At 39.7% G+C, this 66,761-nt stretch overlaps 4 protein-coding genes and 2 non-coding genes across 10 annotated transcripts in view; all 6 read left to right on the top strand.

Annotated features, from left to right (window-relative positions):
• The window catches only part of LOC130916596 (tripartite motif-containing protein 66-like), an 11,065-nt gene extending 6,983 nt beyond the window's left edge, over positions 1-4,082 (top strand). For all 5 annotated transcript variants that reach the window (XM_057837450.1, XM_057837447.1, XM_057837449.1 and 2 more), the window contains one exon: positions 3,747-4,082. In XM_057837450.1, the coding sequence (XP_057693433.1) occupies positions 3,747-3,950 (204 nt within the window). In that variant the 3' untranslated portion in view covers positions 3,951-4,082. The remainder of the gene's footprint in view (positions 1-3,746) is intronic.
• Positions 4,083-9,595: 5,513 nt separating this feature from the next.
• On the top strand, positions 9,596-30,757 carry rerglb (RERG/RAS-like b). The gene is made up of 5 exons (XM_057837298.1): positions 9,596-9,655; positions 13,407-13,463; positions 13,574-13,647; positions 14,461-14,606; positions 30,067-30,757. Exons 1-5 carry the CDS (start codon positions 9,604-9,606, stop codon positions 30,353-30,355), a joined length of 618 nt encoding a protein of 205 aa, XP_057693281.1. The 5' UTR covers positions 9,596-9,603; the 3' UTR covers positions 30,356-30,757.
• Positions 26,436-26,507, top strand: trnaa-ugc (transfer RNA alanine (anticodon UGC)). The gene has a single exon. It is a non-coding gene; the product is annotated as a tRNA-Ala (tRNA).
• A 16,336-nt stretch (positions 30,758-47,093) lies between the features above and the next one.
• Positions 47,094-56,270, top strand: LOC130915637 (rhombotin-1-like). Its single transcript, XM_057835567.1, has 5 exons — positions 47,094-47,338; positions 48,362-48,575; positions 52,989-53,114; positions 55,944-56,052; positions 56,123-56,270. Exons 1-4 carry the CDS (start codon positions 47,317-47,319, stop codon positions 56,047-56,049), a joined length of 468 nt encoding a protein of 155 aa, XP_057691550.1. The 5' UTR covers positions 47,094-47,316; the 3' UTR covers positions 56,050-56,052; positions 56,123-56,270.
• A 513-nt stretch (positions 56,271-56,783) lies between these two features.
• On the top strand, positions 56,784-62,516 carry ric3b (RIC3 acetylcholine receptor chaperone b). The gene is made up of 6 exons (XM_057835566.1): positions 56,784-56,923; positions 58,989-59,221; positions 59,564-59,642; positions 59,871-59,964; positions 60,040-60,173; positions 60,247-62,516. The coding sequence occupies exons 1-6, from the start codon at positions 56,806-56,808 to the stop codon at positions 60,651-60,653; spliced, it is 1,065 nt and encodes a 354-aa protein (XP_057691549.1). The 5' UTR covers positions 56,784-56,805; the 3' UTR covers positions 60,654-62,516.
• A 4,131-nt stretch (positions 62,517-66,647) lies between these two features.
• On the top strand, positions 66,648-66,721 carry trnan-guu (transfer RNA asparagine (anticodon GUU)). The gene has a single exon. It is a non-coding gene; the product is annotated as a tRNA-Asn (tRNA).
• Positions 66,722-66,761: the final 40 nt, after the last annotated feature.

Below are 66,761 nucleotides of genomic sequence, written 5' to 3'. Positions count from 1 at the left end.
TTAGTGTTTACAACAGGCTGATAAAAATTGAGTTTGTTTCACTTATCATATTTAGATTAATTTGTTTATTAGCGTTTACAGCATGGGAGGGGCTGGCAGAGAATGATTGCTGCCAGCCCTCCCAGTCTGAATGGATTGGACGTCTATCAACGTCAGTGGCAGAGTATTAGTAAAAGAATCGTTGAATAACAGTTAAAAAAAAACAGACAAAATAATATACAGTATATATATACACACAGTATATATACACAGTATATGTACAGTATGTATACAGTATATACGTATATATATACAGTGGGGTAAATAAGTATTTAGTCAACCACTAATTGTACAAGTTCTCCCACTTGAAAATATTAGAGAGGCCTGTAATTGTCAACATGGGTAAATCTCAACCATGAGAGACAGAATATGGACAAAAAACCACAGAAAATCACATTGTTTGATTTTTAAAGAATTTATTCGCACATTATGGTGGAAAATAAGTATTTGGTCAATACCAAAAGTTCATCTATTAAAGTTCATTCTGGAGTCGCCTAGCCAGTCTCCAGATCTCAACCCCAGAGAAAATCTGTGGAGGGAGTTGGAAGTCCGTGTTGCCCAACGACAGCCCCAAAACATCACTGCTCTAGAGGAGATCTGCATGGAGGAATGGGGCAAAATACCAGCAACAGTGTGTGAAAAGCTTGTGAAGAGTTACAGAAAACATTTGGCCACCGTTATTGCCAACAAAGGGTACATAACAAAGTATTGAGATGAACTTTTGGTATTGACCAAATACTTATTGTCCACCATGATTTGCAAATAAATTCTTTAAAAATCAAACAATGTGAGTTTCTGGGGTCTTTTTCCACATTCTTATCCATGTTGACAATTACAGGCCTCTCTAATATTTTCAAGTGGGAGAACTTGCACAATTAGTGGTTGACTAAATACTTATTTGCCCCACTGTATGTATGTATTAGAGGAGTTCCAAAAAATCGATTATTACATGCATTGCGATTTGACATGTGATGATTCGATTACGATTCATAAAGGTTCAAAAACGATGATTTTCACTCATAACTTATAACAGCTGCTCGTAGCGGAATGAAATTCAAGACACGTCTGCCGCCCGGACACCGTTAACGGACGCACGCATGTTATGATGGATGCTCCCAGTTACTGGGAGACAGATGTAATCCTTTTTAAAGACTGAAAAATAAATTTGTGTATGAGACAGGCAGGAACAGAAGTTATTTTTTAGAGCGAGAGGGGAAGAGAGAGAGTTCATTGCGCCTTGCCTTTCAGATGTCCAGCAGTAGTTTTAAGGCATTTCAATTGAAAAATGTCCTGAGTGTGTTGCTAAGACCTGTGTGCGTCTATAAGAGGTGAGTACACGAACCCTCTAGTACTGTTTAGCCTTTATTGTTGTTGTTTATGAGATGTTAATAGTTAGCGCCGAGCGCTAATCTAATTAGATAATTCGATAACATGTATTTCAAATGCAGAACATGTAAAACCATGCTAAGTACAGCGGTAACACCACAAACATGCAAAATAGTACAGAAATCTGTTGTTGCAAGTGCTGCCTGGGAACCGACAGAAGTGTGTGCGCGTGGGCGGACAGGGAGTGAAGAAAGTGCGCGCGCTGTAATGAGTGTGTGTGTGGTGGGTTTTTTAAAAAAAAATTTATGCGTTCGGCAATAAACGCCACAAGTTAAAAGTGATCAAGAGCAGTTGTGATTTCTACCTGTCACTCCAAGACTTACACAAGGGAGGTAACATTGTGAAACAAAGTATATTGGTTAAAAGAAGTCTTATTTCTAAAGAAACTTTGTTTGTCTCCAGAAAATGTGGAATTCATTCCACCAGTGTAAAATTTTATTGTTTTGTTGAGAGAAATATGTACTCCCTTTAAAATGGTTGGAAAAGCGCTATACTAGTATAACACCATTTACAATTTTTGCACTTTCTTGTTAATAAAAAAATATGTTCTATGGGCATGTTTCCATCTTTCCTGTTGAATCACAAGGATATTTTAAATAAATAATGGACATAAATTTGTTTGGCTACTTTATTAATCAGTAATGCACGATGCATCGATAATCGTGATAATCGCAATAACCGTGATCATCGTCAATACCGTGATCATTGTTAAAAAATCGAATCGTAGCACCTTGAATCGTAACCGAATCGAATCGTGGGGTGCCTAAGACGGCATACCTCTAATTTGTATATATATATTTAAAAAATAAAATAAATATGCAAAAATTATTACAAGGGTCTTTCCAGAACCGGAGGACATTAAACGTCCCACGCTTCAGGTTTTTCAATAATCCACATACAAAATACTGAAATTTGCTGTTTTTGAGTGAACTTAATTGCCCTGAGACCAAATTAAAACAAATAAATGAATAAAGCAAAAAGAATGTTTGAAAATAGTTTTTGTTACCTGCATCCCTAGATTTAGGAAGATAATCTAGATTCCAAATAAATTTTGTAATTGAGTTTCCCTTGATCTGTTAGGTGAGCTAATCAATCCTTGATAATTTACTACCTATTATTGATGAATAAAAAACAAAACCAGAAATTTAATGAAATGAGATTTTAGGGCAGTGTTGTTAATAACGGCGTTACAATATAACGGCGTTACTAACGGCGTTATTTTTTTCAGTAGTGGGTAATTTAATTAATTACTTTTCTCATCGTGGCAACGCCGTTACCGTTACTGAGGACGGAAAGGCATGCGTTACTATGCGTTACTATACTGGTTGAAAAGTCTGAGGGAGACGGACTCACCGAGACGACAGAGCAGAGCAGGAGTGGGGAGAGGCAAGAAAGTTGTGACGCCGAGCAGACGCAATGCTAGGTAGCTCCAATAATACATGTTGTAGCCGATAGCCTACAAACTACGCCCGCATGTTATGGTAGATATGGTAGACATGGTAGATATCACATGTACTGTATATAGATATAACTAGATGCAAAATGACAGACATTGCACTAAATGCGTTAGTAGACAGCCGCCATCTTGAAGCAGTATACTTTTTAGGACGGCTCTGTTGTAGAGAACCTTCCTAGCGAACCTAAGTAACTTTTTATATAAAATACTTCTAAATCGGCAAAATCTTGACTTGAATCTATCTTTAAATGATGAAACAGTTTTAAAACTTTCATATGTCGAAAGTAGAGAGAAGGGAACTAATGCAATAATGGGAGCAATTCTAACAACTTTTAACAGTTGATCCAGGGTAAAGAGTAAATTAGGGTAAAGAATTGGGCTCGGGCCAATTGTACCAAAAACCTTCACAAAAAACTTCACATAGTGTGGCCAGTGTTTTTTTTTGTTTTTTTTTGAGGGAAAAAAAAAAGAAGTAATTATAACCAATTACTTTGCCAAGTAACTAATTACTCTTACATTCAGGTAATTGAGTTACTAACGCAATTACTTTTTGGGAGAAGTAATTTGTAACTATAATTAATTACTTTTTTTCAGTAAGATTAACAACACTGTTTTAGGGCATATTTTTCAAGAATTTTGAAGCCCAAATGTCCTCCAGTTCCGGAATAACTCAGAGTGTAAGATAATATTGACACAAAACCAGAAGGATAAATGCAGAAGGGACTTTCAAGGACACATATCAGCTCTTATTAAGTCTTCCAGAGCAAAATCTTTAAAAGTGAAGTAATTAGGGCCTCATTAGCAGTGTGATGTTGAAGTCACATAAATGAAACAGGCTCTCTGACCCCAGCTGTTCTGCCCGCAGCCAGACTCGGAGGTTGCCCGGGCCGGTCGAAACCTGGAGGTGTTTTTCCTGAGCAAACTGAGGGAGATCTTCCCCGACAGGAGGTTCCCGTCGGCCTGCCGCGACAGGATGGAGCGAGCTCGCCTGTGGTGGCGCCGTGAGGAAGAGGAGGGTGGAAGAAGGAGGAAGAGATGCTTTCTCACTGGCAAAAAATCTAAACGTTAGGAAGATTGATAACCAATAAAATTAACATTGCTTCTAACATACAAGTAAGATCACTTGTCACAAATAGAGACAAAATAGACATTCTGGTAGAGAAAATGCACTGATAAGGCCAATCTGTAAACTTTGGATTTCAGATCAGAGAAGGAGATGAAGAGGGAGTGAGCGCGGGGCTTTTAGGGGTCTTGTGGATCACATTTGAGGAAGTTGAACTAGAGATCTTTTTTTATCTTCACTGCCTTAACTGTTTTTTATTCCATCCAGTAAACATCTCTCTCACGTTTCTTCCTGTCCTGGAATGTTTTCTCATGTCAGAACATCAAAAGAACGAGTTCATCAAATGAATGATGATAAAGAGTTACATGTGATATTTATGAAAATGCTGACTTCTCTCCCTCCCATGTCATTCAGGAGCACACTCCCGCTCATTTCCTCTCAAAGCGGCATTATGAGGCTGGATAAGTGATGTTTAACTTGGATGCTGCATCCGTCTGTCCGTTATCTTAAAAATATGAATTGCAGACTTGCATGAGAACCAGAGCAAAAGCTCAAATAAAAATGCACCAATAAAACAGGAAATTTCCGATGCACCCAAATTAGGGAATACCTTCAACAGGTTTTTTCACTCACAATTTTCAAAGGATCGTAATCCAAGAAAGGAATCAATTGATTTTAACAGTTCTAAAGATCTTCAAACCTGGATGGATTATTGAACTGTATTTAAGAGTTTATACATGTATAGATATTACACATGTGGTATATTTTGTTCTTGTCTGTAGGTGACACATGGCAGATTAACCCTTTGAGCAGGATAAACACAAAACCTGACAGATTCCTAGCTACAAACGTTATGTAACCAAGCTGCCTATATGTTGTGAAGATAAAGGGTGTGTTTAAAGTAGAGATGTCCCGATCGATCGGGTCCGATCACGTCATTTTCAAAGTATCGGAATCGGCAAAAAAATATCGGCCATGCCTTTTTTAAATATATATATATATATATATATATATACATATATAATTTTTTAATCAAATCGTTTTCTAATTGTAAATAAACGTTACAGACATAATATGTTACACTCATCCAGAGTCTTTAGTTTAGGCTTAAGGTAGGGTTATCAATTTTATCTCAATAACGGCGGTAATTGCGCTGCATTGTCGCCCTCAATCTGTAATGGCGCCGTTTTACCTATATAGTGAGATAAAAGGCAGCGTAAAATGAGTAGAGTGAATTTTGGCAGCCTTTGGAGCCTGTTTTTAATTGGCTAAAGCCTTACAATCCCTCTCCCTACGATTAGAAATATCATGGGAAGCAATGTGAGAAAGCAAGGTGGCAATTGATCTTTTTCTTAACACCCTATGTTATTTCCCAAAGCAGAGAAGATATATCAATTGGTAGCACTATGCACAGTCATGGTTCCACTTCCCATCATGCATTTGGGCGTGGCTACAGTATCATTTACTGAAAGCTCAACAAATACACTAGATGGCAATATTTAGTCACAATATACAAAGTCACAAGTCTTTCTATCTGTGGATCCCTCTCACAGAAAGAACGTTAATAATGTAAATGCCATCTTGAGGATTTATTGTCATAATAAACAAATACAGAACTTATGTACTGTATGTTGAATGTATATATTCGTCCGAGTTTTATTCATTTTTTTCTTAATCCATTGCCAAAATGTATATGATCGGGAAAAATTATCGGGAATGATTGGAATTGAATCGGGAGCAAAAAAAAAAGCAATCGGATCGGGAAATATCGGGATCGGCAGATACTCAAACTAAAATGATCGGGATCGGATCGGGAGCAAAAAAACATGATCGGAACAACCCTAGTTTAAAGTACAGCTTTATAAATGTAAATATGTATTTTATCCTTAAACTAACTATCTAAAATTAAAAAAACACAAAAATGAATTTCTTTGTAATTCTTCTCCCCTAATAAAATTTACCATTTTGTTTCCTGCAATTGTTACATTTTTCGTTAAGAAAAAAGTTTACATTTTTATTTTGAAAACTCAACTTTTTACACCAAATTATTTACTTTGTGCCCCCAAACCTTTTGTACCATTCGGATTTTGGCAAGATGAAACAGTTGTTGACTACTGTCTGATTACGTGGCGGCCGTGTTGATGTTCATCAAAAGTTACCGGAAACCTGTTGGAGTTTAATAAACAAAGGATGTCGATAATTTAATTTTTGTTTAAAATATATGATTACTATTGCAAAATCACAACCCTTTGTTGAAGGTTCATGTCTTTTTTTCTTTGATATCTGACATAATTTGTAGCTTTTTGATTAAAAATGTATTTCATTTGTGTAATAAGATTACAATTTGGATTCCCCAAACTACACAACTTTAATCTCATCATGTTTTCTGGCAAACTAAGAGTTCTCTGGACTTAATTAGCTTTTCTCATGCACGTGTTACGGTGATTTCTAAACAGCACAGAATGAAGAGAACATTCTATAAACATCTAGGACGTTTTCATTTCATCTTTTGACTTGGACACGCAAACACCGTTGTAGCGCTTGATGAAGTCAACATAAGGGAGAAGAGAACGTCCAAAAATGGGAAACGCTGTTTGCTTGATTGACTCCATAATTGACTGACAGGATTCCTGATGCTCAGTATAATGACTGTTTACATACAAAACCAAGAAGCCTCGTAGATTTGACCATAAACACATAAAATTATAAGCTTGGTTTTCATGAATGATATTCTTGTACAGTATTCCTTGGTTGTTGGTCTCATTGCAGGCAAAGAGGCGCAAGCACCAATAAAGGAGAACTTGGAAAAGAGTCTAAAGCTCTAGAAATGAGGATCTATCGGGGAGAAAAATGTGTTTTTAATCACAGGAAGAATAATTCTATTGGTCGCTACAAGGTGCATGTGAAATGTAAAGGTTTGCGGAGGGATTTATTGCCTGCTTGTGCCACTGCTCGTGCGATGTAAGTCTGGATAATGTGATGGGCGCTCCAATCGACCTTTTATGATTTGAGCCTCGCGTGCCAAGCTCGGACTGTGGCAGTGTAAAAAGTCGTCCACATTTTTTCCTAGTTGTGTCACTATATGAAAATTGCATAAATTGTTTATTATTTCAATAAAACTGGTTTTGCTTGGAAGTGACTTTTATGAAGTCTGGAGCAAAGAGGAAGTCATAACCTGGAAGAAGAAAGACTTCTTGCGAACTCATTATGAATAGTAAATTTTAAGTTCCCAGTTCTGTCGTTAAAAAAAGTGATGCTGGAAAGGATAAAAATCTAATCTGGGTCAGTGTTTTCTTATTTCCTTTCATACAAAAAGCAGACAAAAAAGCTGCAGTATGCATGGCAGGCCACTAAGTGATGTGTCTTATACATGAAATTTGCTGAAAGTTGAACTTTCTGTTGAATTTGTTGCATTACTCCTGATTTTTTTTATACTTCTCGTTATGATGATTATACATTTATATTTCATGTTGATTTGTGAACGTTATTTTTCCTAATTTTCAAAACCAATATGGTATTTTTTAATGCCTTGTTATTATTGTTGTACTGATACCATTTTTTGGCTCCCAATACCGCAACACCTGGCTGTGTAATACAGCCGATGCCGATACTGCACCAATACCATGTTTATAAAATAAAATACCACTAAATTACTGCTTACTCAATTGGATGTAAAATAATGGCTTGGTCAGACACTGCTTTAACTCATTGACAGCACTAGACATGGAACGAAGGTTCATTTGCTGCCACGCTACCACTTCAAATAGATTGGATGTCTACTACTAGTGGAAAACCCATTTAAATTCAAAGTAGAAGGATGATTGGACATTTATCTCCATCTTGACAAAGGCGAAAAGCACTCCTTTTTTTACAGCAGCGTGCGCAGCTGGCAGCCATCTTGGATAGGGCGACCAGCAGTTGGAAACTAAATCTCGAAAAGTGTATACTGCAGCATCACCATGTTATTTCTTAGTACTCCCTGATGCCGACATTTTAGTGCAGTATTGATACAAGCAGGGCTGTCAACAGACTTGCAGTTGCCTGGGGACAAGAGACCATTATAGGGCACCCCCAACCCACCCCTGCCACCGGCTTGTCACGACAACATACGCAGTACTTTTAACGCTTTGCAAGCAATGACAGTGTAAATTTTCAAATTATTTGAGATGGACAGTTAAATTTAACAGACCGTAATGTGATGTGACACATTATAAACAATTTCCATCGATTGTGCCATGTAGGCTACAATACAATACAACTGAGAGTGCTATGCCTGCCTGCTAAGCAACAAAACAGTATAACTAAACATCCTGTGCCTGCCGCATCCACATGGGAGTGGGACCCGGGATGTGGCCCCTCCTCAGCTCTGAATGTGGGCTGCCTGACAGCTTCCTGTCTATCCCTGACAGGCGCCTCTGCTGTTCCACTGCTGCTCGTTTGTGCTGTTTCGGTGATGGATTCGTATTAGCGTTTGCTATAATACACAGTGGGTTGTAAACCCAAGAAAAATATAGCCGACGGACCCGAGTCTGTTCAGCCTCGTACACCTACTCCCCATAACATATATCCCTGATCTCCCATCACCTTCTCTTTCCTCAACACGAGCAGCATGTCTTGTCATACCGCTCAATAGGCTAAAAGCGGCCGGTGACAGACTCGAATCGGGCTTTGGTCACAGTGATCGCGAATGTAAATGTGTTAGCGGCTGTTGTTCACTTACCGACATCACCGTCCACAGCCAACTCTACAGTAATTCTCTGGCTTCTTGTCCCCCTTTTAAAAACTTCATTTTTTCCCCCTCGTTCACCTCTGTGATCTTCATCTCTTTTTCTTTTCTTTTCTTTTCTGCGCACCCGATTTATGACGACTCGCCATGTTTAGAGTTTATAAGAATGACAGATTTTAATTTCCCGCTTCAGGGCACGTACTTCGTAGTGTAGCCTTGAGTGTGCCAGAGTGGGGTCAAACCATTCTCTGCTAAGACAGAGAGGGTGGGGTGTTGTGCAAAAAAATAAAAAATATATATATTTCAAATATTTAATATGTTAAAGTTTTTAAGTATATATTGAGAAGAACATAATATTTAATCAGACAATTATTTGAATTAAAAAGAAATAATTGAATGTAAAGTAAAATAAATTAAGGGTCATTCAGGGGCCCCTATGGTCCTGAGGCCCGGGACAACATACCCGGTTGCCCCCAACCCCCTTTCGACGGGCTTGGATACAAGTCTACTTGGTATGATAGACATGGCAGCCCAATTACGTGAAGTTAACTTTTCAAGGGGCAATACTAACTGAGGTTGGAAGTATAGTTTTCTGGCCTCTTAATATCCATTTAAAAAAATCTTCAACTGGACATTACTATGAGCATCTCATGATGGCAGGTTCGCTGTATCCCGTTGTTCTGAGGAACAAGAACGATTGCAGCACAAGACGTCTCCTCGCTGTTTTCCTGACAGGAGCAGGGAGATAGATCAGTGCTGGAAAGGACACAAGTAAGGAAAACAGATGCCGGGACAAAAGAGGGGAGAGAGAGGGAATGAAAGAAATGTAGAGGAGGGGAGGGGAGCGCTTGTTTTCCTTCCTCTTGCCTCCCTCCTACTTTGAAACGAGTCTCCGTTAAAAGACGGTAATCAAACGGCTGCAGGAGTGCAAGCATGAACGACATCAAGTTGGCCTTGCTGGGAAGTCCAGGAGCAGGAAAGTCAGGTAAGCTTCTGTCTTGAGTAAGTTATCATGCTCGTCTGGCCACATATGCTCCACTCAGAAGATATGTATATTTGCATTATTTTTCAATTTCAATGAGAGTGATGTTTTTATTTTTTGGGGAGGAGTAACCATTTTACAATTAGTCACTGGAGGGGGTGTTTTTTTTTTTTTTTTTGGGCCCACCAAAATGTATGGTGGATAAACCACACTATGAAAAACTAAATTGCAATATATGCCATTTTATTTTTAGGTTTATACATCCTAAATAGGAATTTAGAAGTGATTCATTCTTCCTCTTCCTCCCCTTGCTACTAACTGTACATTGGGGACTTTTATTGAATTATTTATTTTTAATCATTTGTTTGACTTTTTTAGAATATTTATTGTCTGAAGTCACTGATGGTGCAGTGGTTCATTCACCTGACTTCAGCTAGGTGGTTCCCAGTGAGTGGCGGTGTGATAGAAGGTGCGAATGGTTGTCTGTCTGTCTGTTTGCCCTACAATTGAGTGGTGACTAGTTTAGGGTGGAGGCCGCGCTTTGCCTGAGGTCAGGTGGGATAGGCTCCAGCACCTTGCCGACCTGAAAGTGGCGGAACAATTGTGGGCAGGACCCGGGTGCGATGAGTATAAACGGGCCCCACAGGGTGAACGTCCAGTGGGTGGGCGTCCTAGTAGATACCCTATTGGCCCGGTATCTGCTAGAAGAGGCCTATCTATCTATCTAGACGGTGTTTTTTGCATTGAAATAAGACTGAAAAAGTGGGGGTCGTCTTATATTCGCGGTCTAGACGTTATACCCGTTCACAACGCTAGATGGCACCAGATATCATTGAAGCGATGTTCTGTCATGACAGATCTCAGCTACTCTAAAGTTTAACCAGTTTGCATTATTTTCTTGCAATGTTTCTCCTTATTCAGATTTGTTTCAAGACTACAGTTAGTTAGACTTCACTTTGATGGTTAATGCAGTTATTGCAATTTTGTTGTTTTATCACAATAGATTAGTTTATTTAGTTTATTGCCATTTATTTACGAATGTGATTGCACTTTAGTTTACATATTTAAATGTTCAGATATTAAGATTTGAATGAGGCAAAATAGGAGGTTTTTTCTCTCAAATATGTTATAATCATTTGTTTCAGATGTACTGTAATTATTTCCTGTATAAAAATTAATTTGGTGTTCAAAAAGTCTTTTTTCAAACTTGAGTCTTGAAAAAGAGGGGGTCGTCTTATAATCAGGGCCGTCTTATATTCGGGCCAATACGGTAATTATTCTCGGGCTCCCCCACACTTTTGTGGGCCCTTCAAACCAATCGTCCAATGTGTTCAGACAACCAGCTGAGTGTGCGGGTGTGTGTGTGTGTGTTGGGGGGGGGTTAATTAGGGATATTTTAACACTTAACCATTATCTGTCAGCTCCGCACATTTCACCTTTCTGTTTCACCCTCCCCTCACACAACCATGCCCCCTTTACACTCGCAAACAGGGCCACCTAGAGGCCCGAGTGCCGCACCCCCCTAAGCTCCGCCCCTGGATGGATAATTGCATAATGACCATTTAATTTGTTATTTTATTAATTAATTACAAAATCAGTTTTTAAATTGAATAATAAATTACAATTTGTATCTGAAACACTGTTTTTTTCACTAATGGTATAAAATATTTACTTTAAAATATTCACGATATCTCTGTCTCCTCAAAACACCTTCCTGTCTGCTGCTTTCTCCTAATAAATAAAACAAAACGAACAACCACAATGGGAGTATATCAAACTCCCATTCGGCACATTAAAACTGTTCAGACTATACTAACACTCAGATTCCCATTCTCTGTGTTTTAAGCAGCTGAACACGACAGGTGAACAAATGAAGTAAATAAAAAATACGATATATGCTATTTACATATTTTTTATATATATACAGTAACTCATTCTTTTTTAAAACAAATGTCCTAATTGTTAAATGTACAGCAAAACGGTTTACATGTTGAAAAAATACATTTTGACATTTCCCATGTATTCTATAGTGAACGCAATTGTTGAATTATTTAGATTTTGATTTTGATTAGATGGAAAAAATGACATTCTGTTCTATTGTTGTTTTTTGGGTTGGGGGTAAAAGGCAAAATAAAAATGCAATTATTTATACCCATAACTATGCTGCAGACTGAATATTGCTACTCATTAAAGGAACAGACAATATGAGACAGATGGTTGGTCAAAATTACAAAATATATACATTAAATCACAAATTTCTTAGAACCAAAATAACAGAAGAAACAATGTTTAAACAAAGAAAATAGCACATCTCATAGGCGCAGCCATTTTGGGACGAATGTGATGTCAGTCATACCCACAGTCCTTTCTGCTGGAAGTAACTTACAGACTGCCAGCTAGAATATGTCAGAAGAGCAGAGAAGGATGAGGGCTTATCAGGTTTGGGTTGGGGGCAAAATAAAATGGCAGATTAAGTTCCCAACTTAGAGAGTCTGCACTTTTAGTCCTCTCAAGTCATGTGTCGGAAAGCCAGAGCTAGCTGAGAGTTAATAGTTTGGGCAGAGCACATTGGGAGAAGAATATGTGTGTCAATCATAACAAATCGATGAAGATTCCCATGTGGGGACCAATCATTTATCATACTTATATTACACACCGTTACATATCAATGACAAATGGAATTTTTGCCATATGCTACAACTTTAGCAGGCACTGCTAGTGCACAGCATGTAAATGCTGATAGACTGGAACACAGTTATAGAGAAGAAAAATAAAATAAAAAAAAACAAAAAACAAAAAAACACCCTTTTTAAAATTTACGCTAGCTGTTATGTATTTTTGTCCTGTAAAATCTATGCGCGAAGCAACTATACCAACCACAACTGGGAAACAGCACAGCAGAAGACACAAAGCAGCACAAACGCCACACCAAAGTAAACTACAGCAACATAAACCAGCCGACAGCTGTATGAGCAGGACAAAAGACACAACATTGTCCTTCATTGAATATTGTTTTTTTATTTTTTATTTTTTTTAAAGCTAAATCCATGAATGAGTGATTAATCAAGTGACGACTCATATGTGAAGAATATCACCTACACAATAGCCTAGGAAATTGAGGGGTCAACTGACATCACATGCAATGGTGGACTATACCGTACTGGCATTTATTTGGCTAAAACAGTTCTGGCTTTAAAAAATGTCTGCTAACAGCAATGTATTTCATTTCCTGGAAATATAGGTTTTATTGACATTTTCCTTAACTATACACACCATAAAAATGAAATTAACAGTGTTTTTTTTTTCTAAATGATTGAAAAAGACTCTTTCTGCTGGGATACACTTAATCACATACTTGTCTTGCACTTTAAGTTGCATCATTGCATGAGGTTCCGTATGGTGCAATGCAAAATATAATGGCCATAAATAATGTACTGTCAACTGACCAGTTCACTGGTGGTAAAGTTGTGTGCCAAATGCTGTGTCCACAGAGGAGCATACCCCTTTCTCAGTGCTTGAGCGACTAATTGAAAGTGATACTCAGCATAGCTGCAAAGTTGGCCCAAAAGCAAAAAAAGCTGACAGGCTTTCCAGCTGCCTTTCATGTGAGGCTTGGCTTTCCCCCCACACACTGGCAGCCACCGTTGGCACCGTCTTGAAGTTCATTGCCCACCACCCTTAAATCCGCCGACACACTTGAAACCATGCTGGCATGCTGGGTGTACTGACGCTCCTCAATGTTTCATTTGTTCAGCTGTCCTCGTGCGCTTCCTGACCAGACGCTTCATCGGAGAGTATGCTTCAGACACCAGTGAGTTGACAAAAGGGGCACACAAATTATCATTACTAATGTATCTAAGGATTTCTATTACACAATATGTAAATTACGAAAAAGCTTTAAATTTATTTGGGTCACTGCAGATTCTCTGTATCGAAAGAGGCTGTCCATCGATGGCAGGCAACTGAATTTGGAGGTGTTTGATCCGTGCTCACAGGTACAACACATCTGCCATCTCTATTCTGTTAGCTTCATATCTTTGTTCTATCTGATTTCCTGCCCCACAAACATCTGACTGAAAGGAATTTATTGACAGGGAGTAAGGTTTCAATTTCTAATGCAAACCCCAAAATTCCACTGCTTGATTATCAGGAGTTATACGCCAAACCACAACCGGCACAAATTTCTTGAAGTTGGGTAAAACGCTTGCCAAGTGGACAAGGCCCAGGTAGTGTTCCAATGACAGGCTTGAACATATTCTAAAACACTTCCAGCCTGGATGGAAACATTTTGCTGCATTTCACATAAGTAGACCTAGCATTGACCTCATCCATCCACAACTTCATCAAGAAGGTAATCTGAAGCGATCCACGCAGGTACCCCAAGGCCATGTGCAAGCCTTTGAAGACAAGAGGCGCATAACTGAACTAAAAAAATAGAACATTTTATTGGATTGGCCTTAGGGTCTCAGAACATTGTCCCGTCCTTTGCAGCACAAAGACATCATGGAGTCAATAAAGCCTGAGGAATTTTACAGTTTTGCTGCTACGTGCACGTGATCTTGCAAATATTACCCTCAATGTTGCCCATACAATGAGGGAAGAGCTCCAGGAGAGCTCTTTTAAAGAAAAAAGGAAAAACAGAAACCCTTCGATAATAATATTTGACAATGTTAGTATATAAATAAGAATTTATGTCAAATTAACTCATTAGCTTACATTGCTGGCCATATATCTCCAAACAATTTGGCCTGGGAGGGCTGACAGTGATCACTCAACGCACCTGGACTTCTGTTGTGTTGTCTTGTTAGATCTCAGAGGCCAGGTGTATATTGGAGGAACCAGTGGAGTGGGCAGACGGCTTTGTAGTAGTCTACAACATCAGCGACCGCTCTTCCTTCCTCGACGCCAAGAGCATCCTGAGGCAGATACATGAAGCCCGTCGGCAGGATAAAGGGTCAGAACTCGCACACTACATGAAATTCAAAATAACAGCAAATTCATTGCTGTTTAGAAATCATGTCTTTGTAAACTCATTGATCTCAAGTAAACTGATAAGATCACAGGGTTCCAATTGCATTCAAGTTCTCGTTGTACATGGCGGAAAACACTCAGGTGACTTGAAGTTCCGCTCTGAGACCCCCAATTTGGTCAGATTTCAAAATTGTCCGATATCCATGTGTGATACATCATTGGAAAGCTTAACATCTCCATTTTCTGGGGGAAGAAAAATTTTGAACTGGGGGGCATTTAAAAAAAAAAAAATTTAAACAGCAAAACCCTATCTGGAGGCGAAAGCACGCGAGAGCAGAATTACAGACGCCATAACTTTAACGAGATATTATCGCGTACTTACCTTGTTTCGATGTGTCAAGACACAGTTTCGAATGCCCTCAGCTGTATTTTTGGGGGGTTTTATGGGTGAAAACATGGCAGTATAACAAGGGTCGCGATGCAGAAATCGCAGACATCAAGGAGTGATCGAGATTTTCTTTTTCATATATTTACCCCTTTAAACGTTTTTTTTTTCTTCAATTTTTCTTTGTTTGGAACGATTATTTAGATCTGAGAAAATGCGATAGTCACAAAAAAAATACAATTAAGCGATAGTTATGAGGCACATATCTGTGACTTTTTTACAGATGCCATTTTTTTCATTGTGACGTCATTTGTTGAAAGGTTTAAAATATGCGAGTGAAGAATTTTTTTAAAGTCGTTTTTTTTTTTTAAACGAAATATTATACATCAATTAATGATTATAAGCTAAAAATGACAGACATTTTGAATAACAAATATATTTAATTACCTTCGTTTTAATGGCTGGGTTAAAACAAAAGCGGTTGCGTGACGTCTGTAAATGGGGGTTTTCAGGGTAAAACGAACAAATTAAAAATAGTTTGGGGGCTTAATGTGCCATGAACTTGCTATGGCAGCATATAAACATATTGTTCTATCAAACACAACAGTTGTTTTGGCTTAAAATACAGCACTTTCTTTTAAAGAGGAGTGCAAGAGCAGAAACTGCTTTTTCAGTCTAGTCTGTGTTTTCCGCCATATATATATCTATGAAAAAATCCTTCGTAAAAGATTTCGAGGTGACAGTTTTCTGGCGGTTCATCTATAATAATATTTAAGGTTTTTGTTGCAATTTCGCACAATAATGTGTAACGTTTTGAAGAAAACTGGAGCGTGTTTTTAAAAGCTTGAAAGAACGTTAAGGAAGCTCCGTCCTACTTTCTTTGAAGCTGCGCACGGATCCTCATGCTGGGATAGCTGGTTGGAATGCTCCCATTCCAGGCCCACTGAGTCACGATGAAATGATTTTTATTTGCTGAAAAACGTGACCGTTAGCTGTTCTAAATGGGGGCAATGTAACTGTGAATAGAAAACTAGCCCAACAGTTGCAGAGTACATGCTTTAGCAATTCACAAGCAAATCAAAAGCAATTCAGCAATTCAAAAGCAATTCACGCTTTTATAAGCTCAAGGCTGGACTACTGCAACACATTTTATGTTGGTCTTCCCAAGTGATCAATTTCTCGTCTCCAACTTGTTCAAAATGCTGCTGCTCGATTTTTAACGGATACACTTAGACATGAACATATTACCCCCATGCTATCATCGCTCCACTGGCTTCCAGTCCATTTTAGAATTGATTTCAAACTTTTACTGTTTGTTTTTCATTCTATTAATGGCCAGGCTCCTTCTTACTTATCAGAAATTTTAACCATCTGTAATTCTGCCAGGACTCTTCGTTCTACCGGCCAACTTCATTTGCACGTTCCGAGGTCCAAACTCAAACAGTGGGGAGACCGATCTTTTACGGTTGCTGCCCCCAGGTTGTGGATTAGTCTTCCCCCTGAAATCTGCACCACTACGAATTTAGGCCTTTTTAAATCTCGGTTAAAGACACACCTTTTTAGACTCGCCTTTCTCCCAGATTAGTGTAGCCTGGTTTGATTTCTTAAGGGTTTTTAATGTTTTCGGATTTTATCTGTTTTATTGTTTATTTGCTGTGACTTTTATCGTGATGTGTTGTTTTGTTTCTTCTCTTTTTTTTTCTTAATGTCATTGTGTAATACTTTCCTCCCTTTTTATTTACTATGAACCATGTTTGTCTTTGTTGTAAAGCACTTTGGGGACCTTTCGGGTTTTGTAAAGGGCTATATAAATAAATTTGATCTGATGCTTTACATTCTTATTTCCAAGCTTCAGACCCCACCATCTCCATCTTAGCCTGATCATTTTAGAATATGACTTCCTAGCCATTTTGACTTACCGTATTTTCGCGACCATAGGGCGCACCATATTAAAAGGCGCAGGCTCATTTTCGGGTGATATTTTTGTATTTAACACGCACACCAGGCACACCGCATTATTGGGCGCATGAAAAACGTACGCTAGCATGTACGCTAGCATGCCGACTAACGTATATGTTTTGAAAAAGGCAGCAGGAGCAAAACTGAGTCCAATTGTACGTTATTAAAAAGTTTAACAAAGTACTCACATAAATTTTAATCAATCCACAAATCCATCAAAGTCCTTATCTTCTGTATCCGAATAGCGTACCGCACGTAACACGTCACATTTGCTCATTACTATTCATAACATTAGCAACTGTTGCTAGGGGGGTCAAACTCGCGTTTGACCCTCATGCTAGATGCATGTAAATAGTGTACGAACGAGATGTTTACAGAACTAAACCTACCAATTCCGTCGAAAAATGATGTCCCTGGTGCCAAATTCACTGGTAAAGATGTGGAAGAAAATACAAATGTTCAGTTAAAGAGATGGCTTGAGTGTCGAGGGCTGAAAAAGACTGGAAAAAGAGCCGACCTGATCCAGAGGTAGCTTTTTTATCGACACCTTTTTGTTGTGTGCATTGCCAAACGCGACTGACAATGACATTCTCCTGTTTCAACAAGCTATCCTTTACAACCATATGCCCTATCTTTCATATATTTTATATCCTCTGGTTGTCTTACATCTCTGACCGTTCATGGGGGTAATTTATATTGTTATTTTTGAGTAGCGATCGCAAATGCTACTCAGTGGCAGCCAACGAACACTTTTCATTTTTTCATTAATAACAAATCTTAATGTTATTAATTTATTTACACTTCCCCCTTACTAAGGTTGTTTCTTTACAACAGAAAAGATAACGCTGTTAAATCTAGAGCCTACCTGTAGGCATGAACAAGGCCAAACATGGCTAATTTAAATCCGCATTTCAGAAAAATAGGCCTACAGGCCTATTGTGATACATAAATGTTAGTCAAAGCAGTAGTCCCACCTATAAGTAACTAGGTAGGAGGCCATATAACATATGTATATAGATCTACACGCACACACAACAAATTCTTAATTCACAGTTCTCAACAACTACTGTAAATAAAAAAGATTGTTCATAAATATCACGATTGATATGTCGGTCAACGCATGGCAAAAAGCCACGCTAAAAAATAAGTAAAAATATCAAAATGGCTTACCCCTTTGGGGCAGGCTGCAGCAGGCATTGGATTAGGATTGCCGTCTGTAGGACCATGGCCCCCAACGAAGTTTTCTGCATATGAAGGTGCACTGGCGTCGTTACGCCTATTTGAAGCCCCCTACAAAAATCTTGTTGTTTTATTGAAAAAAAAGCTGCCATATTCACTATGAAGTTGCTAGAATTGTATTTTAAATCAATAATCATGTAACCTGTCATTATTAATTTTAATACGATCATAAATCTTGTTCATATAGAGAACGCCCACATCACTAAAAATTCAGTCCGCGTTTTCCCTGTGACTTCTCGTACCAGAACTTTGTGCATGTGTACCTCTGACGCCCACAGAAGAGCGTGAACGTGAATAGATGGATGAAGGACAGACATAGTACTATTTCAAGAGAGTGAGTATTTATCACTGCTGGGAGTAACAGTGAGTTAGCTCCAACCGCATGCTAACAGCAGAAAGTCCCATGTAATTAATAAATCAAATGCTCCATGTTTGACAAATCAAAACCTGGCTCCTCATGACAGACAATCTCTGCGCACGTCTTATCTTTTTCGTTTTGCGGTCAAAAGTTACATCCCAGCGCTAGAATAACGCTGCTACTTAGCTACTACTAGCTAGTTAGTTTGAATGCATTGTGAAGGTCCAGGTGGTTTATAGAGTTAAGTCTTTTTTTTTTCACTACAACTGTCTTTGAGGTGACTTCCTTCGAATTTGGGGCATCAGTTGTGTTTCTCAATTCACACATAGATGAGTACAGAAGCTGAGCTCATTCACGTACACTATAGGTAAAAGTTTGGACACACCTCATTCAATGCAACAGAAATGAAAGTCCCAAACCCAAATGGCGAGAGTGTGCAAAAAAGTAATCAAAGCAGAGGGTGGCTACTAAGAAGATATTAGAATATTATACATGTGTTTAGTTATTCCCCCCCCCCCCCCCCCTTTTTTTTTTGTTTGCTAAGTACAAAATTCCACACATGTTCATTCATAGTTTTATTACCTTCAGTGAGAATTCACAATGTAAATAGTCATGAAAATAAAGAAAATGTGTGAATGTCCAAACTTTTGGCCTGTACTGTATGGTTATCATCAGTGGATGGTCATAATAAATCACTAAATAATAATCACTCCATCACCTTTATTGACCTGTAGGAGTCAGCACAGAGGAGCAAAGAGGGTGAGAGGGGAGAGATCTCTATTGTAAAGGTGATTAGGGCAAGGGCGTAGGTTTGCATAGGGACAGTAGGGACATAACACTACCAACTTTTCAGGATGCTCAAATTGTCCCCACCAACTTTTAAGCGACCTTATTTGAATTTTACAATGAGTTCAGCTATAAAGGTAATTTAAATTGTCTTCCCTTGTGTTGTTAGGATAGAATTGACCCTACCATAATTAAGTGAATGACTTTTATTATGTTCATACTTATGTTCAGCCCTTTTCACTTGCTGAATGTGCCGGTCCATTTTTTTCCCTCAAACACACGTTTGATTGGCTGATGACTAGAACCCCCACTTTCAAACAATCCCGACAGAAATACATGTCAATATGCCGCTTCCTCCGTCCCCTTTGAAGAGGAGGGATATTAGAAGGGTTTTTTTTTTCGGCCAGCAGAAGCAGCCACTGTAAGTAATGTAAAAATATGTCAATGTTGTGGAGGTGGGGAACGTGCCACTAATTTTGCTACTGAAAGTCCGACCTGCGTCAGAGTTAGCATAACATTAAACTGTGTGAACTTGCTAACTTGTGAAACTCAAGTAGAAAGCTGCTTAGAGGTGTCTACCTGTATGTTTTCTACTGTAAACTTTAATTCAACTGTGCATTATGTGCATTTATTCATTAATTAAAATGTATTTATTTTCTACATCACAAAAAAAAAAAAAAGTATATTTGCAGCCTATGCAAGTTTTTTTTTTTTACCTCAAAAAAAAAAAAAAAAAAAAAAAAAAAAAAAAAAAAAAAAAAAACAACAACAACACAAAAACACAACCACTATAAATTTCCTTGAAATGAAGGAAGCATTTTGAAAAATGACTTTCTTTCTATGAAAATAATTTTAACTTTTTCATTTTTATGTAGTAGCCAGCTATTTTTGAGAAATGTATCCAATCTGTTTGGTCTTATTAATGTAGTAATTAAAAAGTGTACATGCAGGTTATGCTGTAATAGCGTCCCTACCAATGTTGAGACCAAACCTACGCCCTTGGATTAGAGTAATGATTAGAAAGTGGAGAAAGCCAAGAAGATGATTATATATAGCATACACACCCCCACACTATACATATATATATATATATATATTCAATTCAATTCAATTTTATTTGTATAGCCCTCAATCACAACAGAAGTCTCAAAGGGCTTTACAGAGGCAATATGATACACAATTAGAAATGAAGCAACAAAGATGAATAGATGCAGTTCAAGTCCTGGGTATCCCCTATATATATATATATATATATATATATATTTATTAGAGATGTCCCGATCCGATATTTGGATCGGATCGGACGCCGATATGGGCAAAAAAATGCGCATCGGATCGGAACATGGGAAAAATTCCGATCCAGACTACCAATTCAGTTTTTTAAAAAGTCCGGTCCGGGTTTTCCAGCGCACCGATTTACATAATCCATTCCAGTTTTTGCTTCGGTTTCCCAAAAATCCGGTCCGCATTTTACGGCACACCTTCAACACACTACATTTACATGACCGTCTCCCAATTTACCGAGAGACTTTATCGGTAAAAATGTCAGCTGTGTGGGATCATTTCACCTTAAAGGACGACAAAGAGGAAGAGGCAGAGAGCAACATATGCCACAATAAAGTCAAGCGTAGTGGTAAAGCTGTAAGAAGTTTTAATGCAACCAACCTAATCAAGCATTTAGCGAAATACCACCACAAACAATATGAGGAGTATGTTAAGAAAACCGAAGACAAAAAGAAAGGTCCTACGCAACTAACACTGGCAGAAACCTTTGCTAGTATGCGTGACAAACTGGCACTCGACAGTCCCAAAGCCCGGGGAATAACAAGAGTCATTGCTGAAGAATTCATTCTGGATGACGAGCCATTATCTCACGTGAGTAAAGACGCACCATCCAACACGCAATTCGGCCGCTGAAGATTCGAGAACGATTCACAAACATCCAAATTCCGATTATTGAAATATGTCAAGTAAAGCGGAACTAATACACAGCGCGGTCTTCGGGACGCAATGAGAAACTGACCGCATTGCGTCCCGAAAATAAACATAACTTGTCTTAGACCCGGGTAATGCCAATGCTCAACTCAGGCTTTAGCTCAACTCATGCCGCTGGATAAAAAACACAAGAATACCTGACTTCTGCTGACAGCCGCAACAAACTACGTCAATGTCGTTTTTTACTGGAGATAATAAATATCATATGTATATAGAACCAGATGCAAAATGACAGACTCGACTGCGTTAGCAACATTGAAGTATTGAAAACCAGATGCGTTAGTAAACAGCCGTCATCTTAAAGTAGAAGACTTCCCTAGTAGGCTGTTGTGAACCTTCCAAGCGAACCTAATTAACTTTTTATCTAAAATACTCCTAAATCGGCAAAATCTTGACTTGAATCTATCTTCTAAACAGTTTTAAAACTTTCACATGTTGAAAGTAGACAGAAGGGAAATTATGGAATAACGGGAGCAATTTTAACAACTTTAACAGTTGATTTGCAAAATTAAATGAATTGAATGTAGTTTAAAGCTGCTGATACAGAATGGGGACTTGAGTATTTTATTTACTGTTTTAAAATGTTAACTTGATACTGAAATAGTCGTTTATTTAAACCTGAGAGGCTTTTTATACAATTTTTGTAACTAATGCATGAAACATTAAAAGCATCTAATAGCTTGGGGGATTTGTGGGATTTTCCACTGAGGTTGTTGGTGTGTTTTGCTTTTTTAAGACAGTTCACAATATTATTTGCACGTTTTATTAACTGACTACGCCATTTCAGTTTGTTATTTATAATGTTTTGTGTTTGTCACTGAATAAACAAGTCAGTTTCTTGTTACCAACCGTTGTGTGTTATTCAAACTCACCTAATTCAGCTGGCTAGTTGTTACCAAGGGTACTAGAACCTTTTACAACATGTATCTGACAACTTAGTAAGGAGGCTAAATAACTTTAAACTTTAACACATGCTCAGATAGGTCGGTATCGGTATCGGATCGGAAGTGCAAAACAATATCGGTATCGGATCGGAAGTGCAAAAACCTGGATCAGGACATCCCTAATATATATATGTTTATATATATATATATATACTGTATATATATATATATATATATATACATACACATATATTTATATACAGTATGTATGTAAAATATTTGGATATATATTTGTGCGTGGGGATGTGCACTGTGCAGGGGTGTGTGTAAGCAAATTAGCCTGACCCAGATATTATTTCAAGAAATTAGAAATGAAGAAATTAGTAGTATTTTTTCAGGGTTTGGAATTACAGACATTTTTGTCACATACTGTATGTGCCCAAAATGTAATCGGTGCGACTTACAAATATTTGGAAACACACAATTACTGTGTTGTGGGCGAAAGTCATGGCATTAGCTTCTATGATTACACATTTATGTATATGGCGGAAAACACAGAGAAGGCTGAAAAACCAGTTTCTGCTCTTGCACCCCTCTTTAAAATAAACTGCTGAATTTTAAGCCAAAAGAACGATTGTGTTTGATAGAACAATATGTTTACATGCTGCCATAACAGATTCATTGCGCATTAAGCCCCCGAACTATTTTTAATTTGTCCATTTTACCCTGGAAACCCCCGTTTACAGACGCTACGCAACCGCTTTTGTTTCAACCCAGCCATAAAACGAAGACAATTATTATATTTATTATTGAAAATTTCTGTCATTTTAGCTTAGAATCATTAATTTATGTCTAATATTTCATAAGAAAAAAGACTTTAAAAAATTATTCAGTGTCATATTTTAAACTTTTAAACAAATTACGTACAAATAAAAAAAAAATGGTGTCTGTAAAAAAGTCACAGATGTCTACCTCATAACTATCACTTAATTTCTATTTTTTTGTTACTGTTGTATTTTTCTCCAATATGGTTGATGATAAATAATCAATCCAAACAAAGTAAAATTGAAAAAAAGAAAAAAAAAGACTCGACCACTCCTTGATGTCTGCGATTTCTGAATCGTGACCCTTGTTATATTACCGTGTTTCAGCCATAAAATCCCCCCAAAAATCCACCTGTGTCTTGACACTCAGTGATACATGCTACATGGAGTTTTTGGATCTAAACAAAGTTAGTACGCGATAAAATCTCGTTAAAGTCATGGCGTCTTTAATTCTGCTCTTTCATGCTCTCACCTCCAGATAGGCTTCGCTGTTTATTTTATTATTATTTTTTTTTTTAATAATGCCCTCCTGTTAAAAAATTTTTCTTCCCCCAGAAAATTGAGATTTTAAGCTTTCCAATGATGTATCACACATGCATATCGGACAATTTTGAAAGTTGGCCAAATTGGTCTCAGAGCAAAACTTCAAGTCACCTGGGTGTTTTTCGCCATATATTAAAAACGCTACGTTGACTTACTGGTCATCTCCTGGGGGCTAAGCCTTCCTAATTCTTAACAGCTAGTGACGCCCCTGTGAAGGTGAATGGCTTCACCTTGCTGGCGTTTGTTTGTTTGCGTGTTGGCCATTGTTCACATTTTTTCCACAGTTTTTGGCTTCGGGAAACGTATGAAGAAAACATCCTTCATATGTGGACCGTCGTAAAGTCTCGAGTCATTTCTACAAGTTCCAAGCAGCAGTGTTTAATCGGCATGTTCTTTTTTGAAAGATTACCTGCAGAAAACAAGCAGTAAAAGCATGGGTTGTATGCGAGCACGCTTTTATGTTGACCCCCTTCCGGTTTACGATGGTGACGTCACGCAGCCTTGCGGTCTAAAAATGGCATTCGTGCGTTACGAACAGGTGGGCGAGGTCTCCATCAAACACAGCAGCTCAACACTTTCCTTTCAGCAGCGTCTTCCTCATATAAATCACTATATTGTTGGTGGCAGTTTCTTGTAGTTTTGCGTAGGTGATAGCCTTGAGTTTGAACTGGGCTTCGTAAGTGTGTCTCTTCGCAGTAGATACCATTTTCGTGGGTCGTTTGCCAAACCAATGTTATTGTGTTGTTGCAGCTACTGGGGAAACGCCCCCTATCACATGCAACATGCACAGATGCATGATTGATCAAGAAGTGTTTTTTCAGTGTGAGACCGATTTAATATGGACCAAAAAAAGCTCCTGATCACCTCCAACTGCTAGTAGTCGGAATGTGACTCAGTGGTAGAGTGCTTGCTTTGCATGTATGAGGTCCTGGATTCAATCCCCAGCATTTATAGTCCATATATACACTGCGAATGTGACTTCCTGGCACACACATATTTTTTAACAAAAAGAGTTTCTTTAGCATGTGACCAATGATGTATTGCCTGAGAAATTCGCACGCACCACTAACTGCTACTAATGGGGATTAGGGCTGTCCCAAACGATTAATTTCCTCCCGATTAGTCAGCCGACTATTTTTACGATTAGTCGACGAATCTAATAATTTTTTTTTTTTTTTACTAATTTAATAATGACATTTTTGTTAAAGCTTATTAATTCACAAAAAAAAACATTTTGGAACAACTAAATTCTTTATTAACGTATAAATAAATAACATAAATATCAATAATAAATCACAAACAATGAGGTCAAATGCTGCTGGCATTAACTGGTGCAAAAAAATGTAAACGGAAACACTGTGACTTCACCTTTTTAACAGGAGTCAAAACAATTCTCACTCTTTTTGGGGTATGTCATTGTCTATATTGTTCTAAATGTTAAAATGAATTGCAATGTCCCGGACAATCATTTTCAGAATACTTTGTGTGAGTTCAGATGCTCTTTCCGGTGTGCATTCCGCATTTTTTGGGGAGGGGAAAAACTGTTCAACTTTTGTTTGTTTTAACCTGAAGATAACGCAGAGGGCACACTGAAATATTACCACAATTATTTTGAATGAAAGGCACACATACCCAGAGTAACAAAAATTAAGTATATAGTATTGATTTTATAGTATACTACTATATGTAAAACTTTACAATATTAAATAACTAACATTAGTGCAGTCATGGATTACAGTAAGCAGGCCAGTGGTGTTTCCATATATATTTTTTATTATCTTATGTATATACAGAATATATGTATATATTTTCCCTAAGTGGGAGCTTCCATGATCCTGATAAATTTAATAATAATTAAAAAAAATATATAATTATATTGATTATTTTATTAAATAAAAATGCGCGTTGATACGACGCACATAAAAGCAACTTCCATTTAAAAAATCGTTAGAGAGTTGTATGGATTTACAATCCGCTAGCTTGTTGTTTCTTGCTGTCTTCGAAAATTATACTTGGGTGACGGCGCTTCAAGTGTTCGTTTAGAGCCGACATGCTACCGTGGTATGGGAGCTCAGCTTAGCAAAGAGTACACACAGTGGCACCCTCCATATTTTCCTTGATATAATTCAAGGCTCTGGCTATTCTGGTCCGCTTTTTTGGCTTTATGCCGCTTTCACGTGTTACCATCTCTGCCCTTTTTGGAAATTGGCGGTGTTTTCAACTCCTCACCGGCGATTCACTTGGCTCGTTGTCGTCGGTTCGTCCGATTTCCTCCTCGGGAAGGCGGCGGCGTGCATAAAAACACCGAGAGGCGTCGGATGGCTCTTTAAGGATACTTTTATTGACCAAAACAAAAACGTGGGGGATGAAGTCACTCAACTCGGCGCTACCCGCTCACTTTGCCAACTCGCCGATCTCGCTCGCTCGCTCGCCCACTTTCTTCCTCTTTGCTCAATCTGACAACGCCGGTCACATTGAAATAACAGCGGCTCCCTTGGGGGTGCCAGTAACAACCGCTTGTATCGTGAGCGCCTGCCATTCTAAATTTTATCCGTATGAAATTTTTTTTAACCCGTCATTACCCGTCGACGGTAAGTCTTTGCCCCTCGACGCATTTACGTTATCGATGACGTCGACAACATCGACTAGTCGGGACAGCTCTAATGGGGATGTAACTCAGTGGTAGAGGGCATGTATGAGATCCTGGATTCAATCCCCAGCATTTCAAATAGTTTTCGATGCTGCTACACCTACCACAGACGCTATCCTGGAAAAAAGGAAAGTGTTTCTTCCGCGTGAGAGTTGCCTGAGAAAGTCGTGAGCACTCCAAAAGGTCGGTGGGGATGTAGCTCAGCGGTAGAGCGCATGCTTTGCATGTATGAGGTCCTGGGTTCAATCCCCAGCATCTCCAGCCTATATTTACTGTGTGAACGTAACTTCCTGGCACAGACACTCTGGTGGACAAAAAGTTATTCTTTAGCATCTGACCAATGATCTATTGCCTGAGAAGTTCTAAAACAGCTACTAGTGAGCAGGCAGCTCAGTAGTGAAGCGCACGCTTTGCATGTATGAAATCCTGCATTCAATCACCAACATTTCCATTAGCTTTCGATGCTGTTACACCTGTGATGCAAATGTGACTTTGCAGCACAGACACTGCCCAGAAAAAAAGAAAAGGGTTTCTTCTGAGTGATCATAGCCAAGTTTCCGAGGTACTTCCACTTTACTTCCTTATCTCTGCAAGCAACTTCCGTTTTATAATTTCTCAATTTAAAACAACAGCGGAGCTGGAGTAACATCAAAATCCCTTTAATTAAATTTAAACAATTTGGAAATATCGAATCCATTTGCCATCATCGGGACAGGGTAGGAAAACATGTTGATGAAGGCAGATGTGGAACCAAGCTCATGCCACCACAAAGACCGGGTGTTTTTGTAGCCATGCTGCAGGTGTTTATGGAAGGTATGTGCTTCCTATCCCTGCATTTTTGTGTATCCTGTGCAAAAAAAAAAAAATACTAAACCTAAAATCTTGATGGACATTGATTGACATATATCGAGACTACGTGCATTCTACTTTGATGATGGAATGCTCGACTCCCGGGGGCGGCCGAGAGGCAGGGGCTAGGACAGATGGTGCCTCGCCTCGCGGCGGACTGTCAGCTCGAGATCCAACTACGAGCTTTTTAACAGCAGCAACTTGAAGATACATTATTGGAGCTGGAATTACCATGGACAGCGGGAGAAAGCCCGTCTGAATGCCACCAGGGTCTCATAATGTCGGGTGAAAGTTTGCCTCCCTTAAGCCCTGCTGTCTTATAACACATTCCTCGTATGCTCAACCTTCGTTAATATTTTTCTAATCATTTTATAAATTGTGATTTATAGACCTGTTTTGCACATGCACCAATCTTTTTAAGTAGAACAAGAAATGGAATCATGTTGTCCAAATGTTTTATTGCGATCAATATTTGCAATAAAAAAAAAAAGACATACTATTTTTGTTTATATGTACATACCTTGTAGTATTTCCTTGTAACGACAAAATCCGTGTCAGCCTTTCTGCGTTTGGCAAATGTAATATAATTTGTAATTTCACCTCATTTTGGTCACTCAAGTGGCCGGCGTAACAATCTGCACATCACGTCGATACAGGCTGACAGGTTGTTATAATTTTGTCCACGAATGATCAACGAAGTGATAAAAACAATCATACAATCTCATCTACGTCTCATCTATGTCGTGCTGAAACAATTTTTGGAGATTCCATGAGTTCCTTTGCTTTAATTTTGCAGTTTTGTAAACACACTGCCGCCCATGCTCTGTTAGAAAAACACTTCAGCACCTGCTCTTAATGGTAATGTAGCTCTGTGGTAGAGTGCTTGCTTTGCATGTATGACGTCCTGTTTTCAATAGCCAGCATGTCCATAAACCTTGTAAATTCTATGAATCGGACTTGTGAGTGCAGTTACACTGTTCAATAAAACCAGTTTCTTTATTCTGGGAAAGACATGGTTAGATGGAGATGCAACATTCCAAGTCAGTCATATTAGCAATTACTATGAATTCTGAGGAGGACAGATCTACTATTGGGAATGTAGCGCACATCTACCATGTGATATTACATAGGGTGACCATATTTTGATTTCCAAAAAAGAGGACACTCAGCCCGGCCTCAAGATACTTGAATTTTACTCGAAGTTCACTCAAAGATGCCTATATCACTTTGATATATTTAAAGTGTGCCCCCTCACTCTGAAACCGAAATAAACTGACAAACTATTCAACCAGCATGTTTCCAAACGTAGCAGTTCAAAACTACGTTTCGCATAATGCCTAGCGTGGTTTAGCTTACTGAACGCTAGCTGAGGCAAAAATTAAACTTTGCTATAAAAGTTTACAATCATCGGCAGCGCAACGATGCGACACCAAACGGGATTTTACAATCAAAGCTCCGATAGAAGTCAACAGTTGCCATTATATACGTATTTATTGTAAAAAACGTAACAACTGGGCAGGCGTTGTGGCCAAATCGTCAACCCAGTAGATGGCGGTAATGCCTCATGATAGGGGTAAACTGCCAACAAAAACAACTCCCTACTGCTAGGAGCCATGTCATCGGAGGCAGGCGCTGCCACCCAGCGGCCGGAGGGATTCTCTTCAAATTGGTCCCGTGAAAAATCATAAAAACTGGACATTTTTATGAATTTATAAAACCCGCCCGGACGACGAAGATACTACGTGAAAGTAGGACTTGTCCGGGCAAAAGATAACGTTTGGTCACCCTAAATCAGACATGTCCAAAGTCTGGCCCGGGGGCCAAATGCGGCCCGCAGTCAAATTTCATCCGGCCCCTAGCCTCTGTCATTAAATCAATTACGTCTGGCCCGCACACAGACTTAATACCTTGGTCAGCAGTGCTGCTACCAGCACATGAAGTAGCTTACACGCTAAATGCTGCTCCTCATTTACCCACTAAAAGGCCGCAGCACTCTAAGCAACATTACACCGTGTGACCCTTCCAATTTTCTAAAATGGCGACAATCAACAAAAAAAATAAAGTTGACTGCGTCAGCCGACGCTTCAAGGATAGGTGGAAATTGGACTATTTCTTCTCTAAAATACGCAACAACTCGGTCTGCCTCATTTGCAAAGAGACGGTAGCTGTTTTTAAAAAGTTCAATGTGAGGCGATAATTCCAAACAAGACACGCTGACATGTACGACAAAATTATAGGGATGATACGCAGCGAGAAATTGAAGCAACTTGAAGCTAGTTTAATTTCACAGCAGCAGTATTTCACAAGAGTCCGAGAGTCAAAAGAGAACGCTACAATGGCTAGTTGCGAGATTGTTGAAATTATTAATTAAAAAAAATAATAAAGCAAATGTGACACACAGAATGGCTTGCTAAAATTTGCTTAAATATATTGTTCTACATAAAGAACGTCAGCCAAGGTCGGCCCCCCACATTTTTACCACACCAAATCTGGACCCCTTTGCAAAAAGTTTGGAAACCCCTGACCTAAATTATTACAACTGTTATGGTGTATGGAGACATTTAAAGCACTGAATGTCATGGAGATGTTAGATAAATTTCTCTTCTCACTAAACATTAATGGAGAAATCATTCTAAAAATACTATTTGAGATAGAAATGTAGCTTCAATATGGAAAGGTAAGTATTAAACTTATCATCCAATCAACTGAATGAATTGTCTGAGGATGTTTTCGTAAGGCTGACCTAGGGCACGGAAGCATGATTTATGGGGATGTAGCTCAGTTCATGCTTTGCATGTATGAAGTCCTGGCATTCCCAGCATCTCCATTTTAAGCAACAGCAGTCCTATAACACTAAATATTCAAAACAGTAAGTAACATATTGTATATATGGTCTGTCTTTTACACATAATCAATGTCTCTTTCCTTTAGTTTAAACCTTTCTCTTGGTGTTTTTTTGTGCTTTTTATAGAGATCAACTGGGTGTCCCTGTGTGTTTGCTAGGCAACAAGCAGGATCTCTGCCATGCCCGGCAGGTGCGTGAAGAAGAAGGGCGCTGCTTAGCGCAGGAGAACCGCTGTCACTTTCAGGAAGTGTCAGCGGCTGAGAGCTACCAGGACATTGCTGGTTTGTTCACACAGCTCATCAGACAAGTGATGGAGCACCTGAAGTATCGAGCTGACCGCCGCCGCTACAGCGGCTCCAAGTCCATGGCCAAGCTCATCAACAACGTGTTTGGCAAGCGGAGAAAGTCGGTGTGAACAAAGATCCTCTCTGTGTGTAGAGATGAATCGAACAAGCGGGAACGTGGCATGTGCTGCCTTAAACTTAAATGAATATACAATAGTTTGATCGAACGTTCATGTTGTTGTTGTTTTTATGCTCTTTTGTAATTGTCCTAAAACGCCACAGGATGCCGCCAGAGCCCTGGACACATTTCTTGTGTTACATGACAATTTTCAATTAATGAAATAGCAGTGGGGAAGTAGCTCAGTGGTAGAGCTCATGTTTTGCATGTATGAAGTTCAATCTAGGTCCATTTTTTGTATGAAAATATATGAGCTTTGTGTGTATTTCTCCAAGGCCTCTCTGAGGGACATCTGTCAGGTCATCATGGAAATAAATCATCCATCTAAAATTGGCTTTGTCAACTGCTAAGTTAATTAAAGGATACAGTAGACTTGTTAGAAAATCAATTCATCATTCAAGGTTAAAGTGCGTATGACACCAAAAAGTATGTTTATTTCATATTTGTTTTATGCTTCTGAATGAAATGGACCGCTTGGATGTGTGTGGAAACGATTGTTTTATATATTCAATTTCTGAATCCCGTGCTATCAAAATGAGTGACTTCCGGCTTCAGTCTCGGGTTGAGGACGAATGCGAATGTGACATCACCTGGGTCAGTATCTCAAAATACAGCATTGCTTTATAGCATGCAGATGGACTGCGGATTCAGCTGATTTTGTGGATTAATTCGTTTATTTTTCGCATCACGCTAGCCAAACGGCTGCAGAAAATTGTTGCTGCACCAGAGAGAGTCGTGTGAGCCTTTTTGGGTTTCAAAAGATTCCTGTTCACCACGGATATTGGTCAAAAATATCCTCATCCTCATAGACCTATCTGCAGCCTTTGATACAATTAGTCACACCACACTCCTCCACCGGCTTTCCACTATTGGCATCACCTGCACCCGTTGAACTGGTTTTCTTCCTATCTATCTGAGCGCAGTCAATATATCCAACTAAAGTCATTTAAATCCAGACCCTCCCCTGTAACCTCCGGTGTGCCTCAGGGCTCTGTCCTGGGGCCCCTACTCTTCATCATATACCTAATTCCCCTTTGCAATATTTTTCGTAAATTCAACATCCAATTTCACTGCTATGCCGACGACACCCAACTCTACCTCACTTCTGAACCCTCCTCCTCTCACCCGCCCTCATCTTTGACTGACTGTATCACTGAAATAAAAATCTGGTTTACCCACAATTTCCTAAAACTTAACAGTGATAAAACTGAGGTGCTCCTCGTTGGCTCTAAACTCACCATCTCAAAAAACCATAACATATCCATTACCTTTGACAACTCCACTGTTTCACCCTCCCCCCAAGTCAAGAGCCTAAGAGTAATCCTCGTCAACACACTTTCCTTTCAATCGCACATCAATAACATTACCCGGATTGCCCACTTTCACCTACGCACCATTAATCGCCTCCGCCCTTCCCTCACACCACATTCTGCTGCAATCCTGGTTCACAGCCTTGTCACTTCCCGTCTGGACTACTGCAACTCCCTCCTCTTCGGCCTCCCTCGTAAAACTCTCCATAAACTCCAACTGGTCCAGAATTCAGCTGCCTGCATCATAACCCGTACCCCGTCCATCCACCACATCACTCCAGTCCTCCAACAGCTTCACTGGCTCCCGGTCCACTTTCGAATACAGTTCAAAGTTCTCCTCCTCACATTCAAGGCCATCCATAACCTCTCCCCTCCACACCTGTCCGATCTCATTCATGTTACTACTCCCTCCTGTGCCCTTAGATCCTCCTCCTCCATACAACTGTCTGTCCCCCCCGCTCGCCTTAGCCGCTCGGCTCCCCGACTTTGGAATTCACTCCCACCCGATCTCAGGAACACAGATTCCCTCCCCCTTTTTCAAACAAAACTCTAAACTCACCTGTTTAGACTAGCCTATACACAATAATCACTTAGTTCTGATCTTCTTAACTGCCCCTATATCTCTTTTAGTATTTTAAATTTCCGTTACGTTATATACTTTCATTATGTCTCTTTTAATATTTTCAAATGTTTGTACGGTGACCTTGAGTGCCAGAAAGGCACCTTTAAATAAAATGTATTATTATTATTATTAAAACAAGCCCAACTACTGTGGGACCATTGGAATTTAGAGGAAGTGAGTAAACAGCGTATTTTGTATTGTGTCAAATACTGGGATCATGGCACACGTTTTAATACAGAGGTGGCTTGCATTTTGTGGCTGATTGTCCACCAAGAATACCACTCGGCCGACTGCTGGCGGCTTGTTTGCACACACCCCTCTATACTCGGTTTATTGCCGTCTTCGTGTGCCAGGTGTTCTGTCAAATTTTCAACCCCATCAGAAATTGCAACTTTGTGTTAAAAATGGCCACGAATACAGCGATTACAAAGTAAACACTAAAAACTTTCTTTAAATAAAGGACTATTTACTCACATTTGATCATGGACCAACGTGTAGAAAAGTTCTCCTCAGACACATCCTGCCATGTTAGCTGCACAACAACTGCACACCGCTCTCCCTTTACGTCTTCGCTGTGTAGTAAAGCATTATTTCATGCCATATTCTTGTTGTCCATGTGGAAGCTACGTGCTCCTCCGACGTCGGCCGGTTTGTCCGGCGGTACTCTCCAGCTGCTTTCCCGGCGAGCTCTCCTGTCCGTAGCAGGGGAACGAGCTGTAACTTGCTCACCCCCAGGCGGGTTGCCCATCGGCGAAGACAATCGACAACCCTGCCGCCGTGTGACATGAGCCGAGCTAGTTTTGTGTGATTTTTCGCTTTAAAAAAGTGAAAATAAGATTTTGAGACGTCACTTGGTTCGAGTTAGCATGTCGGCTAGCCTCTTGGTTTGTTTACATTCTCTGAAGCCGGGGCAGGGAAATGACAAAAGCCGGACTAACTACGGTGGCATAAAATATCGTTCGGGAAGTGCGACAGTAAAGATGAAGTCGACAGTTTCGACCATTATGGAGTAATTTTGCCATGTCGTACTGAATAAATGCATTTTTATTATTTCATATTTCATCTAGCACAATTCTTATTTGTCATGACCATACCATTTATTTAGCAACTGGGGGAAAAAAATACTTCGATAAAAATAATATCCTGTAAAAATATTGGAGTAGAGAGACTGAAACAATGACATTTGCGGCTCTTCGTCGCATTTTCCTCGTTCTGAATAATTCCCCCTCAATGGGCTGAATTATAAATCAGATGAAACCATGACCCTGCCGACGTCATCCTCCTGTTGGGGACGCCAGAGCCCTATAATGGTAGGCATGGCTAAACGGCGGAATAAAAGACTAATTTCTCGTAATCTGCGCTTTGCCAAATTGTCGTATATAGTCGAATCGTCTTAAAATATGATTGTAATTCACAAAATAATGCTATTTAAGACTTTCTTTTATCCTGTCGTATGAGTTTAACATGTTCATTGAGAGACTGGCTGCCTAATTAACTTTGCACTGAATAATGGCATTGCCAAATAACTATTTGACACAGAAACAGCAAGATAGTGTCTACTAGCAGCTTAGCCGTTCTGTTTTGCTTATTGACTCAAAGACCACAGAAGCAAACATTTACATACTTTTTACATGTGAGAAAACCCCATCCACAAACCTGATAATAGCGTTTTGGTTAGTATGTCCCATTAGCCAGCCTTGAAACTTCTCAATACAACCACCGAATTCCTCTTTGCCCATAGGTTCTGCAGGAAAATTAAAAATTAAATTAATCATAAAATAGAGGGGGAGCAACCAGGTGACAAAACGCCAAACAATTTTTGTAATCTTTTTAATTCGGGTCAGAGGTACTCAGTCTCACACGATTTCTTCAACTCGGAAGTAATGAAAAACCGCACACCCTCCTCAACACAGTCGTAGTCTATCAGTCTGGCCACTGGATGGCAGCAAACACTCAAAACAGCCTTTAGATTTAGCAGTTACTTCATTTCCATTCAGGGCTGATGAAGTAAACAATTCAACGGGATGAGAAAGTCATTTCGGTGCAGTCTTGAAGTTGAAACCCCTTTGAGCAGACTTTTACCTTAAAGAGTGTCGAGCCGCACAATTGTTCGGACATAAAAATGAGTTCACCCGCGTGTAAATAAGAAACGAAAGACGCTGACTGTTGGGTTAATATCACAACACTCACTCACTGTTCTGATAACAGTTGGATTGAGTACAAAATAAATTTTATTTAAATGAAATAATTAGATAAACTAACATTTTATTTTATTTTTTTTTTAAATTGAGAAATAATAAAAATAATTAAAAAAACCTTAAATATTTGCAATTATTGTAATATATATATATATATATATATATATATATATATATATATATATATATATATATCATCATTTGAATCATAACTGCACTTTTCGTCTTATTATTTTGTAATTATAAATGCATTTATAAATTAATACAATTATAATAAATCCAAATTGATGAAACTAAAAAGAAAAAAACAGAAATTGGCACTATAGACCCTACTCACCAACGTCACAGAATGACGTGTCGCTGTATCCGGCCGCCATTTTGTCCGTCATTGTTTATCCATATTCTCAATGGTTTCAATTTGTCGTGCAATTTATAGTGCAATTCATGGAAGCCTCGGTGCTTTCAGACGCTGAACTGACGCAGAACTCATTGGATGCGTTGCATAAAAGGCGTTATATGGAAAAGCTTCAGTCTATCCATTCGCCAGATCCATATTTGATGCCTGAATCGATATTTTTCGACCCGCTGTCTTCGCCCTCTCTCCCTGACATCTGCAACCCTGATATCTACAACTATCTTGTCCACACAAAATCAGCCTATTCTCACGAAAGTTTGAAAAACTTTAAGAGCAGCGCTCTAAGCAACATTACCCCGTGTGACCCTTTACTTCCAATTTTCTAAAATGGCGACAATCAATAAAAAAAAAAAAGTTGACTGCGATGGCCGACGCTTCAAGGATAGGTGGATATTGGACTACTTCTTCAATAAAACACACAACAACTGTGTCTGCCTCATTTGCAAAGAGACAGTCGCTGTTTTCAAAGAGTTCGATGTGACGCGATAATATTACCGAACAAGACACGCTGACATGTACAACATTACAGGGAAGATACGCAGCGAGAAATTATAGCAACTTGAAGCTTGTTTAATTTCACAGCAGCAGTATTTCGCAAGAGCCAGAGTGTCGAAAGAGAACGCCACAAAGACGAGACTGTTGAAATTATGAATTAAAAAAAAAAAAAAAAAGCAAATGTGAAACACAGAAGGGCTTGCTAAAATTTGTTTATATATATTGTTCTATGTAAATCAGCCAAGGTAGCACCCCGCATTTTTACCACACCAAATCTGGCCCCCTTTGCAAAAGGTTTGGACACACCTGTTTAACTGATGATCCGTAGACGAGGCCAGCTTCTTTCACTTGGTACCAGCTAAATATTATTCAAAATGTAATGATTGTGGAAGAAATAAGCATCTTTAATTTGAAACAGTATGTTGCCGGCGATTAGCCTCGCAATGATCTTAATTGTGGTTGTCAGCCCAAAACCCTCTAAATATATATTAAATGCATCTTACCAGATATAAAATGACTACTACATAATCCGTGGTAATCGTTTGGAGCCCAGTTTTGTCGTCGAATTGCAGCAGTCCATCTCGCTCTCCTCTCCGGGTCTCTCGGAATACAGTAGAACTTCAAGTCTCTCCGTCTATCTTCTTTGTTATTGCAACCAACCGCCACACACGACTTCACCATTTTGATTATTAATGTTAACGAGCAGAAAAACACGCCATAATAGGAGGAATTTACATAGCGGTAATGCGTCAACACGACGAGTTGACGGACAATATGGCGCGGAGGCGTGGTTGTGACGTCATGTGAGTAGGGTCTATAAAGGGTGGTTAGAGTAGCCAGAACTTTTACTGAAGTAAGAGTAGTGTTACTTCAAAATAAAATTACTCAAGTAAAAGTACTCATGCAAAAAAAATGTACTCAAGTACAAGTAAAAAAGTATTTGGTGAAAAGAATACTCAAGTAATAACTAACATTGTGAGTAACTGCTTATGACGTTGGATTTTTTGTAATTTAAAAAATGTTATTTTGAATGTGTTTTATCTGTGTACCATGTATCTATGTGCCAGCATGATCATAGGACAGCAAGATTGAGTCTGATTGGTATAATGGAATCATGTGATTATTGTTGTGACGTCTCATTGGTGAAACTGCCATTATTAGCGCCATTATTGCCGTCTCTGGCAGAAAAAAAGAAGTAAAATGTAATATGTAGAATAAGGGGGGAAAATGTATCGACTAGTGTAGCCCATAGTAGCGGAGTAAGAGTAGTGTTTCTTCAAGTATATTCAAGTAAAAGTATGGCTAAGTAAAACTACTCTTAGAAGTACATTTTTCTCAAAAAGTTACTCAAGTAAATGTAATAGAGTAAATGTAATGCATTACTACCAAACTCTGACTATCAAGTAAAATTATTTTTCATAGTATATAACTCATTGCATACCATTGATGGCGATAGACTTTCAATTCATTTAAACCGCGAAGACTGGCTGTGAATGCTCATATTTCAATGCCATTCACGCCGCTAGTGCTAGATGTCCACCTCATTTTTTTCTGGGAGGGGCAAATGAACAAACGTTTCTTCGCCCCTCCCACTCAAAATGGATTGGACGTCTCGCGCCATCAATGGCAGCCAAAGAGTTAAATAAATGCCCTGTAAGGGTTAAAAACATCAGTTTGTGCTTGAAAGGGTTAAACCAACACATATTGCTATTAAAAAAATGTCGTACACTTTAGAGCATGGGTGTCCAAACCTGTCCTCAAGGGCCGCTGTGGGTCCTGGTTTTTGTTCATACCAATCGAGCACAGACAGTTTAACCAATGAAGTTTGTGCTAAAACAAGCAGCACCTGACTGCAGTCAACTGATTACACTTGTGAGACAGCAGATTGGTGAAAATATGTCTTGTTTAGTAGGAATGAAATCCAGCACCCACTGCAGCCCTACGTGGAATAGTTTGGACACCACTGCTTTAGAGTAAATAAAAATCCTTGATGCATTAGAAATTTCCACAATAAAACAGATCAGAGTTGCACTCACATGACTTTTGATTGGCAGGTCATTTCTGGGACAAGCTGCTGCACAAGCAAAGATGTATTTTAAAAAGAACGCCACGCATTTAATGTGCAAAACTTGCTCTTTGTTTCCCCTTATTTCTTCTCCATGATACGATGCTGGTTTTCTAATTTCATTCCCTTCATGTTTTGTCCCCTTCAACGTGATGTTTTTCCTACAGACAAGATGGAGACAGCGCCTCCAAGCGTGGCCTTGAAGCTCCAGGTCAGTGATCTTATTTGGCCCCCGTGAGGAGGAAGAATTGCTTTTGGCTCCACTGAGGACAAGCCCGTTGACCACGGGGGGATTGGACGGTTGGCGGGACGCGGCGCCAACCAATCAGGAGGGCCATCGATCAGTTCCCCTTAATCTCACAGCTGGTGAGCACATCCTCCGTCGCGCCAATCTCACAACTCTGCAGCACCGACAGCAAATTGGATGACTTCCAAAAGACGGGAATCTCCATCGAAATGGATGCGGCCAAATCAAGATAGGTGCAGCATCGCCTCTCCCTCCATTGCAGAATTATTATTTATGGAAAATTCATCCTCTGGTGCCTGTTTCACTCAGCAAACTGGAAATTGATAAACATATTTATAATGAGTAGGTTCACATAAAATTCTTAAAAAGCCATGCATGTCTGCCATTTTGGTTAGAAGTGGACATTTTAGGCTTGTTTACCCAGTGGTCCTATATACACTAACTCATTTGAGGCATGTCTGATTGGGACAAAATTTCAAGCGTGTTTTTCAGACAGATGAATGAATCTTAATTGGAAAACATTAGAGTTTTTGCCATTTAATGCAGGGGCTCGCTCGTTCGCACACAAGTTTAGCCCGCTAAGCCATTTTTACTTCAGAATACACTTACAATTTAGTTGGCATGCCCATCATAAGTAGAGTCACCTTTCTTTCTGTCCCCCTAAGACCCCTTCCTGTCTTCTGTTTTCTCCTAATACAGCGCTTGCCAAATGTATTGGCACTCCTGTAATTCTGTCAGATAATGCTCAATTTCTCCCAGAAAATGATTGCAATTACAATTGCTTTGGTAGTAAAATCTTCATTTATTTTGCTTGCAATGAAAAAACACAAAAGAGAATGAAAATTTTTTAAAATCATTATCATTTTACACAAAACTCCAAAAATGGGCCAGACAAACGTGTTGGCACCCTTTGAAAAATCATGCGATGCTTCTCTAATTTGTGTAATTAACAGCGCCTGTTACTTACCTGTGGCACATAACTGGTGGTGGCAAGAACTACATAAATCTCACTTGCAGCCAGTTAAAATGAATTAAAGTTGACTCAAACTCTGTCCTGTGTCCTTGTGTGTACCACATTGAGCACGGAGAAAAGAAAGAAGACCAAAGAACTGTTTGAGGACTCGAGAAGCAAAATTGTGAGTTAGCATGGGAAATCTCAAGGCTAAAAGTCCATCTCCAAAGACCTGAATGTTCCTGTGTCTACCGTGTGCAGTGTCGTGAATAAGTGTAAAGCCCATGGGACTGTGGCTATCCTCCCTAGATGTAGACGGAAAAGAAAAATTGACGAGAGATTTCAACGAAAGATTGTGCGGATGGTGGTTAAAGAACCTCGACTAACATCCAAACAAGTTCAAGCTGTCCTGCAGTCCGAGGGTACAACAGTGGAAACCCGTACTATCCGTCGGCATCTGAATGAAAAGAGACTGTATGGTAGGTAACTCAGGAAGACCTCAGTTCTGACCCAGAGACATAAAAAAAGCCAGGCTGGAGTTTGCCAAAACTTATCCGAAAAAGCCAAAAACATTTTGGAAGAATGTTCTCTGGTCAGATGAGACAAAAGTAGAGCTTTTTGGGAAAAGGCATCATCATAGAGTTTAAAGGAAAAAAATGAGGCCTTTAAAGAAAAGAACACAGTCCCCACTAGAGGCGTGCGAACTTTCCGATTCTTTGAATATTCGCGATTCGGCCGTGGAAGATTCGAGAATGATTCACAGACATCCAAATACCGATTACTGAATTATACCAGGTAAAGTGGAACTAAAACACAGCCAGTGCTGTCTTCGGGACGCAATGAGGAACGGACTGAGAGTAAATATGTTCAACTCATGCCGCTAGATAAAAAAACAATAATACCTGACTGCGACGGACAGCTGCTACAAACAACGCCCAGTTGCCAGTTGCTGCAAACATACAGCCACATACGGCTATGGTAGATATCACATATATGTAGAACTAGATGAAAAAAATCACAGACGACGGCGGCGATAGAGCGTGTATAGAGAACTAGACACGAAATGTTGGACTTGCCGGCGTTAGTAAACAGCCACCATCTTAAAGCAGTAGACTTCTCTAGAAGGCTCTGTTGTAGTGAACCTAATTAACTTTTTATCTAGAATACTCCTAAATCGGCAAAATCTTGACTTGAATCCATTTTTAAATGGTGAAACAGTTTAAAAACAAAGTAGACAGAAGGGAAATTATGGAATAACGGGAGCAATTTTAACAACTTGAATCACAAAATTAAATTAATTGAATGTACAGTAGTTTAAAGCTGCTGATACAGAATGGGGACTTGAGGGTTTTATTTACTGTTTTTAACTGTTAACTTGATACTGAAATAGTAGTTTGGTTTAGCCTGAGATGATTTTTGAACAATTTTGGAACTAATGTACAAAACATTAATAGCGGGGGGGGGGCCTTAATAATCTGTTTATACTCGAATTGGAGCCTCTGAATTGTAATTGAAAATCGAATTGTTAGGTGCACCAAGATTCTCACCTCTAGTCCCCACAGTCAAACAAAGAGGAGGTTCCCTGATGTCTTGGGGTTGCTTTACTGCCTGTAACACTGGACTACTTAACCGTGTGCATGGCATTATGAAGTCTGAAGACTACCAGTGGGCCCTACATTAGGCTGGGTCTCCCTGAGAGGCCATGGGTCTTCCAACAGGACAATGACCCAAAACACACTTCAAAAAGCACTAGAAAATTGTTTGAGAGAAAGCAATCGAGACTTCTAAAATGGCCAGCAATGAGTCCAAACCCCAATCCCATAGAACACCTGTGGAGAGATCTGAAAATGGCAGTTTGGAGAAGGCACCCTTGAAATCTCAGAGACCTGGAGCAGTTGGCCAAAGAAGAATCGTCTAAAATTCCAGCAGAGCATTGTAAGAATCTTATTCATGAATACTGGAATCAGTTGTTCGCAGTTATTTTGTCTAAAGGTTGTGCTACCAAGTATTAGGCTGAGGGTGCCAATACTTCAGTCTGGCCCATTTTTGGAGTTTTGTGTAAAATGATAATGATTTTTCCCCCCATTCTCTCTTGTGTTTTTTTATCGCAAGCAAAATAAATTAAGATATTACTAGCAAAGCATTTGTAATTGCAATCATTTTGTGGGAGAAAATGAGCATTATCTGACAGAATTGCAGGGGTGCCAATACTTTTGGTCAGAACTGTAAATAAAACCTAATGAACAACCACAGTGGGAGTATGTCAAACTCCCATGAGGCACATTAAAACTGTTCAGACCATAAAGACAGATCCCCTACTGTGTGTCAGGGCAGCTGAACAGGAAATGTTTAAATAAATTAAGATTCTGAAGAAACCTCAATGCTGCATTGGAAAACAAAGATAGTCTGCCATTTATAGTTTGAAGCAGCCACTTACGGTCTTCAAAACTAAAGTTTTTCCTGGAGATCAGTAGGCTATAGACCCTACTCACATGACGTCACAACCACGCCTCCGCGCCATATTGTCCGTCAGCTCGTCGGGGTTTAAGCATTACCGCACATAAATTCCTCCTATTATGGCGTGGTTTTCAGCTCGTTAACATTAATAATCAAAATGGTGAAGGCGTGTGTGGCGGTTGGTTGCAGTAACAGAGAAGATAGACGGAGAAACTTGATGTTCTACCGTATTCCGAGAGACCCGGAGAGGAGAGCGAGATGGACTGCTGCAATTCGACGACAAAACTGGGCACCAAACGATCACCACAGATTATTTAGTAGTCATTTTATATCTGGTAAGATGCATTTAATATATATTTAGAGGGTTTTGGGCTGACAAGCACAATTAAGATCATTGCGAGGCTAATCGCCGACAACATACAGTTTCAAATTCAAGATGTTTATTTCTTCCGCCATCCTTATTTTTTGAATAATATTTAGCTGGTACCAAGTGAAAGAAGCTGGCCTTGTCTCCGGATCATCAGTTAAACAGGTGTGTCCAAACTTTTTGCAAAGTGGGCCAGATTTGGTGTGGTAAAAATGTTGGGGGCTACCTTGGCTGATTTACGTAGAACAATATATTTAAATACATTTTTGCAAGCCCTTCTGTGTGTCACATTTGCTTTATTATAATTTTTTAAATTCATAATTTCAACAATCTCGCCTTTGTGGCGTTCTCTTTCGACACTCGGGCTCTTGCGAAATACTGCTGCTGTGAAATTAAACTAGCTTCAAGTTGCTATAATTTGTCGCTGCGTATCTTCCCTGTAACGTTGTCGTACATATCAGCGTGTCTTGTTCGGTAACATCATTATCGCGTCACATCGAACTCTTTGAAAACAGCGACTGTCTCTTTGCAAATGAGGCAGACACAGTTGTTGCGTGTTTTATTGAAGAAATAGTCCAATATCCACCTATCCTTGAAGCGTCGGCCATCGCAGTCAACTTTTTTTTTTTTAATTGATTGTCGCCATTTTAGAAAATTGGAAGTAAAGGGTCACACGGGGTAATGTTGCTTAGAGTGCTGCTCTTGAAGTTTTTCAAACTTTCGTGAGAATAGGCTGATTTTGTGTGGACAAGATAGTTGTAGATATCAGGGTAGCAGATGTCAAGCAGAGAGGGCGAAGACAGCGGGTCGAAAAATATCGATTTAGGCATCAAATATGGATCTGGCGAATGGATAGACTGAAGCTTTTCCACATACCGCCTTTTATGCAACGCATCCAATGAGTTTACAGCGTCTGAAAGCACCGGGGCTTCCATGAATTGCACTATAAATTGCACGACAAATTGAAACCATTGAGAATACGGATAAACACTGACGGACAATATGGTGGCCGGATACAGCGACACGTCATTCTATGACGTTGGTGAGTAGGGTCTATAGGCCTACTAGACAAATGGGCGATGATAAATTATCTGATCTCACTGTCAATGGCTGTGGGGAGAGCCAGACAGCTTTAGTTTATTCACACTACATATCAGAACAACATTTTCACTTCCTGAAGGTGGAATGTGTTCAAAAAGTATGGCAATGAAGGGTGGGGGGTCGATTAGGATGATATTAATTCATAGTGTAACAAACACGGCTGTGTGGTATCGCACACACTCAGGCAGCTGCTGTGAGGTGAGCTCACTAAACATCGTCTATATTTGTCTGCGCCCTTTGTTTTTGCCCCCTCAGAGGACATGAGCAGATGGCTAAAAAGCTTTTTCTATTTCCACTGGCTGCTAATTAGCAAGCTAACCTCAACTCACCTTTAATGTCAGCCACAGACAGCTCTTAGCACAATTAGCCTAATGACACCCCCGTGTCTACGAATGGGCCGCTATGTTAAGCTGGGGGACGCCACTCAATTGATGGTGGTAGGAAGTCGGGGTGTGACAAAATATCGAAATGTTGATTTATCGTGATACTTTGTATCCCAAAAGGTTATCGATATGCTCCAGCCAAGAATCGAGATATCGTTTTAAAAATGTGTCAATATCTAAAAAAATTAAGTAAAAAGGAACCAACAAGTTGTTACCAAAATCTTCCACCATAATAGTGTCTCAGGTAACTCTTAGGCTGCATTGACGGTGCACAACGCCCAATCCATTTAGACTGGGGGTTTTCAGGGCATTTACAGGTCAGTTGCGGTTATTTTTAGGGCATTTATAGGTCATTTCTTGTTGAGTTTGAGTCACTGCTTATTCATTTGGGTGATTCCCAGGTCACTTCCTGTTCTGTAACTCAAAATCAACAGGAAGTGATCTATAAAATACCCCAAAATCAACAGGAAGTAACGGAACATCAACAGGTAAATGACCTTAAATGGTCCAAAATTACCTCATTGCCTGGCATTGGCTGCCACTAACAGCGATAGACGTTCAATCCGTTCGAAGTGGGAGGGATGGCAGCGAATGAACGAATGTTCATTCGCTGCCATCCCTCCCAGTTCAAATGGATTGGACGTCTACTAGAGATAAACTCATTCCAATTCACAGCAGAAGCTTGTTTTTCTGTTTATTACCGTATTGGAATATAAGACGGTGTTTTTTGCATTGAAATAAGACTGAAAAAGTGGGGTTCGTCTTATATTCGCGGTCTAGACGTTATACCCATTCATGACGCTAGATGGCGCCAGATATCATTCAAGCGATGTTCTGCCATGACAGATCTCGGCTACTCTCAAGTTTAACCAGTTTGCATCTTTTTATGGCAATGTTTTTCCTTATTCAGATTTGTTTCAAGACTACAGTTACAGTTAGACTTCACTTTGATGGTTAATGCAGTTATTGCAATTTTGTTTTATCACAATAGATTGGTTTATTTACATTTAAAAAACCAGAAGCCATTCATTTACGAATGTGATTGCATTTTAGTTTACATATTTAAATGTTCAGATATTAAGATTTGAATGAGGCAAAATAACATGATTTTTCTCTCAAATATATTGTTATAATCATTTGTTTCAGATGTACTGTAATTATTTTCTGTATAAAAATTAATTTGGGGTTTAAAAAGTCTTTTTTTCAAACTTGAGTCTTGAAAAAGAGGGGGTCATCTTATTATCAGGGCCGTCTTATATTCGGGACAATACGGTAGTTGTTAGTCATGAAATCATTCTAAGACATTCTACAAATGTATCGATAATAGTTGTATCGCCATATCGTCAGATCGTTATCGTGAGCTTTGTATCGCAAATCGTATCGTATCGTGAGGTACCAAGAGGTTCCCACTCCTAGTAGGAAGTAACCAAATACAAATATTTTGTAAATGTTCTTTTCTCATTTGCTGCCATTGACGGGAACAGACGTCCAATCTATTTGGACTGGTACGCTCTCAGTCCAAATCGATTGGACGTCTATCGCCATCAAAGGCAGCCAGTGAGTTCATTAGATTTGTTAGGTGTTTGTACTTTCCTTGACTACTCTCACTTTTAGTTGAATCACTGATTCAACTTTATTAAATCATTTATTTCAAGATTTTTTTTTATATCAACACTACAAGTAGTACACTTTAATCCAACAGCAATGTAAATCAATAAGGCTTTACTTATGTACAGCGTGCGAGTACTCTTGCCACCGCTGCATGTTGGCTGGCGTTCATGCACGTCAAAATAATGACGCTCCCGCCATTTGTCACGGCTGGCGTGATTACTGGGAGAAACTATTTAATTAGGCGCATTAATAATGTAGCTAATTAGCTCCCGCGTGGGCCTCAAATGATGATGAGGGGGGGAAACCAGAGCTCGGCTTGCACCTCATCAGCTGATTAATTAGCGCGCCAATGGTTGAGCGCCTTGACGGCCTACATGCGATCAGATGAGAGGCCGCATAATGAGAGTACAGTGGGTCGATGGTGCTGGTTAATTAGTGCGACCTGATCCGGGGGCCATGTTGTTTACGCCACGGCGTCTAATGAGCTCGACCGAGAGGCTGCATGGCATTCGTCTGACGTGAAAATCATTGTCATGTTCCAATAATCTATCTGCAGGGGCTAATAATGTGCTCAATGGTAATGATAAGTAATGACCTCAACACACTTTGTCCTATTTAGAGTCTTGACTCATGAATAAAACGATTCAAAGCACGCGTGAGTCCCAGGGCTGTTCCAAATTTCATGTTGCTTTATTTATTAACGTTATGTAGTGTTAATATGGCATGTGGCAGTGCTTCACCATGTTCAACAGATGGCGCTGTGATGAAAAAGGAGCATGAATTCTTAAATGAGTACTAATTAAATTATCCTTGTTCTCTCATATCACTAAGAAAACAGCGTCGTGGGTGTGACAGTTTTAATGTTTGTCCTGGTGCGCACCGCCAATTAATTCTGGCTTGCAACAAATGGCAAACTGCAAAAAGTGCTTGTTTGTTGTGGGGAAGAGTTGGGCTTTTTGGAGCACATAGTCAAAGAATCGCCGTATTTAATGCAATATCCAGTTGCCTTGCTTGAATGTCAATTGGGAGTTTTTCCTGCACATTTATGAACCATTCTACCAAACCAGACACTTGGGTCAAAAAGATTTTTCTGGGGCTGTTGCACTTGTGCTTTTGACGAACTTTCTCAAATTTAACATCTGACGAGAATGGGCAAAGCAGTCACATTTTTTACCCCTTCAAATTTAAGGAAATTCAAGAGTGTAAAATCTGGGACCATTAAACGTTTGCCTTTCAAATATCATTAGCAAACAAACTATTTTACATAAACAGACTTGTAGTAAGTCACCCCTGCTAGGGATGGGAATTGATACGATTTTTACGATTCCGATTCCATTATCGATAATGCTTAACGATTCGATTCTTTATCGATTCTCTCATCGATTCTAATTTGGGGAAAAAGAAGAACAACCAGAAATTTAAAAAATCCTCCTTTTTTAAAGGACACATGAGCTGATAGCCCTCAAAAATAATAATAATTAAAAAAAAAAAAGATAAATACTGTCAAATACAACAGAACAGTGCGTAGTGCAAATGTGCAAAATTAACTATTCTTTTGTAGAAAAATAAGCATGTCTGCTTTTTCAGGAAGGATACGTGATCTTTCTGGACTTATGGTGTCTCCAGCAGTGGAGAACACAGAAGTTACTTGACGTAATTCGTGCTGGTTGGAATTGATAAGAGAATTGTTAGATGAACTGCCAAACGATTCCATGGAATTGAAACACACTGATCCGGTTCTCTATAGGAACCGGTTCTCGATTCCCATCCCTAACTCCTGCCATGTGGTAACTGAAAAATCAACAATTACGGAACTGTATTCTCACGTATTCACTGACATTGACTGTGATATTTCCAATGGATTGGACGTCTATCACCGTCAAAGAAAGCAAAAAGTTGACAGGCCAATTATTTCAAGTTTTCCTCAAACTTTAGGAAACCCTGCTCCCCTTCACTGCACACAAAACAAACAACAAAGCCTGATTATAGCCATTAAAGGAATTGTGTTGAATCATGCAAACATAATCAAGTGGAGTTCATATTTTGAGCATTCTTAATCTCACGAACCCTCTGCAGGACTTTTGCACACTTCAGGGCTGTGCGCAGTTTGTTGCTATTCGACCGGTCATTTTTTTTTGGGAAGCTGTCCACTAACGTGCCTCCAGCAGGCCAACAGTTGATCGTCTGTGGAGCGCGGCGATGACGACAGGGCGCCCCGGAGATAATTGCTGTCCTTGGAGTTGAATAAGCTCATTCGAAAGCACCTCAGGCCGCGGCAGTCCTGGTGTGTGACTGCATATTGAATAATTGATTCAGGGAGGGGTAGTAGGGGTTCTGGGGGTTACTATCAGAGCTGAGCATAATGACTTCATATAATTAGAATGAGAGAGCTCGAGAAGGGGAGAGAGAGCTATAGTTCTTGAGGGGGTGGAGGATGGATGCATTGCAGAAAGCAGCAGCCTCGGCACGTAAAGCAGGAATGCTTGAGCACTGACATCAGCTCAGATAAGACGCAACATTTGGAGGAGGAGAAGGGGAGCCAGTGGTCTCTCCCGTAAAAACATACGGCGGTGGACGCGTGCCGCTTCACCTCCAACTGAAGAAGCTACTTTCACGGTTGACAAACTTTTTGGGGGATTGATTGCTTCCTGGGAGACCAGAGTGGAGACGGTGTAGTGTTTGGAGAGAAGGATGGTGCTGGACAAGGAGGACAGTGAGTGATTGCCTCTTTATGCTCGTTTCAGGAAGGCTAATGTGGTCATTGCATTTTTGGGGGAAGTTGACCGTATCTATTCTTAAGTATCATTGCAGCTTTAGATGTCTTTGCATGATGTATGGCATGTGTGCAATGTTTTCCGAGATTTTTAGCTGTGACGAATGCAACGGCCCTAAAAAAAAGATCGCTAAATATTATAGTTAGAACATCCATGGACTCTTTTCCGAACTGAAATTTATCGAGTGTAAAACTGAACTCCTAATATATTATTTTTTTCCCCCAGGACTGCAATAAAATTGGACCAGAATAAGCATAAGTCAAAATATGTCAATTTGCCTTATGTAAACTAGAAGTTCTTACCAAGCCAAAACCGTTTTGATTGTTGTGATGCATGCTGTCACTCAAGACCTTACGAATATGACAAATTAAATCAGTGAATAGCCAAAGATCTTTGGCTTTTTCTGACACTGGTATGGCTGATGAAAAATTGAAGGTTTAATGATAATTTTCTGATTTTTTTGTATTGCAGGTCAGCTAGAATGTTTAAGGAAATTTTAAAAGTTGCACAAAACTTTATCGATCCTTTAGTTTCTATAGTGCTTGTCCTCACTTGGGTCACAGGTAAGTTGACTTTTGCGACTGGTCAGATACAACCTAGATAAGTCATAGACAATGTTTGACTTTGACTTATAAATAAAACTTTAAAAAACTAAAAAACAGATCTACCTAAAATTTCAGGGTAAAATAAAAGTTGCAAAAGTACAAAATGTTGGCATTTGAACTTCATCATATGATGTCAAATTTTGTGTGCTTGGATTTTTCTTTGACTTACTGAAATGAAAAATGTGAATTCAACTTAAAGTAATCGGGGAAAAACCTACAAGGACCATTCTGTGTCAAGCAATCGGTGAAGATCACAGTGTCTAACTTCTCCTTCTCCACCCACTGCCCTGTACAACCTGCTCGAAAGAAGAAAACTTTGCATAAGTGATTTCTACCCTTTCTACCGCCATTCCGTAGGCGTATCCCTGGTGTCCTTCCAGTCCAGGGAGAAGCCTCGAGGATGTGCCGGCTGCAACGGCAGGATCAGGGACCGTTTCATGTTGCAGGCACTTGACCGCTACTGGCACGAGGACTGTCTGAAGTGCGCCTGCTGTGACTGCCGCCTGGGCCAGGTGGGATCCACCCTCTACACCCGCGCAAACCTCATCCTATGCCGTAGGGATTACCTCAGGTAGGACAGTTTTACAATTGGTCATGTTTTTGTTATGGATACAATAAATGAATAGAATTCATTTCTTCACCCCATCATGACAGCACCATTTTCTTTTTTTTTTTTTCCGAAAGAAATGTATGCAGGCATTCAAAGTCTTTGCCATGCATTGCAGTTTCAACAGCTTCATTGGAGTCCATCTGCTGCAAATTTGGTGTGTTGGACAAGAATTTTTGTCTATAGAGGGTCCAGCAGTGATTGTACGTCAGAGCACAAAGACAGCTAAAAGATATAAGTAAATCCATTTTTGAGTAGGACCATGATTTTGAAGAGTTGACACCATGACATGTCTCTGCAGAGTGGAGACCACGTTAAGACCAATACTTTCAGGAACTGTTTCGGCACATTCACATTAGACCAAGAGGACCAGGGTCTAGTTGAATAGCTACCTTGCAACAACACTTGCAAATGACTTGTTGAAAAGTCATTTCACACTGCGCCAACTGAACAAGTAGTATCACGGGGACGAAAGGCGTACACATTGATTGGACACATTTAGAAGAGGAAATACCTCCCTTCTGGGAGGGGAGGGAGCGTGGAGTGCTGTGACGCTGCACGTGGTGTAGCATAAGCGTATCCTGCTCTGCTTGAATTCAAAAGCGAAGCAGGGTGCGTTTAAAGACCAAATATGAAGTAATTTCATAAAATGCCAAATAGGGTCACATTAAAGTAATTAAACATTGTCCAACAAATAAAGCATGAAAAAATAATTTATATATTGTATATTTGACAAAATATTCGCGTTTTCGAAGTTCGAGCCTGAAAGGGGACGAACCCGGAAGTGATTCGTCACACTGAGAACAGCGATGGCAGCGCTCCATACGGCCGCCATACAAAGTCTTTCAAACAATGATTCAAACAACGATATGCGCGATAGATCGAGCGCAAGTGAGGAGATCCAAGTTTTTGAAGAGTTGGAGGAAGAGGAGGAGATTGGAATTTCATGTTGGACCGTACATGTATTATCCAGACGCTAATCAGGATGCAAACCATGTGCCCAAACTACCTGACATGGAATGGAGACAAGACCCATCGAGATTACAAGATTGGTAAGATATAGGCTGTTATGTTTTTTTATGATCTGAAGCATGTCAGGTAAATAAACCACCTACTATTGCCTGGGATAAAAGAAAAGTTTTGACGAATCCCCGATCATGTTGTGGAATGAACAGTAGAAGCTAGCGACGTTAGCTTTTATTTACTTGACATGTTTCTGCGAACACTTCCGCCTTCGGACCCTCTGACGAAGGCGGAAGTGTTGGCCGAAACATGTCAGGTAAATAACCACCAACTATTGCCTGGGCTAAAAAAAAGGTTTTGATGAATTTATAAGAGTAGGCAAAATGAACTCAATACAACTATGATCGGGGATTGCCACGAGTTAGCTTTCAGCTAACGTCCCTAGCTTCTGTTCATTCCACAACACGATTGGGGTTTTGCCTCGAGTTACCTTTCGGCTAACGTAGCTACTTTGTAATGTTCATTCCACAACAGTTGCCAGCTCTGCTTTGACAAAGTCATCAGTCATCTATCCAAAAATCACACTTTTTTGCAAATCCTTGATCATAAGCAGATCGGTTGAGGAAGCAGGCATCTTCAAAGTGTTTGTAGCAGAGAACAGTACTTGATGATGGAGTGAAATTCATTCGCTTCGTGCGAACGAAAGATGTTCATTTAGGTGCCCTGCTATCCTTTGGCCACTCATACAACTTTTCTTTAGATTGAGAACAATACATTGCCACACACCGCCGTTGCATTTTACCGAGAAGCATTGCAACAATACTGTTCTATGGTGGACTTCCCTCGCAGTTCTCTGTGTGACGTAATTTCCGGAGATTTCCGAAGATTGTCGAAGAAAAGCATTTTCGTTGTCAAGGGCGTTGCTATGGGTTAAACAAAGAATCTGGAAGGGTTGCGTAGAAAAAAAAAAATAACGAAAATATGCTTATAATTGTTTAGCCATTGATATTATTCAAAAACATGGTTGACCAACCTTATTTCACATTTGGTCTTTAAACAGACCAAGACCCATGATTTTTGAGCAGACCAGAGTTCGTTTTTTTTTGTCCGAACGTTCACATTTACAAAATGAAGTGGGCTATCTAAGAAAAACAACTCTGGTCTGTTTAAAAAGAACCAAACAGTGTTAGTGGGAAAGTGCCCTTATAAAGGTGTTATAAGAAGTCAACATCAAGACATTGAACAGTCAAGATCAATCCATTGAGTAGTTGAGTGCAAGGCAATGCTCTGGTACACCCTTATCTAATTTTTACATTGTCCTGGAGGAGATGACACCAAGACCAGGACTTAAAGGTGTCAAGATCAAGTCAATGGCTAGATTCTGAATCATACAGAGAATGCTCTGGTGTTGCCCAGGAGAAAATTTCTCATTTTTTGTGCAATAAAACCTTGCTTCGCAAAAAAGATGACAAAGATTGGTTTGAGACCACATGATGGAGGGGATAACACATTTTGTTGATAAAACTAAGTCAGCAGCAATACTTTATGGAGTCAAGCCCAAGTCTACCAGAATTGAGGCCACCAAGGAACTAAGACTTTTGAGAGTTCAAGACAAAAATCAAGACTTGGATGAATTACAGTATTGCTACAGTGCACATCAGAGTACAAGGGAAGCATGAAGTCAACAATATTTTCTGTGGACCACCAATTCAGGATTGACTTGCGGCACAGTTCTGTTGAACACTATGGAAATCTTTCAGAAAAAAGTCTGTATGCAGATCACACATACTTAAACTGAAAACTGTGAGGCAGAAATGTAAAACACAAGGCCAATGTACTGACATCATCATTATGATCCTTCCATCTAAAGCAGGGGTGTCATCAAGGGCAGCTGCGGGTCCTGGTTTTTGTTCCTACCGATCGAGCACAGACTGTTTAACCGATGAGGCTTCTGCTAAAACAAGCAGCAACTGACTACAATCAACTGATTACACTTTTAAGACACCAGATCGGTGCAAAGGTGTCCTGTTTTGTTGAAAAGAAATCCAGCATCCACTGCATCCTTATGTGGAATACTTTGGGGACCCCTGATTAATAACATTTGGCTCCATTTGGATTAAGGGTTAGTTTGAGTCTACCCCAGCTGACTGGTCGTCAAACAATCACAAGGCACAGAAAGACCAGTCAATATCAGACCACATTAACAAAGAAAACATTCACACTGATATGCACGCCAATGGACAATTTAGAGTTTTCAGTGAAGCCAACATGCATGTTTGGTGACTATTAGCAAAAGTCCAACACAAAACCTTTAACTCGTGAGTCAGATGGGCTAACCACTATTCCATTGTGTTGCCCCATCAGAAAAACAATTAAAAAAATCTAAATTCTCCAACAAAATTGTCACTTTTCCCCCTTTTATATGCATGAAACCATAGCTCATCATCATAACACGTTCAGCGATATCTATTATGGGATGGTGGTTGTTTCCCCGACGACTCCGCTGAGACTTCTTTGGGGAAATAACGAGCTCAGCGGTCAGCTGCACACCTCCTGATTCGCCGAGCTCATGTGCTGTCGGGCCTGGCGCGCACTCCATCTGGATTTGCTGGCCGCTAAATCGCTCATTAACCGCACGCCGCACTTAGCCCAGCAAAAAGCCCCCTTTGACGGTTAAATTGGCCCCGTCGCCTCCCGCTTTCCTCGTCATGGGCCCGTCCCGGAGCTCTTTGAAGAGCGGGATTAGAACCATGTGATTTCTTTTAATTGGACCATTAGTGGAGAATTAGCATTGAGCCGCGTAGCCTCGTTAAAAAGGGGGCAGAGGGAACAGAGCCCACCAGGTGCCTGCCGCTCGTTAGATAAAAACATGGCGATCGTCGCTGGTCTTTTTGTTCCCTGATACTGGATGATGGCTCGCTCGCTCGATGACCTTCCACTCTCTGCGAGAGAGTTTCTTTCTACGTGTGGAGTTCATGTGTGGTTTATCTTTACGTGCCAAAGTAGGAGTGGTGACGCCACTCATGAGTCACCACATTAGAATTTATCGCATATCATCTTGATGGTTTTCCTTTGTCTGCCTTACTAGCAGCAAGCTTGATGGATAGTAAGGTCCTGGTTTGGTGGTTATGAAGGAAAGTTTTGATAGCAAAATATTGAATAACTTAAGGGGTTGATTTGAGACTTTAGCTGCCATTGAGGGCGATGGATGTCCAACCCATTTAAACTGTGAGGAATGGCAGTGATCATTCACTGCAGCAAATGCGAGAATAAAACTCTTGGAATAACGCGTAGTACATGTAGGCTACAAAAAGAATCCTCTTAGAATTGTACAATCCAAATTGATGTAAATTTAAAATGGTTTTTACATCATAAATTGTTTGTCTGACTTGGAGGCATTTTTTTCCTGCTCAGGCTCTTTGGCGTGACTGGGAAATGCTCTGCTTGCACTAAGATGATCCCTGCCTTTGAGATGGTGATGAAGGCGCGGGACAACGTTTATCACTTGGACTGTTTCGCCTGCCAGCTGTGCCGCCAAAGGTAAAGTTAGCATGGTGTCTTAGTTAGGCTTGCCACCCGTCCCTTGAAATACGGAATCGTTCCGTAATGGCGTACCGCAAGCAACACGTCACTTCCGCTCATTAATATTCATGACATTAGCTAATGTTGCTAAGCAAGGACAAGCGACCGTTTGTCCCTAATAGGAAATGAATGGAAATCGTGTACGAAGGAGATGTTTACAGAGCTACCCCCTACCAATTCTCTCCGAAAATGATGTGCCTGGTGCCAAATTGACTGGCATAGATGTGGAAGAACATAAAAATGTTCAGTTAAAGAGATGGCTTTAGTGTCGAAGGCTGAAAAAGACGAAAAAAAACGAGCCGACCTAAGCATAGCTTTAGCTTTTTTTTATCGACGCGACTGACAATGACATTCTCCGGTTTCAACAAGCTATCCTTTACTATCAGCCCTGTCTTTCTTATATATCCTCTGGTTGTCCTACGTCTCTTACCGTTCTTGGGGGTAATTTAGTTAGCTTTGTGTAGCAATCGCAAATGCTACTCAGTGACAGCCAACAAACACTTTTAATTTTTTCATTGATAACACATCTTGATCCTATAATTTATTTACACTTCCCCCTTACTAAAGTTGTTTTTTTATGTATGTATATATATATATATATATATATTACAGAAACGGTAACAGTGGCAGTCAGATACCATTGTAATTTTTTTCAGGTCATTCATTGTCAGACAGAAGCAGTACGGCACAACGTTACGCTAAAAAAATAAAGTAAAAATATAAAAATGGCTTACCTCTTTGTCCTCTGAAAGACCATGCCAACCCAACATAATGTTTACTGCATATGAAACGTGAATGGATTCGCCGAGCTGGTGTTAAAGTCCGCGCAAGTTGATTCGGTCTTCACATTTTTTCCTCCCGAGTTTTTGGTTTCTGGGAACGTATGAAGAAAACATCCTTCATGGTCGTAATGTCTAGAGTCGTTTCTACAAGTTCCAAAAAAGCAATGCGTGATCGGCATGTTCGTTTTTAAAAGATTACCGGCGAAAAGTAGCACTAATTGCATTGTGTCTATGCGAGGGCGGGTCTATAATGTCCCACTTCGGCTTTACTTCCGCTTTACGATGCGACGTCACGGTCTAAAAATAACCTGCGTGCGGTACGCCATTGTAATTGTCCCATGGGGTGACCCCACGGCTCCGGTGGCGGAAAGTGGCGGTGCGTCCAGCCCATGCACGTCTGTCACACACTAACACACACCTCCTGTGCTCATGAGTGACCACTGAGCCAACAATAACGAACAAAAAAGGCAGGAGATATTAAAGACAGCAAGATAGTTATCTACCTGCTCGCTGCTGTCTGCCCTGTACTGCGCTCCACTTCCGGGTTCGTTGCCTAGTTACCTCGCTCGCTCTGTTCAGTGCACTGCCTCGCGCGTTTTCAAAACAAAAATGTCTTCTTCAACAGCAGAAGCTCAGGACACCCCACCTCATCCTCAAAAGGGGAAACGTCTCCAAAAAATAGAGTGGAGTGGGAAGAGGGGAACCCGTGGCTCGATAGAGTCACTGATGATGATTATAAAGCGAACTGCAAGGCAGGCAGGAAAGTTATTGCAGCGTCTTACGGAGGTGTAAAACAGCATGCTGCAGGGGACCTCCACAAACGGAATATAAGATCCCAGAAGAGCCTTCGTCACAATTCTTTGTACCTGAAACATCCCCTGAGCTTGATTTGGTATGTTATTATGCTCTTGTATATGGATAACATATAGGCTATATTTATATTTACCTTCGTACATCTTGCATTGATAGGAGCATAGCTAGGCTATTTCAGTTGCTACTATGGTTGATTATTTTCAGGAATGTTGACATTTTTTTTTTTTGGAAACATGCATTTATTATCAATCAATATGGAATGAATTTATGTACCCATAAAGAACATCTTATTTTGTTTCGCTAACTAATGCTCCTCATTTGAAATTATTTCTAATAGATTAACAGCAAATAAACACTGAATAAATAGTCCTACTGCGGATATATACTATCTATTGATTGTTTGTGAATTTGACATCATCCCACTCCTACCCTCTAAATTACTGCATCTGAGGTGACACAGGTATACCACACAGTAAAAAGTAGCCAGCCAGAGCTACAATAGTGCTGACTGTGGACACAGGCTCAATCAGATTTTTATGTGATTCCAAAATGGTGAAGAAAATGACTTTGGGGAGAACAAAGCAAGAGGCACTGTTGAAAAAGGTCCTGTGTCCAAAGGCAGTGGGTGATGTGCTCAAGATCTTAACGTCACCCATCCCATTCTCCATACAGACCGATGCCTTGAATAAATTGAGCAGGAAGATGCTTCCCCTTGCTGTCCAGTACTTCAGTCCAGAGTCTGGGCTCACCAACAAAATGCTGGACTTCATAGAGAATGCAGACGAGTCAGCTGCTGGAATTGTAGCTCTCCTGGAACATTCCCTTAAGAAATTTGGCTTGTCAATGGATCACGTGACCGGATTCAGTGCCGACAACACAAATGTTAATTACGATATTCACAACTTCGTTCTCACTAACCAGCAGAAAAAAAAAACAATGCTGCAAGGAAACTGCCATGCCCACGTAGTGCACAATACAGTTTTCTCATCTAAAAATAGATACATTTCTATGCATTTTAGGAGTTTTGGGGATGCCCCTTTTTTCGCCCGTAAGGCTTTGGGCACGAGGGGGGCTTCCCTTATTTCTATATCTGAAAGGTGGCTACCCTAGTCTTAGTAAACATGATTTAGTCGATCAATGTATATGGAAAAATCTCTAAAATAGTTGTGAAAGTTACCTTTCCCACATTCAGGTTTTGTGTGGGTGACCGCTTCTTTCTGAAGAACAACATGATCCTGTGCCAGTTGGACTATGAAGGCTGCCATCTTAATGATGGTGATGAGAGGCTGTCACAGTGATGGGTAACTTCAACACAACATTCTTTTTGGTTCTTTTTTTGTTTTTTTGTTAATCTGCAGTCATCTATTTCAGGTAAGGAGGATCAATGTGAATTATTTTGGAGCTTCTCCAACTTGTTGTCGAACTTTTTCCAAGTTTACAACCTGTCGAAAGTGACAACGTAACACATGGATGCAAACTGAAGATGAACGGGAGCGAAAAGCAAGAACTTAAAGGATGGATCTCAAGCTTCAAGGCTCCAAGAGTCCAGTGTGGACACATTGCTGTTAAAAGTCCTTCACTCATAAATCATGGATTCTTTTTAAATAAAACTTTATTTAAAGGTAAAAGCTACACGTGGCACGCAAAAGCTAGAAGGAAAAAAAACTGATCGAGGAACAGTTTATTCCTTATCACCAAAGGTTTTTCATTTCCACTGAATGAATCCTATCTGCACAGTTTAGCGAATAAATAATGGCATGCTATATTTATCATTTAATTATCATTCAAAACTAAGTACTGTACCGGTATATTGCTTCCATGTGAAAAAAAGACATTCTGGAGCTGATGTGTTGTTAGACCTCTGATGTTAGGCTTTAGCGTCTTCTTGTGGTCAAACGTCGCCATCGCAACTACGGTGAACTTCCGGTTCTGTAAGGAAATCCAATCGATGAGCCTTGCAGCGACCTCAACGAGGGTACAAGAAGCCGCCACCGCTTCGCCCATTAGCATTCAGCTCCTATTTGGTAGATGTAGTGTTTTTGTCGGGTGTCACCATGGTGATGTCCACGTTCCAGAAGGTGACGCTGGCCACGTGCGTGGTGCTATGCGTTGCCTTGCTGCTTCCCAGGATGTTGTTGTCTCGCGGGAGGAAGGATGCGAGTGGTACTGAAGGTGCGTCGTGTTTCTATTTGTTCATTACCAGGCTAAAATGTTCAAGGGTTACGTATTGATATATTCAAATAATCACACCATACGGCTAATTGAATATATCAATTTAAGGTGGTTAAAGCGGGGATGGTTTAACATCCTTGTAGTTACACTCTCATCCCTGAGCAGGATGGGGGTGCTAAAGAGCTCAAGAGAAGTCATTTGCAAAACTATGAACAGCAAACATAACTATTTGTAATGTGTATCCAATAAGTGTATTCATTGTTATTTTTGTTACTGGGGATTTGTTTAAATCACTTAATATTCATATAAAGTTATTATTTCGGATTATCATATGTATTTAATTACATTTTTTGTTTTTTTGTTTGTTTTTTTTAATTAAAGATGAATGAATAAATGTATAACAATATTTTCATATATGAATTCCGTTTTTATTTCGGTACTTTTTAAATGGCATTTTATAAAATTTAACTTCACCAGGTATAGTGATCACTATGCGCTTTGAGCACCTTGAAAGGTGGAAAAGCGCTATACAAGTATGAATGAATTTTATTGTCATTATCATCATCATCAGATCATCATAAACAAAAAATAATCAAAAAGGAAATCATTAACAGTTTCAGAGTGTGGACATTATCAACAAGATGAAGACAGACAAGGAAGACGGGAAAAGCAGAAGCTTATCGGAACCCGTCCCCCTTCCACCCGGGTCGCACAAGCAGCATGTTGTGTATCAGTCCAGTCATAGTCTAACACATTTCGTTCAAAAGTCATTGATTGCCATGGAAATTTCGCATATAGTAATTTGAGTGTATTTTATCAGTTCATGTCCAAGTAGGTGAAGGGAGGGAAGGCCTGGGGTGCTATGGAGGCTCGCATGTGTAGTATCCACTGTAGGAGATTTCTAGTCATCATCCCTTGCCCGGTTTAGGAGATTAGTCATCATCATCCCTAGCCCGGTTTGACCGAGCGAGTCTCTCATGATCACGCAGCTCCGCATCGATTTTAGTGGCCAGTCGTGCAGCGGCGTCATTTAGCGTTGCTTGCTCCTTCATCAACAGTACCAATTCGTTGCCGTTGTGACGAGCAACCTCCAGTATCTCGTGGACGTGTTGACGATCTGCACCCATCATATGTAGCAGTGGCGGATGTCTTCCGAGTCCACTTTTATTCCAAATTCTTGTAGCTTGTCAATTACCTGTTGAGCCACACGTGGGCCCGCTGCCTCGGCATATGATCTGGGCGCCAGTTGTAACCCAGAGATGATGAGATCATTTGCGCGTCTTCCTTGGTCGAGATCATCAGCCAGAATTTCCAGCCTTTTGATGCGTGCCTCCTTTTCCTCAACCACTTGCTTGAGCTTTTTGTTTTCAGCGCGCAACAGCTGGAATTCTTTCATGACATCCCTTTGAACTAGGTTGGTCAGGGTGGCTAGAGAGGCCTCTATTTTCTGGATGGAGGATTTGACTTCATCCAGATCCTCAGGTTTCAGAGCCCTCGGAGCCATACTTGAGCCGTATTTCCAGGCTGGTCTCCCGGCCCTGAGCGCTTATCAGTCAAGATAGTAGCGTGCCCTTCAGGAGCTCACTTGTGTGCGACTGCACAGCTCAAGCAGTAGGAGCAGATAACACCATTTACCATTTACCATCATTCTTAAGAATCCTTATTAGGTTATCCTAATTTGTGCATGAAAGGGTTAAATAAAAAAAAACATTGAACTATGTTTTATCATTTAGATTACAAATTGAATGATGTTTTAAAAATGTTTAATCAATGTAAATTTGTACTTTGGATTTAATAACTAAGTTTTTGTTTCTTAACAGAACATTAAACAATGTAATTCTGTACATGTTTTCCTGTCATAAATTGAATGCCCATCTTTATGGTATTTATTTATTGTTAAGAATTTTGATTTTTTTTACACATGAAAATTTCTAACCCCCCCAATTTAAATTTCTTAAATAATTTAACAATTGCTATCTTGAAAGGGTTATTTTCGATGTATAATATAAGGGTATAGTAATGGATGGATGGGAAGGATGTTGAAAAGGTGGTTTTACATTTGCAGGGGGTCACTTTCCACCCATGGTGCATCGTCACATGGCCCCTGAGGCCCGAAGCCAGAGGGCGGGGTCGACCCCCTCCTCCAGGGCCCACAAGACGGAGGCTGTTGTCGCCCGCGCCAAAGGTGCGGGAGCTGGAGCTGGGCTAGGAACGGCGGCCAAATCCAACCTGGCCGGACAAATAATCCCCGTCTACGGATTTGGAATTTTACTGTACATCCTTTATATCCTCTTCAAGGTGACTCTCGTACATGGTAAAAAGCAGATGCATAGTCCTATTGTAACTGTAAAGTGGAAGTAAAATAAAATCTAAAAAAAACAACAACCATAATTTATAAACTATTTTTTTCCCTAATATCTGACACCAAATTAAGATTTTGAAAAATATCCTTTTTTATGTCAGTTAAAATTAACAAAATGATTTGTATTTGAAAGATGCCAGAATGATTTAAAAGAATTTGTAAAAAGTCAGAAGTTTACTTTCATTTAATCGATATTTGGTATCATTGCCAACTGTGTGACTTTGGACAAACATTTTGCTCCTCCCTCCATGCAAACTTGTGTGCATGTGTGTGTTCAGATTACGTCAAAAGGGAACAGTCAACCTCCAATAGGCAGATTCTCCTCATTGCGCTCAGAGAACACAAAGCGGAAGATCAGTGAGTCATGATATCCACGCACTTGCCTCTCCATGACTGCATTGTTAACTCACTCGCTGCCATTAAAGGCGATAGAGATCCAATTCATTTTGAGTGAGAGGGCTGCCAGTGATCATCCTGCTGTCAGAATCTCTCAGTCAAAACAGATTGGACATCTCTCGCCGTCAATGGCAGTCAATAATCGAACATCTAAGTCAAAGATCTAAAAGTAAATCTTCTCCCCCTCAGCTGACTTTGAACTTCTTCAGCTACAGGAGAAGCTTAGGGAGACAGAGATAGCAATGGAGAACATTGTATCCAAAGCACACCACAGCCCTGACAGGTGCTCGTGATCACAATGCAAGTGTTAACATGCTAATGCTCAGATACAAGCTAAATGTGTGTGCCTTTACTGTAGGGACAATAAAGAAGTAAATGTGGACCAAGAGAATCTCCTTCAACAGTTGACAGAAATCACTCGCGTGATGCAGGAAGGCCAGCTGGTGGAAGGCGTGGCAAGACCCAACACCCGGCAGCGACCATGGGAAGAAGGTACGCAAAGGTGTACAGGAAACGTGACTAGATAAGTAAACTAAAATAATGACGATGGTATGTCTCACTTAAGATGAAGAAGCATATCCTCACGACTTGTGGGAGCGTCCTCGCTGCTGCTGTCAACATTCTCCTCGCAGAGAAGACGATCAGGATAATCATTCAGAGAACGTTTCACCGGACACACAAAAAGCAGATGACGCTGTAGGTAAAGATGGCACAGACACAGAGAGACAAGAGGATGACCAAAGTGAGAAGAAGCAGAGGCAAGGTGAAGGTGAGGAGGAGCAGCAGAAGATCGAACTGGGCGTACCTGAAGAGGAGCTGCCAGGTGTGCTGAAGGAGCTGGAGCTCACCTTGAAGATGACGTCGAATCTGGAGCAAGAGACAGTGAACCGTCTAGAGATGCAAGCTTTTAACGGGGGCGGGGTTCAAGTGAGACGGCGGAACAGAAGAAGAAGCAAGAAGGAGTCTCAATGACTCTTGACTTGGACTGAAGATATTTCTGCTTCAGTGTATGCAAATTTCACATCATTTTACTTTGTTGATAGCAAATGCAAAAGGTGGCCATTGAGGTCCATTTAAAGCAGAGGTGTTCAAATATTTTCCTCTGAGGACCAAGCCACTATCAATTCTTTAACTCACTTCAACCAATCTATCAAACTATTATGCAAATACATCAGGATTTTGGCATGGCCCACAGTCGTGTATGCACTAAAATAAATCCGCACATGCACCTGAGTCAGTTAATTGAGGATCATTGTGAAACAGTTACGAGTTGAGGAACCATTTTTCCTTCTCATCTGAAACAATTACAACAATACAGATATTGTTACAATTTTAGTTGTAAATGGTTTCTCAGTTTTTTTAATCGACATATGAAAGCAATTAGTATTATAGTAGCTGTCAAGGGTGATGCACCTCCCCACCCTAAATGAATACATACTGTATAGCCTAGAAACAATTTGGAAGGTGGGGTGCAAATGGCTTCCAGAGTAGTTTGGACTAGAGATCGACCGATATGGGATTTTCAAATGCCGATGCCAATACCGATATCTAAATTTTTTTCCAGCCTATTACCAATATCCAAAGCCGATTTTGTAAGTTGATATTTGAGGCCGATATACTTTTTTTTTCAAAAGCACGTAGATTATGAAAGACAAAATTCAACTGCTTCAAATTTACAACGATGACCTGAGACCTAAAGGATTAATTTGGTCTAGTGCTACCAAACCAATGAACGCAGCACTTCTTTTTTATGATTATGCTCACTCCGCAAGAACAGTACATTATTTTTAAATAATTGAACCCACCAAAACATCACAACGAGATGTAAACAAGTGAGAGTGTAAGATTATAATGCCTATTTATATATATATATATATATATTTTAAGTAATGTATAATGAAAATAAAGGGCTATTCTATTCTGTTCTAAAAAGAGGATGCTAGCAATGCTAATGCTAACGCAAATGCTACGGGTTACATTTAGAGTGTAAGGATCACACAATAAACATCTTAAAAGGCTAAATCAACATTGCATATTCTCTTATGCAAGATTAAAAAAAATCTTACAATAGTGTATTTACAAACCAAGCAAGCCTGAAGCTTCCTATAGCAGCCTGCCTTCAAACTGCTGCAGGGTCCTTCCGGGGTCCTACCATCTGTCAGCGGCGGCCACAGTTGCCCACACAGATGCCTGATAAAAATCATTTTTTATCGGCTTATTTACTGTATTTATTTTTTGGCCGATGTTGAAAAAAAGTCCATTTGTTGGTCGACCTCTAGTTTGGACACAATTTAAAGTGAAAATAACAGAAAATGCACAAAATTCCTGATGTCATTGTATGGAATTGTTAAAAAATGAAGCACGTATATATCCTTTGTTGTGGATGATTGGGATATTGTTGTTGTTGTTTTTTTAACGATGGTTTGTACTTGAAACAATAAAGAGATTTTCTGTCATTAAATGCTTTTGACAATGCTGTAGTTATCCCACTAATCACTTATAGTGCTGCTCAAAAGTATTGGCACCCCTGGAATTCTGACAGCTATTGTTCAATTTCTCCCAGAAAATGATCGCAATTACAAATGCTTTGTTAGTAATATCTTCATTTATTTTGCTTGCAATGAAAAACCACAAAAGAGAATGGAAAAAAAAATTAAATCGGAATCATTTTACACAAAACTCCAAATATGGGCCAGACAAAAGTATTGGCACCCTTTGAAAAATCACGTGATACTTTTCTAATTTGTGTAACTAACAGTGCCTGTTACCTACCTGTGGCACGTGGTGACAATAACTAAATCACATTTGCAGCCAGTTAAAATGGATTAAAGTTGACTCAACCTCTGTCCTGTGTCCTTGTGTGTACCGCATTGAGCATGGAGAAAAGAAAGAAGACCAAAGAACTGTCTGAGGACTTGAGAAGCAAAACTGTGATGAAGCATGGGCAATCTCAAGGCTACAAGTCCATCTCCTGAATGTTCCTGTGTCTACCGTGCACAGTGTCATCAATAAGTGTAAAGCCCATGGCACTGTGGCTAACCCTAGATGTACACTGAAAAGAAAAATTGACGAGAGATTTCAACAAAAGATTGTGCGGATGGTGGATAAAGAACCTCGACTAACATCTAAACAAGGGTACAAGTGTCAACCTGTACTATCCGTCGGCGTCTGAATGAAAAGGGACTCTATGGTAGGATACCCAGGAAGACCCCACTTCTGACCCAGAGACATAAAAAAGCCAGGCTGGAGTTTGCCAAAACTGACCTGAGAAAGCCGAAAAACGTTTTGGAAGAATGTTCTCTTATCAAATGAGACAAAAGTAGAGCTTTTTGGGAAAAGGCATCAACATAGAGTTTACAGGAAAAAAAATACCAGGCCTTCAAAGAAAAGAACACGGTCCCCACAGTCAAACATGGCGAAGGCTCCCTGATGTTTTGGGGTTGCTTCGGTGCCTCTGGCACTGGACTGCTTGACCGTGTGCAAGGCATTATGAAGTCTGATGACTACCAACAAATTTTGCAGCATAATGAAGGGCCCATTGTGAGAAAGCTAGGTCTCCCTCAGAGGTCATGGGTCTTCCAGCAGGACAATGACCCAAAACACACTTCAAAAAGCACTAGAAAATAGTTTGAGAAAAAGCGCTGGAGAGTTCTAAAGTGGCCAGCAATGAGTCCAAACATGAATCCCATAGAACACCGGTAGAGAGATCTGAGAATGGCAGTTTGGCGATGGCACCCTTCAAATCTCAGAGTCCTGGAGCAGTTGGCAAAAGAAGAATGGTCTAAAATTCCAGGAGAGCATTGTAAGAAACTCATTGATGGATACCGGAAGCGGTTGTTCGCAGTTATTTTGTCTAAAGGTTGTGCTACCAAGTATTAGGCTGAGGGTGCCAATACTTTTGTCCAGCCCATTTTTGGAGTTTTGTGTAAAATGATAACGATTTAATTATTTTCCCATTATCTTTTGTGGTTTTTCATTGCAAGCAAAATAAATGAAGATGTTACTACCAAAGCATTTGTAATTGCAATCATTTTCTGGGATAAATTGAGCATTATCTGACAGGGGTGCCAATACTTTTGGCCAGCACTGCAGCCTACCTATATGGCGGACAAGGTATGACAGAGTTAAAAAAAAAAAAAAAAAATATATATATATATATATATATATATATATATATATATATATATATATATATATATATATATATATATATATATATATATATATATACTGTATATACATATATATACAGTGCTGCTCAAAAGTTTGTGAACCCCCTCAACATTTTGGAATTTTCTATTATTTCAACCTGATTTCCTAATCAATCAATTCAGTAGTTTTTTTTTGTTTTTTTAACAGTTGTGTTGTCGAGACTAAATTAAAAAGAGTTTTCATCAACTGATGTAGGTGCAAAATTGAACTGTTTGGTCACAACCAAAACCGCCATGTCTGGCGAAAAGTCAACACTGCATACCACCAAAAGAACCTTCTCCCAACAGTGAAGCATGGAGGTGGGAATGTCAAGATCTGGGCTTGCTTTTCATCCTCAGGACCTGGACAACTCCACATAGTCCAGGGAATCATGAATTCTGAGGAATATTGTCAAATCCTAGAACATAACCTGACGCCATCTGTTTTGAAGTTAAAGCTTGGCAGAAGGTGGATCATGCAACATGATAATGATCCAAAGCATTCCAGCAATACAACCAAGGAATGGCTGAAAAAGAAGAAGATTCGTGTTCTGGACTGGCCCAGTCAAAGTCCTGACCTAAATCCCATTGAAATGCTGTGGCGGGACCTGAAGCGAGCAGTTCATGCCAGACGCCCATCAAACCTCTCTCAACTGACTGCGTTCTGCAAGGAAGAATGGGCAAAAATCCCCCAAAGTAGATGTGAGAGGCTGATTAGTCACTACAGAAACCGTTTGGTTGAGGTAATCTCTGCAAAAGGAGGCGCAATATCCTATTAACTGAAGGGGTTCACATACTTTTGCACACATGATATCTGAGTTTTTCTTAAATCAACCACTTTTGTTAAATAAAGAATGACAATATAACTATTTCTTTTGTTTCAGTCCATTATTTGGAATGTCAGTATTGTGGATTTGGGTATAACTTAACATTTAATAAGGTTATTTTAGTTTTTTTTACAAAAAATCTGACCATCGCTGTGGGGTTCACAAACTTTCGAGCAGCACTGTATATATATATATATATATATATATCTATATCTATATATATATCTATATATATATATATATATATATCTACATATATATATTAGGATTGTTCCGATCATGTTTTTTTGCTCCCGATCCGATCCCGATCGTTTTAGTTTGAGTATCTGCCGATCCCGATATTTCCCGATCCGATTGCTTTTTTTGCTCCCGATTCAATTCCAATCATTCCCGATAATTTTTCCCGATCATATACATTTTGGCAATGCATTAAGAAAAAAATGAATAAAACTCGGACGAATATATACATTCAACATACAGTACATAAGTACTGTATTTGTTTATTATGACAATAAATCCTCAAGATGGCATTTACATTATTAACATTCTATCTGTGAGAGGGATCCACGGATAGAAAGACTTGTGACTTTGTGTATTGTGACTAAATACTGCCATCTAGTGTATTTGTTGAGCTTTCAGTAAATGATACTGCAGCATGCCCCAATGCATGATGGGAAAGTGGAACCATGATGGGAAGTAAAACCATGACTGTGCGTCATGCTAGCAATGGGTATATCTTCTCTGCTTTCGGAAATATGTCAAGGTGTTAAGGTAAAGTCACTGCTATCAAGCTTCCCCACATTGCTTCCCATGTTATTCTAATCTTAGGGAGGGGGATTGCAAGGTTTTAGCCAATTGAAGAACTGTTTCAAAGGTTGAAGGAATTCACGGTACTCATGTCACTCTGCCTTTTATTTGTCCATATAGTTTTAACGGCATCATTGCAGATTGAGCGCGACAAAGAGTGAGACAATTGCGCAGTGCATATATTATTAATTGGGTTAAATATTTTAACGTGACACATTTATTTATAAATTGTATTCTGCCGTTATTGCGATATTTTTAATAACCCTACGTTAAGCCTAAACTAAAGACTTTGGATGAGTGTAACATATAATGTCTGTAACATTAAATACAATTAGAAAACGATTTAATTAAAATATAAATATATTAAAAAAAGGCATGGCCGATATTTTGTTTTGCCGATTCCGATACTTTGAAAATGACGTGATCGGACCCGATCGATCGGGACATCTCTCTCTCTCTCTCTCTCTCTCTCTCTCTCTCTCTCTCTCTCTCTCTCTCTCTCTCTCTCTCTCTATATATATATATATATATATTGAGAATTGCAAAATTTAATGTGCTTTTTGGATTAAAAAAAAAAGAATAGCAATAATAATAACAGCCTATTAAATATATGCTTAATTTAAACCTAATTAAAACATTTTACATTCTTTCCCCTTCATATTGTAAGGCCCATTTTAGATAGAGGAGAAAACATTGCATTTTGAAGACTGAGTCTTAAATTTCCATGATGGTACAGGTCCTGCTGTCTTGTAAGCCATAATCAAATACGTTTATAAAAATATTTGCAAGTATTTTGTTCGCTTCCACAAGAAAGAACTCAAGAAAGATTACAAATAATAATCAAAACATTGCATTTTATGCTTCTTTCGTAAACACTTCCAAATTACTGACATTTTTTTTTGTTAGACCTCAACTGAAACATTGAAATTTGGTAAGTTTGTTCACAATGACATCCACAAAATACTGGCGTTTAAATAGCACAGCCTTAGGTGGTTTTGTGACAGGATACTGCAACTTACTTTTACTGCAGGTGTGGTCGTATATATGCTAGAATCGTCAGGAGCCAATAATTCTCGACTTAAAACGACGGGCACTGGCAGCGCTTTTCACTTTTAAAAAAGCTCAGCTGTCCGGTAATACAGGTCTCTGTGGCGCAATCGGTTAGCGCGTTCGGCTGTTAACCGAAAGGTTGGTGGTTCGAGCCCACCCAGGGACGGTGTACCATTTTAGCACCAGGAGTGCGATCCCACACAATA

The sequence above is a fragment of the Corythoichthys intestinalis genome, chromosome 5, assembly GCF_030265065.1.
Source record: "Corythoichthys intestinalis isolate RoL2023-P3 chromosome 5, ASM3026506v1, whole genome shotgun sequence".
Taxonomy (NCBI): Eukaryota; Metazoa; Chordata; class Actinopteri; order Syngnathiformes; family Syngnathidae; genus Corythoichthys; species Corythoichthys intestinalis.
Note: the sequence above shows the minus strand (reverse complement) of the source record. Positions and strands in the feature narration are given on the sequence as shown.

Excerpts from the sequence above, each read along its gene's own strand:
- LOC130915637 (XM_057835567.1), top strand. The coding sequence starts at position 47,317 with ATGGTGCTGGACAAGGAGGACA. Across the intron at positions 47,339-48,361 it reads GGTGCTGGACAAGGAGGACA|GCGTATCCCTGGTGTCCTTC; the intron begins GTGAGTGATTGC and ends GCCATTCCGTAG. Across the intron at positions 48,576-52,988 it reads TGCCGTAGGGATTACCTCAG|GCTCTTTGGCGTGACTGGGA; the intron begins GTAGGACAGTTT and ends TTTCCTGCTCAG.
- ric3b (XM_057835566.1), top strand. The coding sequence starts at position 56,806 with ATGGTGATGTCCACGTTCCAGAAGGTGACGCTGGCCACGTGCGTGGTG. Across the intron at positions 59,965-60,039 it reads GCACACCACAGCCCTGACAG|GGACAATAAAGAAGTAAATG; the intron begins GTGCTCGTGATC and ends CCTTTACTGTAG. Across the intron at positions 60,174-60,246 it reads GCAGCGACCATGGGAAGAAG|ATGAAGAAGCATATCCTCAC; the intron begins GTACGCAAAGGT and ends GTCTCACTTAAG.
- rerglb (XM_057837298.1), top strand. The coding sequence starts at position 9,604 with ATGAACGACATCAAGTTGGCCTTGCTGGGAAGTCCAGGAGCAGGAAAG. Across the intron at positions 13,464-13,573 it reads AGAGTATGCTTCAGACACCA|ATTCTCTGTATCGAAAGAGG; the intron begins GTGAGTTGACAA and ends GGGTCACTGCAG. Across the intron at positions 13,648-14,460 it reads TGTTTGATCCGTGCTCACAG|ATCTCAGAGGCCAGGTGTAT; the intron begins GTACAACACATC and ends TTGTCTTGTTAG.